Genomic DNA, 60,948 nt, shown 5'->3' with positions numbered 1-60,948 from the left:
TATCAAAACCGGACCGGCCGATTCAACCGGTTGAACCGTGAACCAGTGGCCTATCCGGTCCTGTTACCTCACAAAACCGACCTGACAATGAACCGACTGAAAACCGGTAAAATCGGGGTAAACTCAACTCAAAAACTCACGAGCTAAAAATTATCAAGTTCAATTCGAACTCGAAATATAATATTAAAACTTGAACTCAAAAAGGCTCAAACTCAAAAAAATTAGAAGTTCGATTGAAGCCTAAAATTTGAGCTCAATTGAAGCGAAAGAATAGTTCGCTTCGTGCTCACCAAAAGGCTCCATGATTTTGAATGTCAAATTACTTCTATTATTTATAGAAGAAAGTTGAGATGCTCTTCTATGTTTCTTAGCCACGTGAGATTGTTTTGTTCTCATATTTTTACTCTTTAAACTTTAGGGATGCTCTTCTATGTTTCTTAGCCATATGGGATTATTTTTTTTAAATTAAACCAAATGACATCATTTATTATGATTTTTTAAGCACCAGTTTTATTTTTTTTATTATAGTTATATAGTTATTTATTATTTATATGTTTACCTTAAATATTATGTTGTAGTTGATTTGAATATTTTGTTTCACTTGATTTTATGGTTTTTAATTTATATATGTTATGACTTGTGATATTTTTATACCTTTTAATATTGTAAACTAAAAAAAGTGTTATATATATTAATATAACTTTGAATATTATGTAAAATTAAAAAAAAATTTTTTATATAAAATTCGGTTCAACCGCGGTTGAATCCGGTTGAATCAGTGAACCAGTGAACAAGTACCTTCACCGGTTCAATATCCGGTCCAGTTTTAAAAACATTGCTAATTTCTTATTTCCCTCATCCGGCTGTTTTTATCCTCCATTTTCTCTCTTTTCGACTCGGTCAAGAGATTAGAAATCTCTCCTGCTACCGCTTGATCGTCGTTGGTGAAGACCAAATGGCCTCCTTTTACTACCCAATCCTCTCTCTTTTCGAGCCTTTCTAACCAAAGTTAAAACTCTTGCCTCTTAAAAACATTTATATTCACTTAATATTCACCATTAATAACATAATAAATATTCACAATTAACAACATAATAAATATTCACAATTAACAACACAAATTAATATAATTAATAACACAATTAATAACCCAATTAATAACACAATTAATCAACATAATTAATATTCATTAATAACTATTGATCATTAAAACTTAAGTCCTATAATTTAATTTAGGACATATGTTATTTATATATAAGCTCATACAAAATACAGTGTCTACAACATTTACTAAATTGATCATTTTGAATCTTTTTCTTTTTTAGTATTTTGTCTTCTAACGTTTAATTTTAGGACTAATAGACCCTTAATATTTGACTGAATAGTCACTTTGAATCTTATATTTTTAAAGAATTTTGACCCATAACATTTTATTTTAGGACAAAAAGACCTCTATTTTTTAGTGTTAATCGTGTATTAACTAACAGTTTCTTCCACGAAGGGGTCTTTTTTCTCAAAATGAAACATTAGAAACTAAAATGCTCCAAAAATTATAATGGCCAAAATGACCATTTAGATTCATGATAGTGAATAATTTTGATATTATTCCTTGTTTTTATTAAGTATTGATCATCGGGGCATTGAATGTTATTAGTTTAATGATGTTACATGCTAGTGAAAAGATTTAATTTTTACGTTAATTTCTTAATTTTAAATAAATATTAGTTATGGGTATTTTATAAACTCAATGTAATTTAGGGATAAATCTTTAACTTACCCCTTTTCAAATGTCTCTTTCACATACTCTAGCTTCCCCATTGTGTCACATATCCATTAGTGTTCATCTTCTTCACCATTGAGCACCTAATAGAGAGTAAGGTGTATGACATTAATATAATTCCGATGGATATTAATAATCTGTCCAACTTACAAGACAAAACAACACATTCTTTTACTTTAACAACAAAGTCTTCTCGTATTTTGTAAGCCAGATAGGTTGCAGGTATCTATAAAATTCATATTAAAAAAATTATCATATACACTGTTTCATGTCTGTCAAGTGATCGGTGACAGAGAAGATGAACATCAATGAAGTGTGCATACAAATGGAGAATCTAGGATTTGAGAAGAAAACATAACAAAAAAGGGATAAATTGATTTTTTGTCTCTAAATTTTTTTAAATTCAGTGAGTAAAGAATACAAATATAAATGACCAATAAAATAGTTTACCTAATAAATTAACGACTTAATTTAATGCAAGTTTTAGCATTACGATTGTTCTTGTTATTTTTTGTCTACAAGTTGGTAGGTTCTACTTAGCTCTAAAACTCTATCTGCGTCGTTTGCCCTTCTTTTCTTCTTTGCTCGAAAGGCGGTGATATTATAATTAGTGTTCATCGTCAGTATTTTTTATTTTTATATATTTATATATCATTTTTTGTTTTTTTATGTATTTGTAGACACCAATTTTCATCCTTATACTATAAGCGTATTATATGATTATGTGTAGTATATACATAGCATGTTGTGTACTATAATTATATAATGTATATATTATATATATATATATTATACTTACATTACATTTTATTTTTACACATATACATATTATTATTTTTTTTATTTTTCAGGCCCAAAGCCCCAGTACAAATAAACCTAGCAGTCCAACCCGACAGTAAACCAGGACCTGAGACCCGGGTCCACTGAAGCCCAAACCGAAATAGTTAAGGTTTGCAAACCCTAACTCTTGCCCCCTTCTCTAAGCTCCGCAAGGAGTTTCATCCCAGTCGCAACTCCACTCAGTCAACAAAGCCACCTCCGAGTTCCCGGTGTCGTGGATTCATGGGACTCAACAACAACAAACAAGGATTTTAGTTCGAGTAAAACTCTAGGAAAAAATGAACTAAAATAGCTTTCCTAAGATAAATATGCATGTAAATCACAAGAAATATAAAGGAAAATCACAGTAAAAAAATACATAAGAAATCCGAGCATTGTAAAACTTCGAAAAACAATAAAAGGGTAAAAAGTTCTCACATTTTCTCGATTTTGTTATTGCATGAAGGTATTTTGTTTTTTTCCATTTTATTTTGATTCGGAAAAAATGAAAAAGGGGTTTGAGTCGATGAACGGGAGAGGGTTTCGAGAACTTCTTTATCAGATTTAGCCCTCCCCGAGGCGATTTTCAAGAAACCACTTTGATTTTTGAAAAGTAGGGAAGAAGAACTTTTGAAAAACAAAAAAATAATTTTCGCCGCGATGAACAGCGGCCGGAATCTGGGTTCCTTTGAACCCACAACGGTGTTCTTCGCCGCCGATGAACGGCGGCCGGAATCTGGGTTCCTTTGAACCCAGGCGGCGGTGGCCAGAATATGGGTTCCTTTGAACCCACGACGGTGTTCTTCATCAGATGAAGAGCACCCAATAACATTTCAGAGAATTTTTTGGGGCTCATTTTAATCTATTTTGGCGCGAGGGGAGAAAATGAAAAGTGTTTATGAGTTTTAGTATTTATACCAAATCTGAAAGACGGCTGCGACATTATTTAATTTTTAATAACTCTGACTTATTATATATTTTTAATATTTTTATGGCATGGTTTCATGTCTTTTGACATGCTTTTATTTTCTTTCTCAGTCGTTGGTCATTTTTTCTTTCACTATTTTTGTAGGGTTATATTTGATGTTATCACGACTAATCAAATGATGTTTATATATCATTGAGTTGATCTTCCATGCTTTAGACCTTATATTGTATTTGGATACACCATTTGCGTTCGTAGATAGTTTTCTCACTATGTTTAATTCTGATTTGTAATTTCGGTGGTCTTTCAGTAGTTTAATCTCTTATTGTAGTTTATTTATCGATGCAGTCATATCTGTTTGTATATTTTTGTTCGAGTTTTAACATTTTTTTGGGTTAGAAGAATGGAGCTGCTGGAACCTCTGAGAGACCTGCTGCCTGTTCTGCAAAAAAATATATTACCAAAAAAAATTCTAAAAAAAGTTAATGAATACTATGAGGGGCAAAATATTTGTTGTCTTGTAGGATTTTTAATTTTAATTATAATACAATTGAATTTAATTAAAACTTTTAATGATGTTAATATTTCAAATTAATCATCATTCAAAATCATAAATATTAAAGTTTAGTAAAAATATATAACTTTAACAAAAATAAAATGAATATATTGATAATTCAATTTAAACTTATAAAGATAGGATAAAGTGTATAGGATATTATTTTAGTAAGTTCTAAACTATTAAAAAATACAATAATCCTCTAATTATAGAATGTTACTTTGTTAAGTCTCTCGACTATTTTTTTCTTGAAAAACCTCGACTATTAAAAATACCAAATGATCACATGATTATTCATTATGTTCCAAATCATTCTTTTTTACGTTAAAAATTTATGCCATCAAATTTTAACAAAAATGACGAGTTTAGAACATACATTTTGTAACTTTTAATAGTTGAGTGACTCGACAAAGTAACAATCTATAATTAGTGGATCATTTTTTTTAATTTTTGATTATCGACGGAGTTCATTTGTATACTTTACCCTAAAAATATTATATTTGAATGATTTTGATTTTATTAAACGAAAAATATTGTATCATTATTTATAATAACGCATATTTATAAAATAATTTTGTGAGAAAAAATTACTTTTGGATATTTATGAAAAATATTATGTTTATATGTGCTTTTATAATCTCCATTTAATTTTTTAATTTTTTAAAATTGATAATTCAAGCAGAAAAAAGAATAAATTTATATGTTGCCTTTAATAAGGGTGAAATAAGAAGAGGATTTGAAAAATTCACAAATAGTGACATTTCATTAAAAATTTAATATTTTATTTCTATAGAGCTATTGTTTGGATAAAAGAATATAAAAGATTTAAAAAGTAACAAAACTTTGATAGAATGATATGATAAAAGCCTACTTAAATTTTATGTGTTGTATGAATAAAGATATAAAATATATTTGACAAAAATAATGATTGGAAGAGAAATTAAAAGAAACTTGAAAATAGTGGTTTGATTAATTTTTAAATGAATATTTTATAAATAACCTTGATTTTAAAATAAATATAAAAGTTGTTTAGAATTAAAATTCAAAATATCTTAGAATAACTGAGAGGTTCCCACGTGTAACCTCGTTAAAGGGTGCTTTTGTAAGAGCATTATCTGTAATTTTGGAGGTAACATTACGCCAACTCAGCAATCCGCGTCGCAAGGCAATGAATCACAAATATGAAATATCCAAGCCATCTCTACGGTCAATTCATCCCCTCATATCCAACGGTCTAGATCTACCACGTCACTGATCCTCGTGAAACCCAAACAAACCAATTATTCCCCACTCGTCTCTCTATAATTGCCACCAATAGTTTCCTTCACAGGTATCCTCACCTCAAATTTTCATCGAACTCGAATCTCTCATCTCTTTTTCCCCAAACCCGATCGAGGTCTAACCCTTAGCAAGGAAAATGGCACCGAAAGCTGAGAAGAAGCCAGCGGAGAAGAAGCCAGCTGAGGAGAAGAAAACCGTCGCCGAGAAAGCTCCCGGAGAAGAAGCCAAAGGCAGGAAGAAGCTTCCGAAGGAGAGCGGAGCAGTCGCAGGAGACAAGAAGAAGAAGAGGGTGAAGAAGAGCGTTGAGACCTACAAGATCTATATCTTCAAGGTCCTAAAGCAAGTCCACCCGGATATAGGGATCTCAAGCAAAGCGATGGGAATCATGAACAGCTTCATCAACGATATCTTCGAGAAGCTTGCACAAGAGGCTTCGAGACTGGCGAGGTACAACAAGAAGCCCACAATCACTTCCAGGAAATCCAGACCGCTGTTAGGCTTGTGCTTCCGGTGAGCTTGCCAAGCACGCAGTTTCTGAAGGTACCAAGGCCGTCACCAAGTTTACTTCATCTTGAAAGGGGATCTTACTGGTTCTGTAATTAGGGTAAGGTTATGGTATTTTTAAAGTAGGTTGTGTGAGGTTCTATGTTAAATTTTCTGTATATCTATTTTGGATACATGGTCTATTTGAACTTAGATGTTCTATTTTTAAAGTAGGCAGAAATGAATTGTTGGCCTTTGTTATAAATTTCCACCTGAACTGAACAATCCCTTGCGGTAATCATTCAAAGAAGCATAAAATAAGTATTTCAATTATCAAAACTCCTCCCAAAAAGAAAATACTAAAAAAATCCAAATTCACAGAAAATGAATGTTAAGAGGATTAAATTTCACTATATGGCTACAATATACAAATATAGATTTTAATTTTCAATGTAACAACACGCTTCAATAAAATTTACTATCCATATATTGAATATATGATTTTTAATATTTATTTTAAATAAAAAATGTTGGAGGGGGGGGGGTCGAAGAAAACTGGAATTTGTTTCTTCGAAACAGCAAACCTGGCAAGAGGGGTCGTTAATCGTTAGAGAGATGGCGATTAAGGGTATTTATTGAATAAGACGATAATGAGTTAGGTAGTACTTAACTCATGTTTGTTAAAAAAAATTATTGTTTGACTCAATTTGTTACTTGTTAAAGTTATTAAAATTTTTATTTTATTTTTTAACAATAAGTAAATTTAATAATATTATATAGAATTTAATGTATACATATTAAAAACAAAGTAACAATTTAGAAATTTATTAAAGTAACAATCTACAAATACATCAAACTAATATATTATAAGCAAAGTAATAATTTAAAAATTTATCAAAGTAACAATCTACAAATACATCAAACTAACATATTAAAAACATTTTTTTTTTAAAAAAGTTAAACAATACTTAATCAATCCTAAAAATATGGAAATCAACATGTCTTCACTCCATTCATTGTTGGTTGCAATCACCAAATTACAAAATTAAGAGAATAATTTTCTTTGTTTGATTAACATAGTCATCCTATCAATAAAAACAAGGGTAAAGTATAATAATGGTCACTTAATATTTTTTAAGCTTGCATTTAGGTCTCTCAACTTTTAAAACTTGCAATACAATCCCCAACATTTATTCCGTTTGCAATATGGTCCCGCTGTTAAACTACCGTTAGAAAATTAGGGTAAATTATATAAATGGTCATTGAGCTTTTCAGGCACTTGAATTTAGGTCCCTCAATTTTTAAAACTTGCAATGTAGAGTCACGTCCTTTTGCAGCTATTTGTTTTTGCAATTGTGCTACTGCATACAAAGGACTGGGCCAAGTCACTGATGCTATTGCTGATTGCAACCTCGCCATAGCACTTGATGGCAATTATTTGAAGGTTTTTTTTCCTGCAAACTGATTTATCTTTGTGCTCTTACCTGTTCATATGATTTTCTATCGGAGGAAGTGGTTTGAGGAATTGAGTAGGGAGATTGAATCAGTCGGTCCATTATGTATTCCAAATAAAATTGGTTAATCTAACTGAAAAATACCTCCAAAGGGAGAAAGTGAATGAAGTCATCTAATAGCTACTAAGCATATGCGCAAGCTCATTTGTAGGACTGCCTGGATAATTTTATCATTGTATTGACAAGCAGACGATTCTTGCTTATCAGTCTATTGTTTATTCTGTTCTAAGCAGCAGTGGTTGGCACATAAAATGTTACTGAAAGGTGCAATAAACTATAAATGTTGAATATGAACAAAAGAAAAAAAGGAAATTATAAATGCTGAATGCTAAGGACATAGAAAATGCATAAACCAAATCCCTTTACTAGAAATTATTTTTAATTTGCTGGTTAAAATGGGGAATTCCTTGTTCTCTTTCTCATTAACAACAATTATTTTTTCCAGTAGTTCTCATGTATGCCTGATAAGTTTGGCTTAGTATTGTGTTGTATGGATCTCAAAAGTAGGCAGCAACAGAAAATGATTGTATGAATTCTGGACTCTGGACTTTGGGACTACATTTTATTATTCTTTTTAGATATATATTGCAAGTATTCACTGCTGGAAAATATTGCTTTCTGATGATTGGAGCCTCAGGCGCATCCTTTGTTGTGTGTTTATCCACTTTCAATACATTTTTTGGCTTCCTATCACCTTCTAGGGGAATTTCTTGGTTTTATACTGTGTAGGATGCGTGCTTGAACCAAAGTCAACATAAATGGTTAGATTTATTGTGAAATTATAGATCATTTTAAAATTTTCTTTGCAGGCACTTTCTAGACGTGCCACATTATATGTGAAGATTAGAGATTATGGGAAAGCAAATAGTGATCTTGAAAGACTTCTTTCTCTTCTCATGAAGAAAATGGAGATGACCAATCAAACTGGATTATCTGAAAGATCTGTTAACTTGGCAAACGATACTAGACATGCTCGTTCGTGGCTTTCTGAAATTGAGGAACAAAGCAAAAAGGAAGTGCCTTTGGATTTCTATCTCATCTTGTGAGTTTCTTATATACTTGGATCTTGATGCTAATTTCTTCTTTGGCTTAATATTAAATACTTCGTTAGCTTTTTACCTTAAACCTTTCTAATATAATTGTGTGGGTAGTAAATTTCAGATTTCGTGAAAGGGGTTTAAGACTTTCCATTCATCTATAACCATGTATGTTATTTTTACTGTAATGGCAGGGGGATTGAACCATCTGCTTCACCAGCAGAAATAAAGAAGGCATATAGGAAAGCTGCTCTTAGGCATCATCCTGACAAGGTTTCTTATATCTGCTGCTATACGTTTTAGAATTTTGGTGGTGATCTGACAGGTTTTTTACACATGTAGGCTGTTCAATCCCTGGTAAGAACTGAAAATGGAGACGATAAAATCTGGAAGGACATAAGAGAAGAAGCCTACAAGGATGTTGACAAACTATTTAAGATAATTGGAGAAGCATATGCAGTACTTTCAGACTCTACCAAGGTATATGTTATCCTCTTCGAATTTTTGAGGAGCATTATAATAACTTTATTTATTATGGTATATGTTATTCTTGGAAAATATGGTATTTATCTTGCAACATTGTCTTTCTGCAGCGCTCAAGGTATGACTCTGAAGAAGAGACAAGGAACTTGTAGAAGAAACATTTTGCACATACATCCAGAGCAGCTGCAGATGGTTAGAGTTATTCGTTCGATAAAAGCAGTGGTATGCAATCACGGAGGGATGCCAGGAGATCATTTGGCTACTCGAGCTCCAAAGGGTCTAAAGCCACTCGTTCTAACATATTCTTTTGACAGTTGTGGTAAGTACTGTGAGAAACGTGATCCCACCTTGGCAGTTGTGGCTTACCGAAGAGGACAATGTAATGACGAACTTATGAATGTCACAAATAAGAACTCGTTGTTCAAATTACAGGTCAGGTTTTAAAAGTTGGGGGACCTAAATTCAAGTGCCTAAAAGTTCAATGACCGTTTATATAATTTACCCTAATTTTCTAACGGTGGTTTAAGTCGGGGGACCATATTGTAAACGGAATAAATGTTGGAGGACTGTATTGCAAGTTTTAAAAGTTAAGGGACCTAAATGCAAGCTTTAGAAATGTTCAGTGACCATTATTATACTTTACCCTAAAAACAATTAGAATATCTTATAATAAGAAACTAAAATAAATATTTTTACTTTTTCATGAATAATATAAAACTAAATCAATTAATATGCTTAATTTTAAATAGTTTTACTTTGTTCTTTTTCTTCACTTCATGGAGAGATCAACACCAATCTCCACTACAAATCAACATTTGCACGATATCTGGAGATACTGAAGCTCTATAATCCCTGCACTAAATGTAGCCTCATAAGCTACAATTGTTATCAGAATTCTAAAACATCAATAGCTAACTTTAATAAAATACGAAACTTCAAAGATTGATCGTTCCACCATCTTATAGGTTCAAATTGGTCACCTTTATCCATTACACATACATCCTCAAGAAACAAATCAACTTCATTCTTTTCAACATTAGTCAACACTTCATTGTTAGCCACTTTATTTATTAGATGTGCTTTTTCCTCTACTAAGATGTGAAGTACTTTCAACTCCATTTTCTCCACTTTTTTTCCATTGTGGAAGGATAATAAAAACTAACATACTCATCATAAAGTTGATACAAAGTTTCTCAAACTTTACGAATGTTATCTCGAACAACTTCTAAAGGAAACTTATTCGGGAAAGTCATGATAACTCCCTAAAATGGCTAATTTTAAGGTATTTTCACTTAATTTATTGTTTGTTTAAAAGCTCATTTCGATTATTTTAGGATCATGTAGCTGCATATAGTTGCAATAGTGGTGGTGGTGCTATTTTATCTTGTAAAGGTGTATGAGGGAAAGGTGTGGTTGTTTATGTTGTGCAGGAAATAGCAAGCAAAAGGTTGATATGGGAAGGAATGTCATGACATCACACGTTGCAGAAGCATATTGAAATGCCTTGGCATTTAGAAAAGGACAAACAAATATTTTTATAAAAGGATAACTGACAAGGCACGTGTCTGATGGTTATAACTGCCTACTGGGGACCACTGCCACTTGGGAGGGTAAGACTCATGCCCAACGAGTGACTCTAGGGGTATGATGGGTAATTAGAGTGTTAAAGCCCATTAATACCCTTTGATATTTTTTATTATTTAATACACCTCATATAAAAGAGAAATAAGGGGGATGCATTGACCATCTTTATCTAGATTTTCTTCACCTTTTCCACCGTATACTTGCTTCCATTCTCTTAGGGTGTTCCTCTATTAACGAGCTCCAAGGAGTGACGAGCTAGGCGTCCGAGATGAGCTAGCAAGCTAAGGTGAGTCGTTATGGTTGAGGAAAGCTCCAGCTGCGCGCGTCGAAGGCTTCTTCTCTCTTCCCCTTTGCTGTTATTTTTCACTTGATATTAGGTTGTAAGAACGAATGCTTTTCATTTTTTTATTTCATGGATGATTCAAACCCCGCCATGAACTAACCTTATTTGATGGGGTTGATTTTATGGATGTTTGATATTATTTTAATGGTATAAATTTATCTTTTGCATTTGCTTGTTTTCTTATGAATACTTCATTTTCTAAGTTTGTCAGAGGCATGAGGGTGTTCATTACTTAGATGAAGGCTAGGTGTTCGAGAGAAACTTGGTCATTAATACTTGTAGTATTTGAGAGAAACACAAGTAAGATCCACATAAGCAATGGGGTGTAGTTTTCTTAAGCTTAGAACCGAGATAGCAATACTATATCCTAATCCCGTAGTGCTTGAGAGAAACTAAGATAGGATTTCAACGACTAAGATGGGTAGTTTTTATCAATAGCATAGGCTACCATGGGGTAGACTGAGAGGAGATGTTGTGGCATTATATTCTATTAGGTTCCTTTGACTAAAGATAGCGGGAGCACTTTCAGCAAACCCTGTCGAGCAAGTGACGCTTATATAAATCAAATTTGCTTGAGAGATAAGTTTTAGCATCATTAAATCAATCCCTACCATTAATTCCCGTGGAAGCTTGTTGTGTAAGGATTATCAAGCTATCATTTATTTACTGTTTTTATCCTTTTTCATTGTGTTGACATTTCTATCAGTTTCAACATTAAAATATGTTCTTGCCACTACATTTTCACCTACTACCACATCATACTATCAATACATATCCACCAACATATTTTTCATTGTCGTGACATTCTCCATTGATATATATCATCACTAACTATACTTAGATAGAGTAGTACTTTACTTTGGTTAAACTTTATAATTTCCACCAATCCCTGTGGAGACGATACTCACTCATCACTTTATTACTTGAGCGATTGTGTATACTTGCACATTATTTGCGTATAATTTTATAGTACTCACAACACGCAACAAGTCACTTCAAATCCTTTCATTTTAAAACGAAGATCTAACACACAACCTATAGCCATAATTAAATTACATTCACCCCAATACTCATCAAATCTTTCTTTCATTATTCTTAATCATATCACTAACAAATTCATCAGGAGATTTGAATTTATCATCTAACAACATTTTAATCTTATAAACTTCACCAAGAAATAAATTAGAGGTTGGATATTCCGGTCCCGAGATAATATTGGTAGCATTGGAAAACACAACTAAAATATCAAGCAACTTCTCAATTTCCCCCGATCACTAGCACTAGGACAATAAACATAATCTTTATCCTCCAATGCAAGTCTAGAAAATCCCTTTTTAAATTTGATTGCACATGCTAGCATGTAATAAGTTGAGTTCCACCTTGTCTTAAATTCAAAAACCAACCTTTTATGCTTTATGTTGAATTGTCCAACAAGTTCGGCAAACTTGTTCAACCGATGCTCACTACCATTGATGTAATTAACGGTATCATGAAAATTATTGATGATTGTTTTCACTTTTTTCAACCCATTTTGAATGATAATGTTCAAAATGTGAGCACAACAATGAACATGGCACAACTTTCCACCATTATTCAATCTCTTAGTCACTGAGAATGTATACTTTAAAATTTCTATACAAACATCATTTGTAGTTGCATTATCCACCGAAATTGTAAAAACCTAGCAAATAAATAAATAAATATAATAAGTGAATAGAATTTTATATAATATTAAAAAAGTATGCAAACATTACTTAAAAGAAGAATAACTTACTTTATTCTTAATATCCCACCCCTTTAAACATTTGAATATGCAATTGGCAATGTATTTGCCTTTTCGAGGAGGTGGTACGTGAACAAACCTCAATATTTGCTTTTAAAGTTTCTAATCATGATCAACAAAGTGAGAGGTAAGAACCATATACTCAATCTTTTGAGGACTTGAATGCCATATATCAGTGGTCAATGAAATTCTATCTATGTTCTTTAACAACTCTTTTAACTTTCTCTTCTCAATCTCATAAGTTTTGAAAGCATCACTTCTTATAGTATGACGAGACACATTTTTCCATTGTGGGATTCCTCGTTTCAACATCAAGTTAAAACCTTCTTCTTCAACAACTGGGAAGGTATTTTCATGCATAACAATCCAATGAGAAATGCCTTCTCTAAACTTTAAAACATCAAACTTGCCATCATGCAAAGCACTAACAAATGAAAAATCAGGTGATCCAACACTTGAATCCGATGGAAGGAAGTTAATTAAGTTTGTTTTCGCAACTTTATTCATTTTTGTGGATATTTATCCAAGTGACGCTTATAATGAGTAGTACTTCCATAAATAAGTACTTTTAGTTGTTCCTTGCAAAGTAAACATCTTATCTTTCACTGATTGTCTATCATTTCAGGTTTCCCAAGTCTTTCCAAACTTCATATTATCTTGCTCTCTTAAAAGGGCCACTTGGAGGAACATCAGAATTATATTTTGGGGTGGTTCCTTGAGTGTTATTTGGAGGTATTTCTTGATCCAATTTTTCTACCTTATCATATATCTGATCATCATCAATCTCCACCTCATCATCAACATTTACATTAAATTCCTCAATCACGGGATTTCGAAAAGAATAATAAAGAGCACTAGAAGCATCTTTTCATATTTAATCAAAATATCAGCGTAACAAGAAATAATCGTGGAACACAAAAAGAAATCTCTTTATTACATATGTTTCTTGCATGCTCTTTACATCATATATATGACAAACATTCAAAATAAATAGACTACCCATTATTTTAAATGTATTAAAGTTCATTTATAAAAACAATGGAATGAATCAAAATAAAAATACACCCAAAGAGAAACTTGAGGATAATAATCACCAAAAAACTCGTACATAAAATAAAAATATTAAATCCAAAGATATGAAGGAAAAAGAATCATTTCCACTGAGAGTTTGATACTACGTGACCATCGACAAACCAATTAAAAATAAAATGTCGTGAGGATTTTGTGTGAGCACCAACACAACAACAAATGTATGCAAAAAACCAACCAAAAGTCCTAAGGAACGTGTCACAAGAGTATAAAAACGTGTCGCAAGAGCTGGGAAAAACATGTTATAAGGACATGGATTCTTATTTAAATTTGAAAATAACACAAGAAAAAAAGAGAAACAAATGATATAGTATGAAAAAGAACAAAAAAAAATAATCATGACGGACAACAATATTAAAATTAATACCGTCAAAGACTAAATAAAAATTAAAAGAAAAAAAGAGACATTATAAAAATACTAAGAGAAAAATTAGATTAGAGAAAAAGAGAGGGAAAATTAGTTTTCATATTTGATTTGATTAATCATAGATTATTATTATTTTTCGGACTTAATATAAAAGTAAGTGTCTGAACTGTACTTCAAAATATGATTTAGTGTCTAAAGATTTTTTCGTTAAAAATAGGTGTCTAAAATTTCCAACATTATACTTTTAGATGCTTACACCATAATGGCTATTAAATTTGACTGTTATCTGACAGAAATTGCTCTCATATTTTTTGAAGTTTTTTTATAAAATAAAAATTATTAATTTAAAAAAATCTATTTTTTCAAAATCACAAAAAAATCCTTGAAACTCTAAAATATTTCATTCAAATCCCTAAAATACTAAAATCCTTATTTTATATCTCAACCAGTCGTGGCTGGCCATCCACCCTTCGTTAGACTTCAATTGTCGATCATCCCTTTTATTATTGTTTAAATCTCTCTAAATCTATAAATCTCTAAACTTAAAATCCCTAAGCCTAAATTTAATGGGTGAGAGATTTAGTTTGAATTTAGTTCCGATGGTTCAACCTGGGGAAGGGAGACCGACGATAGCAGTGACGTCAGACGACCTTCTTCATTATTCGTTCCTTTTTTTTCACCATTTGAGCATATTGGTAAACTGCTGCGGGGAAGGGGAGAGAAGGGGACAGTGGGTGGTGAGGGTGAGGTGCGACCTTTTTTTCTAAAAATTGATTTTTTAATATTTTAATTTTAAAAATAATAAATAAAATTTTAATTTTAAAAATATAAATAAAATGTTAATTTAAAAAAAATATTTTATTATTAAAAATAAAAATATAGATAGATACTTAAAAATATAATAGAGAAAATGTTAAACATATTTTTAACAAAAATTCTTTTAACACGAAGAAGTTTTTCTAGATATAATTTAAGTATTTAATTTTATATTAAACCTATTTTTAGAAATATTTTACGCCAGCCAACTGACATGTATAATGGCACTCAATACATAAACATTCTCTTGAAGAAAATTAATATTCATTTTTAAATCTATTTGATTAATCATTAATAAGGCCTCAAATAAGATAATTAATTGTTTACGTATACAATTTTTTTTTACATTAATCAAAATCTTGAATCAATTAAGATAATTGATTTTTTATTTGACATGAATAAGTCAAAATTTTTTATTAAATGGATAAGTCAAATTTTTATCTATATTTTTTTAAAGATTATTTATATTGAACTTTTAGAGAGTCGTGTAACAACAAATGTTATTTGTTTTGAAAATATTGGATTCGTACAATTCCTCGGTCAATAAATACTCTTCTATCACACCTCGAAATTTCAATGCTTCAATTATTCGTTCTCCACTTGAATATTTTCGTTTTGCGTCAACGGATTTTGAGTTAATTTCATTAGTGAATAGAGAAGATGGAAGTGGAACTACATCTTTCTCCAAAGTTGGCAAAGAAAGTGTACGGTGAGGATGGTGGAAGCTACTATGCTTGGTGCCCCCAATGAACTCCGCATGCTTCGTGAAGGCAACATCGGTGCAGCCAAGTTGGCCCTTCAAAAGAATGGCTTCGCCCTTCCACGTTACTCTGACGCTTCGAAGGTTGCTTCTGTCCTTCAAGGTATTATCTTTACATATGTCTCTTTTTTACCGATCCTTTTGGGAATTGTTCATACACAGTGGGGGCACTTTATATTCCCTTCCTTGTAATCTTTTATTATTTTTTTTTGATTTTATGATACAAGATCAGAGTTTGTTTATGTGTTCAAAAATTACTTGTGAAAGTGGTCCATGGGATCGTGCAATTAACGGGAACATTGAAGATTTTTGGTCGTGAATGGATTTAAGGCTTTGCTTAATTGGGTTCAATTGGGTGGGTTTGAAACCATATATTCATTTTGAAATTAAAATTAAAGTTCGTATTTACTAAATATCCAAATCTAAACACATTCAAAATAAATGTCCATTTACACTAAAGTCCATCAAATAACCCAAACCCATTTACATTTGACATTACGTGACCCATTGCACCAAAACTTACCCATTTAACTCTCTAGACTCATTTTTACATTCAAACCCTTGACCCATTTACATTTGTCCTAAGCCTAAATGGAAGCCCACTACCCAAACTAAGCAGAAACCCTAGGGTTTCTATGATTGCAGCTCCCGCCGCCTTTCCAGAAGCTTCCATGCGAAGCTGTTCACAGCTGGCATGCGTGGGCTCACGCGCTCACCATCTGGTCCGCTCTCCCTCTACCAAGGACCACAACGAGGGTGAATATCCTCTGCAAAATCAGAGCAGGAGAAAGAGACCTCCAATGCCCCACTAATGATGTTGATCATGCTCCCCCAGTGTCAATCGATCCCTCATCTGTAGTCACATAGCTCTAAAAGTCTCGGCCTTGTCTCACGGCGATGGGAGCTGTTAATTTTATATTAATTTGGAATTATTAATTTTATCATATTCTTATTTTATCAACTTTTTAATTTGTTTTTCTTTTCAAGTCGTTCGAATCAAAATTTCCGATATTATATTTATTTATTTTAATTGATTTTTTCTTTTCTTTTCATAGTTATTCTTTCCTTTTAAAATTATTTATTTTTATTTACATTGTTTTAAATTTAATTATTTTTATTCCTTTTCACGTATGTTCATTAAGGTAAATTATTATGTTACTTTTAAATTTAATTTAATTTATTCTAATCTTAGCATGTTAATACCTATATTCTAATGTAATCCTTTAACTTAGTTTCTTCACACTTTAGTCTTTTTTAGATTAGGAAATTTTTTAATTTGGTCATTGCCTTCATGCCCAAGGATTCAAATTGATTTTTCGATTAAAATAATTAATTCAATTAATAATTAGATCCTTAAACTTTAGATTTGGTCCCTTAACTTTAGACTTTCTATATTTTAGTCCCTTAACTTTAGATTTCTCACATTTTAGTCATTAATGTAACACTCTAATCTAGTTCGACCTGAAGATCCATGGATTATAATGATACACGAGACTATCGAAAAAGTGACCCAAAATTTTTTCTTTTAAAACTGGTTGTAAATTTTCTGAAATTTAATCATCCTTGATATAACATAAAAAACATAATAAAATTTGGGTTTACAATTTATAGGGAGTTCCCAAAATGCATCTATAAAAATACTAATATTGAGTTTAATAAGAGTTATGACTGAATACATAACAAGGTCTATAACAGTACATGCCCTCTAAAGATGACTCAAGACGTACTCTAAAAGGTCTCTGGAAATCAGCTCTGCCGCATTGGAATATTTGATGACGATAGCACCCCATAATCTACCCCTAAGAACCTGCACACGGAAACACATTCGAATGTTGAGCTTACAAGGTCAGTGCCTCACTGAAAACTGTACTATACTATATGTATTCACTAGATGAAGTGACAAGTAGCATAGGTCTGAACATGCTAAATATTGTACTAATAATATGTGGTTGACATCATGGTGTGGCTGAGGGATTTTGCATCTCGGAGCTCACGCACCCCTCTAGCACTGCTAAAGTACCATCGGGTACTCCTGGGTGAGATCCAAAATTCTACATCGGAAGCATACACCAACTGACTTACTCCGTCAAGTCTTAGGGCATATGGCGCCCACTCGGCTGTTGAACTGCCATGACACTGACTTGGTTACACCGTCTATTGTATTTATGCTAAAAGGAACTCGGGTGTCTTGATTGTTTCCCAAGCAACAAACAAGGCTAGTTTTATGTAAACCTAGCTATATCTTGTTTCTAATGTTATGATATTAATTATTCTCGCTTGAAGTCTTATTTAATACTGAAGTGTTGGGGTACCTTAAGTCTAACTCCTTTAAAAACTGACATTTTTGTCCAAAACATACTGCAAGTATCGATACTAGCCCAAGAGTATTGATACTCCTGCAAAAGTTTCAATACTTTCTACAAGTATTTATACTTTTAAACATTATGAACCGTCTAGTTTTGATACTTTATGGGAGTTTTGAAACTATGTATCGAAGTATCAATACTCTTAAAAGAGTATTGATACTATTTCCCAGAAGCTCATGAGTTTACCCGAGAAAAAGAGCAAGTTTTGATACTATCACTCTAGTATCGAAACTCAACTTGCAGAGAGCATAAAATACGTGCAAAACTCTTATTCTTCTATCCAAAAGACCTTAGTGAGGTCCCTAAACATTATTAATGTTTTATGTAGATACAAACAAGCATAAATAGGGCTTTAAACATATTTATAACTCTAAAACATGAAATCTACCATGAGAGTGCTTCAAGCTCATGTAACCTACTACATTTCATATAAATAACTTAAAAATGATATAGTTTAGTCAAAAGTGAGTTACATATGATTCTAACTACTAAAAATACCCAATGATCAACCAAGGGTGAGTTTCTCATTCCCTTTAGCTTTGGAGTTTTCTCCAATCTCTCACACTAGACAAACATCAAGGGATAGATTAATAGATGAAAGAAATAATTAAGAAGGTAATAAGAACACTTCCCAAACCTATAGATTATTGAAAACGGACTGAAATCTTGAAAACTCTTAAACCTCACAAACTCGTTCTTGGCTTTCATGGTTAAATGATGAAGTTGAGGGTTCAAAAGAAAACTCTATAGATCTTGAATTCACTTTCTACCTTGGTATTGTTGAACTAGGGTTGTCAAATTCCAAAGTTATCACCTTTAAGTTGCTTAACTTAGAGGAGAAGAAGAAAGAAGATGAAGATTTGGAGAAGAAGAAAAGACAAGGAAGAGTTGAGAAAAAGAGAGAGTATTAGACGTAATCTCACCAAGCAATTAAAGATTTCAACCTTTTGAATTTTAAAAGGTATAATTGCTACCTTTGTCTCTCTAATTCTAATTATAGATTAAAAATGCCCTTTTTAACTCCTTGTTAGGCTTACCTCAAGCCTAATCTAATTTAATTAGGGTCAAAACCTCTTACAAGTTAGAAATTAACCAGAGATCCATCTCGGGTTAGTCAAAAACTTCTAATCTGGGATTCGGGATGTTACAACTCTCCCCTCCTAAATAAAATCTCGCCCTCAAAATTTACCTGCGTAGAAGAGATGAGGATATTGAAGCTTCATGTCCTCTTTTGTTTCCTATAATGTTTCCTCAACACCATGGTTCCTCCATAGCACTTTCACCAAATGAATCCTCTTGTTCCTTAACTCCTTCACTTTGCTCGCTAAGATTCTGATTGGTTCCTCTGAATAAGTCATGTTTGAGCTAGCCTCAATCTATTCTAAAGGTATAACGTGTGAATGATTAGAGAAGTATCTTCTAAGAATAGATACATAGAACACATTGTGAATGTGCTCTAACTTTGGTGGTAAGGCTAGCCTATTAGCTAGTGGTCTGACTCTATCGAGTACCTCATAAGGTCCTATAAAACGAGAGGTCAACTTGCCCTTACGCCCAAAACGGAACACTTTTTTCCATGGAGAAACCTTGAGGAACACCTTGTCCCCTACTGCGAACTCAATGTCCTTACTTTTCAAGTCCTCATAAGATATTTGCTTGTCTGAAACCTCCTTAAGCCGATTCTAAATCAATCAAACCTTCTCTTTTATCTCTTGAATCAAGTTTGGGCCTACTATTTTACCCTCACTAAGCTCTGTAAACAAAGCGGAGTCATACTTTCTTCATACAGTGCCTCATATGGAGCCATTTTAAAGCTCGACAGTAAACTGTTGTTGTAGGTAAACTCCACTAACAGTGAGTGGTCCTCCTAACTACCCTCCAGATCGATAATAGTACACCTAAACATGTCTTCAAGAATCTGGATAACTCGTTCTGGCCGACCATCTGTCTGAGGATGGAAAGTTGTCCTAAAGTGTAGTCAGGTACTTAGGGACTCATGAAGAGGTTACCAAAGCAAGAAGTAAACTGAGGCTCTCTGTCAGAAATGATAGAATTTTGTATATCATGCAACCTCATTATCTCACGGATATATAACTAAGCTAACCTCTCTAAGGTGCAATCCATCATAACCACGAGGAAGTGAGTTGATTTAATGAGGCAGTCTACTATGACCCAAAATGCATCGTGTCTTTGTCTAGTAATTGGTAACCCGGTCACAAAGTCCATGGTCACCCTGTCCCATTTTCACTGAGATCTGAATGGGCTAAAGCAAACATGAGGGAACTTGGTGTTCCGTCTTAACTTGCTGACACACTAGACATCTAGCGAAAAACTCTGATATTTCCCTTTTCATACCCGACCAATAAAACAATCTGCGAAGCTCCTGGTACATCTTACTATTGCTTTGGTGTACGGAGAGTGGATTGTAATGTACTTAATGGAGAATCTTATTATGTAACTGAGCATCTTCGGGTACGTACAACTGACTCTTAAAGTATAGCACACCTCCATCTCAAAGTTTAAAACCTGAGGCCTCACTCTGGTGAACCTACTCGATTCGACTTCTCAACTGGTCATCTTAACTCTGTAGCCTCTTGACTTCACCTACAACCTTTGACTTTACTCGAAACTCAGCTAACAAACCACCATCACTAGATAAACTCAAACGCGTTAGGAGATATCGCAACTCAGTCATTGACTTCCTAGTTAAGGCGTCTGCTACAACATTTATCTTTCCTGGATGATAATATATTACATAGTCATAGTCCTTAAGTAACTCAACCCATCTTCGTTGTCTAAGGCTCAACTCTTTCTGAGTGAGAAGATACTTGAGGCTCTTATTATTGTTGAAGATATGACACTTCTCACTAAAAAGATAGTGTCTCCAGATCTTCATGTTGAATACCACTACTACTAACTCAAGGTAATGGGTAGGGTAATTAGGTTCGTGAGGCTTAAGCTGAAAGAACATGTAAGCTAGAACTTTACCTTCTTGCATCAAGACGCTTCCAACTCCATTCAAAGAAGCATCGTTGAAAACTGTCCATACCTGATTCTAGTTGGGTCAACATTGGGGCTTGGATCAAGATGACCTTTAACTGCTCGAAGCTCTTCTACTAACTCTCATCCCAAACAAAGAGAGCTCATTTCTAAAGTAATTTGGTTAATGGAGATGCTATCATCGAGAAACCCTGAACAAACCAAAAATATTACCTGACTAACCCATGAAAACTAAGCACCTCAGACATATTCTTAGGGTACTTCCATTCAACTATAGCCCAAATATTCTGAGGGTTACTTTCATGTCGTCAGTTAAAACGACATGCCCAAGAATGCTACATTTGATAGCCAAAATTCATACTTTCTGAACTTTGTATACAATCATCTGTCTATGAGGGTTTGAAGTACGATACAGAGGTGTTGGTTATGGTCGTCTTCTGATCTTGAGTACACCAGGATGTTGGCTATAAACACAACTACAAATTGGTCCAAGTATGGGTAGAAATCACAGTTCATTAGGTCCATGAATGTCATTGGGACATTCGTGAGTCCAAATGGCATAACTAGGAACTCGTAATGACCGTATCAACTGATAGTATCCTGATCGCATATCAATATTTAAAAAGACGTACACTCCTCTAAGTTGGTCGAAGAGGTCATTTATTCTGGGGAGTGGATAACGATTCTTTGTGGTTAGCTTTTTTAATTGTCTGTAGTTAATGCATAGCCTCATCGACTCATCTTTCTTCTTAATAAACAAGACTGGTGCTCCCCAAGGTGATATGCTCGATCGGATGAAACCTTTTTGCTAGCAACTCCTGAATATGGGTATTCAGCTCCTTTAGCTCAATTGGTGCCATGTGATAGAGAGCAATTGACACTGGGATTGAACCTGGCATTACCTCAATGCCAAACTCCAATTTACGCTCAGGTGATAAACTCATCAACTCCTCTAGGAACACATTGGGAAAGTCTCGCACTACTCGGATATCCTCGAGTGTGAGTACTGAGATTCAAGTTTTGAATATGTGAGCCAAGAAGGCCTCACATCCACTGTCAATCATATTTTGGCCTTACACAACTGATACAATCCTCGTTTGATGATATCTCTCACTGGTCATCACTAACTTGGTTACATCGATAGCTCTGAGCTTAAGTTGTTTGGCTTTTCACCTCAAACTGACGTCATATTCGGTTAACCAATCCATCCCTAAGATCAAGTCAAACTCCCTGAAGGGTAATTCCATCAAGTCCAATGGAAATATCTGATCCCGAATCCTCACTGGGCATCATCTGAAAATTTTATCCATCAGGACGTCTAAACCTAGTGGGATAGAGACTCGAACACCTATCTCTAGTTTCTTTATCAAGATTTTTATTTCTTGAACTAAGTCGGAGCATATGTAAGAATGGATAGAACTAGGGTCTATCAATGCAGTAACTGGTAAAGAAAATATCGTAAAGGTACCTAATATGACATTATCGCATCATACTCCTCCTTGGCTCGCACCGTATACTGTCTGGAGGTTATGCTAGGCTCTGCATCATCCACTAATCTAGCTATCCCACGAATTTGTTTTTTTGATACTGAACTACAACCCTTAGTCGATCCTCAGCCTATCTACACTAGCGGTGTCGATCGTTGAGTAACCACTGATGTTGCACCCTAAACTCATGGGCAATCTCTGGCAAAATGACCCATGGAGTCATAACTATAGCAATCTCCATACCCCAACTGGCATATCTTCGGGTATTTCTTCAGTACTTTGAATGTGGAGAAAATGTGAACCCTTCAATCGACTCACTAGCAACACTCTTAGAAGTTAAGTTCAATGGCCTCCTCCTCGAGTCGGACCTGTCTCCACGACTCGAACTCTGCCCGGTATTTTGGGACTGCGTTGTTAGGGCCTCAAAGAACCTTGACTTTCTCTGGCTCTCTTGGCCCGAGTCAGAGAAGGCTTCATCCACTCAGCGACTCTCATGACATGTCTTATAGCCTCACTAGACTACCTAGTCTGCCTATCTAAGGCTCTCTCAACTGCCTTCACCTAGTGGGACAACTGAGCAAAGAATCTGGGAGGATTTGCTGCAAGATGAGTTAAAATGTCGCCATGAAGGCCCTCTATAAACGATAGCAGTGATGCTCATCAGTTAGAACCAGCTCTACCGAATACTTACTGAACCTGAAAAACTCTCGCTCATACTTCACCACTGAGCGGTCACCCTGAGTCAGGTGTAGGAACTGCTCCATCAAATTATTGGTGTGGATCTATCCAAAGTACTTCTCTTTAAATTGGGTGAGGAACTGCTCCCAAGTAGGCCTCTCTGGCTCCACCGTCAACTCTACAATCTCCCATCACTCTATCGTGTCACCTTTAAGTAGGGAGGTGACACACTCCAAGTTAACTGCTGGGTAAGATGTAGTTGTTGAAGGGTACAAAACGTCTCTTTGAGCCACTAGTTTGCTACGATAGGATCATCATCCTCTGAAAAAAATAACTCGGTTGTTTTATATATGCGAAGCCACTCTACAGGAGACTCCTTGAAAAAGGCTAATGACTGAGTTGGGGGTGTTGGTGGGAGAAGTGGTACAACTAAAGAACTAGAGAGAGACCTATCTATATGCCTAAGTACGAAGGTTAGGTCCCTGAAGAAGGTAGCCTTCTATAGCCCCGCATATGTTGGATCCTGACGGTCGTAGGTATTCGAGACAAAACCTTCATTGATATTGGGCGGTGGTGAAGTATGACTCTTGTCTCTGTAATCCAGGCTATAATCTAGGTCATTTTCTATAGGGTCTATCTGAAATTAGAAAAGAACGGGATTCATTATCGTCATTTCAGTTATTTAAGTACTTTGGACTTTCTAGAGGCAATGTACATATAAAAATACTAACTGAATCTAACCCATGGATCTTAAAAATGACTAAATCTGACGCTCTAATACCAATAAATATAATACTCTAATTCAGTTTGACCTGAAGATCCATGGATTACAATGATACAAGGGACTTCTGAAATAGTGACCCAAAAAATTTTCTTTTAAAATTGCTTGTAAATTTCTAAAATTTAATCATCTATGATATAATATAAAAACATAATAAAATATGGGATTATAATTTATGGGGAGCTCCCAAAATGCATCCGCAAAATAATACTAATATTGAGTTTGAACAAGAGTTACAACTGAATACATAACAAGGTCTATAACAGTACGTGCCCTCTAAAGATGACTTAAGACGTAGTCTGAAAGGCCTCTGGAAATATACTTTTTTGTACTGGAATATCTGATGATGATAGCTCCCCGCAATTTGCCCTTAAGAACTTGCGCACGGAAACATTCTGAACGTTGAGCTTACGAGTTCAGTGCCTCACTGAAAATTGTACTATATTATCTCCTCAATATATGAAGTGGCAAGTGACACAGGTCTGAACATGCTAAATATTTTACTACTAATATGTGGTTGGCATCATGGTACGACTGAGGGATTTTGCATCTCGGACCTCACACACCCCTCTAGCATTACCAAAGCACCATTGGGTACTCCTAGGTGAGATTCAAAATTATGTGTCAAAAACATACACCCACCAACTTAATCCGTCGAGTCTTGGGCATCTGGTGCCCAGTCAGCCACTGAAGTATCGTGGCACTGACTTGGATCCACTGACTGTCGTATTTCTATTAAAAGGAACTCGGGTGTCCTGATTATTTCCTGACCATCAAACAATGCTAGTTTTATGTAAACCTAGGTATATTATGGTTCTACTGTTCTGATATTAATTATTGTTCTCACTTGAAGTCTTATTTTAGGATATACTAAAGTGTTGGGGTACTTCGAGTCTAATTCCCTTAAAAATTGGCCTTTTTGTCCAAAACAGACTGAAAGTATCGATACTAGCCCAAGAGTATTGATACTCTTGCAAAAAAATTATATATTTTACAAGTATTGATATTTTTAAACATTCTAGATTGCCTAGTTTCGCTACTTTCTGGAAGTTTCAAAATTATGACCCAAAGTATCGATACTCTTGAAAGAAAATCGATACTTTTGCCTAGAAACTCACGAATTTGCCAAAGAAGAAGAACAAGATTCGATACTATCCTTCTAATATCGAAACTCAACATGTAGATAGCATAAAATAGGTACAAAAACTTCTATTCTTCTATCCTAAAGACTTAGTGAGGTCCCCAAACATTATTAATGTTTTATGTAGATACAAAGGAGCATAAATAGGGCTTTAAACATATTTATAACTCTAAAACATGAAATCTACCATGAGAGTGCTTCAAGCTCATGTAACCTACTACATTTCATCTAAATGACTTACACATGGTATAGTTAAGTCAAAAGTAAGTTGTCTTTGATGCTAAACTACTAAAAACACCCAATGCTCAACCAAAGGTGAGTTTATCCTTCCCCTTTGGAGTTTTCTCCAATATTTCTCACTAGACAAACTTCAAGGGATAGATTACTATCTGAAAGAAATGGTTAAGAAGGTAATAAGAACACTTCATAAACCTATGGATTATTAAAAATAGGCTGAAATCTTGAAAACTCTTAAACCCCATAAAATATGTTCTTGGCTCCCATGGTGAAGTAGTAAAGTTGAGGGTTGAAAAGAAAATTCTAAAGATATTGAATTCACTTCTTACCTTGGTATTGTTGAACTAGGGTTGTCATGTTCCAAAGTTATCACCTTTAACTTGCTTAAATTGGAGGAGAATAAGAAAGAAGATGAAGATTTGAAGAGGAAGAAGAGACAAAAAAAGTTGAGAAAAAGATAGTATCAGACGTGATCTTACCAAACAATTAAAGATTTCAGTGTTTTGAAATTTTAAAAGGTATAATTACTACCTTGGTTCCTCTAATTCTGACTGTAGATTAAAAATGCCCTTTTTAACTCCTTGTTGGGCTTATCTCAAGCCCAATCCACTTTAATTTGGGTCAAAACCTCTTATAAGTTAGAAATTAACTCAATGCCCATCTCGGGTTAGTCTAAAACTTTTAACCCCGGATTCAGGGCGTTACACCTAAACTACTAATTAGATTTTCCAATTGACATAATTGATTAGATAAACAAATAGAGCCTACACCTTAGGTTCAATTTCATCTTAGTTCTTTAATTAGGGATGATTAGATTTAGGATTTCACATTAAGATGTCTGATTGCTCAAATCAATTATTCGATTAAATAATTGGTTAAAAATTTAGAATTAATATTAGAGACTTCATTTTCATGTTTAATCCTCTTGTCTATTTAACTTACATAATTTGACACTTTAAGTTAGGAAGAAGCCTTTAATTAACCCACCTAGTGTAATTAGGTCCTTAATCAATTGATTGCATCTAATTTTAAATATAAGGCAATGTTCACTTATTAGGGAGTCAATAGTATATCTCCCGCACTCATACTCAATGGGTGACTACTGGTGATTCTCGAAGTAGGTCGATATCCTTCTTAAAGCCGCATTATAATTTTTCAATTCCTGAGGCAATGTTTGTTTATGGGGTCAACAATCGATCTTATGCATTCATGTTAGGAGGTAAATATTATTGGCTTTAATAAATGATTATCCTTTTTAAATTATGCATCCATAATGATTTCCAAATTAAATGAATCTCAAAATCAAAATTTTCAAATTTTAAATATAGGGTAAACGACTAGGTACCAATTTCTGGGCGCTGTGAGTTGCTAACCCTTCCCCACGCGTAACCGACTCTCGAACGTGTTTTTTGGATTTTCGCAGACCCCAAACTTTGTATTTCGATAAAAATAAAATATTTTATTAAATTGTCTGATTTTTATGCTGTTTCAATCGTACCTTAAAATGATTGGTGGTGACTCCCAATAGTTCAGTAAATCATTTCAAGACTCCATCGTTGTAACTAGTCAGTTTTTTCCCTGAATGGCCAGTTGCGACATCCCTGAATTTGTGGAGAAGTTTATTGCAATAGGAAGGGCGATGCAATTGCTCTCCCTTTTGGTGTTATCATCTGGTGGTATAATGAGGATGATACTGAGTTGGTGATTCTCTTTATGGGAGATACCTCTAAAAGCCACAAAGCTGGCCAGTTTACTGATTTCTTTTTAACCGGTGCCAACGATATTTTTACCGGTTTCACAACTGACTTTGTGAAGAGGGCGTGGGATGTTGATGATGATACTGCTAAGGTCCTCATAGGCAATCAACAAGGCAAAGGAATTGTCAAGCTAGATGCCTGAACCAAAGCCATTTCACCGGAAAGGAATGGCCTTGAACTGCGAGGAAGCTCCATTAGATACTGATATTAAGAATGCTGGCAACGTGGTGCTGTTGAACACTAGAAACTTACCATTTGTTGGTCAGGTTGGGATGGGCTGGTCTTGTTAGGCTAGAAGGTAATGCAATGTGTTCCCCTGGTTTTTCCTGTGATTCAGCCTTGCAGGCTACGTATATTGTAAAGGGAAGTGGTCGTCTCCAAGCTGTGGGTGTAGATGGCAAAAGGGTCCTGGAAACCATTTTGAAGGCAGGTAACCTGTTGATAGTGCCAAGGTTCTTTGTTGTTTCAAAGATTGCTGATTCGGATGGTTTGTCATGGTTTTCGATCATCACCACTCCCAAGTAAGCCACTTGTTCTCAAACCCGGAGTTGAAATCCGTTACTTTTTAAGTAGTTTTAATTGTGACTTATGATTTGATTTGGTATTGTAGCCCTGTATTCACTCACTTGGCTGGGAGGATTGGGGCATGGAAGGCTATCTCCCCTGAAGTTCTTCAGGCTGCTTTCAAGGTTCCGGCTGAGACAGAAGCTTTTCAGGTCTAAGAGAACCAATGATGCCATCTTCTTCCATCCACCAAAATGAAGAAACCAATCTCTTAGGCTCTCTCCTAGTTTTTGTTTTTTAATGTTTTAGGAGTAGTAATACCACATTTTCATACTAAGTGAAGCCCAAATAGTCTTTTTTTCTTTTCTTTATTGCTTTCTTTACAACAGGAATTACAATTCTCCTTCAATTTGTTCCAATTCTTTATTGTTTTCTTTGAATAATATGTTTTGGGTGATTTTCAACAATTTGTTGCTCTTAGACACGATAAGACAATACCATGATATTCAATTAATAACCATATAATTAGTTCTAAGTCCAAATGCTAAAAAACATACATCCATAGTATTAAGTTCTATAAGGAAGAAAGACAACATAAACCAGTGGAAACTGACCAATTATTATATAATAAACAAATGTAAAACTATTTATGTCTGTATGTGTGTGTATGTATCAACTCTCATACATATCCATATTTACGGCAGGTCCAGGTTTCTCAGTGAAAAGCTTTGAAACAGATAGTATGACTGATGCTCAACTCATGAACTGCTTTTGCTCGCAAGTGTTTGATGTATGATGAACTCCCTTTATGTAAGGCTTAACAATCGGATTGGTCATCTCTTAATTTTTTGAGGTGATTGCACAAATCAACTAGATTAAAACCATAGCAAAACCAAATTTTAGGTACCAATAGAATGAGAGAGGCACACAACAGATATCTGGTGTATATTTATACAACAAAGGCAATACATCTATATTACATCCCATAATGTAAATGTTTAACTCATATTCAGTGCTTTTAAAAGTAATTAACATTAAAAACACTAGTGGGAAATTGCAAGCAGAGCTTGTGATTGCTTCTCATAGCGGAAACCATTTTTCTTTGGGTCATCCGCAGACCAAATGAATATACCAATGAGTTTGTTCCGACTCTTGAGCCTACTGCAGGCAGTAAAGAAACCGTTTTCCGGTGTCAAGCCACGGCTCCCATCGCTTATAAAGCTGGCTAAAACGTTGCCACCATTGTAGTTAGAGCTTTGGGTGTGGAAGTAATTGATAAACTGAGAGACTGTTGTTCCTTGATCGTAGGCATAGAACTGGAAATTAACAGTCTATGAGGCCACGATAGCTTTTCCACAAGGCCTGGTAATGGTTTTGAACATCATCGTCGTCAAATGGAGCTATGGAAGCAAAAGAGATTAGACCGTTATTCTTGAGGGTTTTAATAAGTTGGCCAATTCACTCGGCAAAAGTGTCAGGGTCAGCATTGAAGTGCTCATAGTCAACATCAACCCCATCCAAGTTGTATTGTTGAATGATATCAGTGAGTGAAGAAACTGCATTGGAAACCCAAGAATCTACAGAGGAAGGGTTGAAATAAGCAGAGCCATCTCCCACACTGTCCCCTCCTAGGCTTAAAGCTACTTTAACATTTGAATGGTTGCTCTTGATGGAAGAAACCTGGGAAGGGCCGAGGTTATCGGAGTCCCAAAAGACATTGAACTTCCCATTTGTAGGGGAAGGAGAGCCTGAGGTGTCGTAGTCTATGGCAAACGAGATAATGAAGTGGAACTCAACGCTTGAATGAATGGGAACATCACTGAATTTAACATTATTGAATTCAGCTCCTATGTATTCTCGGAAGAGGTTCGAATTTGCAGGAGCTGCTTGGGTTGACATGTTGCAAGGGAACTTAACTTGAAAAATGAAAAGGGCAATGAAAAGCTTAGAAAACTCCATTGGTTTAGAAATAAATGATTAGCAAGGCTTCTAGATGATAAAGACATTTTATCTCTATTATTATAATATCATAAGCATTTACCTTGTCTTGCGGCAAGGATGTGCTAGTTAATTAAGCCAAAAACTAAGTAATCTTCTAGACGAACAGTGATTTGCCTGACAAGGCATGTTAGGAATTTGCAATTGAAGGGGCAATCGAAGGTTCGAACGTCACATTGACACTTGAGATCAATCAAACACAGATTATAAAGTGCAGTAGCAAAAGAAGCGCAATCAAGTAAATAGTTAAAGGAACACAAAGATCTTACGGATTGCGGCAATAAATCTGAACCGTGTCTCCTGACTGTCAATTAGATTTAATGAAAACATGGTGAGCAAGTTTTGTTAAAGATGTTAACAGAAGTAACAATCTTGCACCTCATTTTTAAACCTGAACACACCCAAGAACTGAAACGAGAAAGAGTAATTACAGTTATGACATCAATGATATTATGCCCACAGAGTACGTAGCTATGGCAACAACGGCACAAGTAGAAACGAGTTTGCGCATTCCTGGGAAACGTAATGGCGTTATTCTGAATCTCCATTGAAATCTTGGGGTTGATGAAAGATTGCAGTCGAGAGGGATATGGAAAGAGATTCTTGATTGTAACTTCTTTTCAGTTATGAACTGGGTTTAACTAAGAGAAGTGATTGGGAGAGAAATTGCAGTGCTTGAATGCGTTTAATATATGAGATCATATAAGGTAACTTTTTCAGTTATAAGAACCGCCCGGGAAAACTCAACAACAGAAAAGCTGCTTGAAGCTTTGAACAATGAAATATGACAACATTGTACAGTAAGATACACGGGGAATGTCTCAGGAAAGGCGGGTTAATATACGGTTAATATATGGCGTTACCGGATATATTAAAAGATATTTAACAAATTTGGTTTAGCGTTATCGGAAATGTTGACTAATAATAATGTAGTAGGTCTAAGTCATGAAGAAATATTAAAAAATTGTGAAACCGGCAAACTTAACTTGTCGGTTCGTGTCGATCCAAATTAAAAATGTATCGATTCACAACGATATAACAAGTAAAACTATGACAAAACTGGTATTGAAATGATAAAACCGGTAAAGCGGTACCGAATATATTTAAAGTGTCAGTACTTTAATATAAGGATCGACACTTCGTTAATTTAAAAGAGAAGCAGTTTTAGCGCCTATAAAGTGTCGATACTTTAAAAAAATATATCGATCCACAACGATATAACATGTAAAAATATGATAAAACCGGTATCAAAATGATGAAACCGGTAAAACGCTACTGGATATATTGCAAGTGTCGATACTTTATATAAGGATCGACACTTTGTGAATTTAAAAGATAAACAGTTTTAGCGCCTATAAAGTGTCGATACTTTAAAAAAATGTATCGATCCACAACGATATAACAAGTAAAAATATGATAAAACTGGTATGAAAATGATAAAACCGGTAAAACGCTACCGGCTATATTGAAAGTGTCGATACTTTCGTAAGTACGTGTAATAAATTATCGATACTTTCAAAGAAATACGTAATTATCCTTTCGAAAGTATCGACACCTGACATAAAAGTATCGACACTTTTGTATTTGTATCGATTAAATATAAATAACATATCCGATGAAAATATAAAGGCCATATCTAAATATCCTCTGAAAATAGATAGAACAGACGAATTTTTGAAATCGAAGCGTAATTGTTGCTGCATTTCAGAAGGCGTTTCTAAAGCGAAGTTTGTTTGTTTGTTGCTGCAGTCGAATCGAAAAGTATGTTGTCGAAACCCTAGTTTTTTATTATTACAGTAATCGCGAATAGGGTTTTTATGTGTTGTTTAGGGTTTTGGAGTAAAGAAACATTTGGGACCGATTGTAGGTAGAAAGTGATATTCAAGGTAAAATATAAATGTCGATACTTTTATTAAATATTATAGGTAGAAAATGATATTATAGGTTGTATAAATGTGCCGACACATTTTGTAGTGGTCATTCAAATTCTTTTGAAGAAAACCGTTTTACCACAAGAGTAGTTATCTATATTTGTATATTGAATAAAGTGTATGTAACAAAATAATTTGATTTGCGTAAACTGATATATGAAGGAAAATGGAGTCAATGGGTTGGAAAATTGTTGGTGCCGCAGATGACTTTGAAATTGAGGCCGAGACTCGAAAGCAACCAAAGGGTGGATATATGTACTTCTAGTAAGTATCAATGTCTTTTTGTTATTATTGTTGAAATGGTAATTGGATTAAAGTATCGATAAACTTTAAATTGATTACAAATTTTAAATGTTGACAGTATGGTCGAATGCAAAAGGATGAAGGAAGATGGCACACAGAGCGGTTCGGTATGTAAAATAAAATTGACATTGAGAATTATTTAGTGTTAATGTATTGATTAAGAAATGTTTATGTTTAATATTAGGTGACAAAAGATGTGAGGTCCAAATGGAATTCGATGAGTGATGCTGAAAAGGAACCTTACATCACACAGTCAAGGAATAATAGTAAAGAATACAAAGAACGGAGGAAAGCACATGAAAATAAGGTATTCATTAAACTTGTAAATACGTTGATACAAAATATATAAGAACTATAACATTATATATTGTTAAAAAATGTAGGAAGTGTCGACAAGATGCAGCATTAAAAAGGTGAATTCATTAATTAAACACCTTAAGGAGAAGGGTCAGTTGAATGTGCTGGGAGAAATAGGTTTTGGATCGTTAGTAGGAGTAAGGGATCGACCTATTCGGAGGGAATTGTGTCGATCCTTGATGGCGCAATTTGATGTCAGACAATGTATTGCTAAGTATGGTGATTTTTCATTTCCTCTCGGGATCCCATGTGATGCAGCCGTATTGGGGGTAGAAAATGAAGGCAAAAGTGTTGTAGAAGTCTGTAAGAGTAAGGACTGGAAAGCACTTGCCTCCAAATATGGTTTGAAGCAGAAGGTGACATATGTGAAATTGAAGAGGAAATAAAAAGTGGATCTTACGGGGGGATGAGCTGAAGACCAGAATTCTATTATACCTTGTCGGTATCTTTCTTTGTCCAACGGGTGATACGTCAACGAACAAGGAATATATGAAGCTCATTTACGATGAAGGCTTGAAGGGTGAATTCAATTGGGCTGAATATATCCATTCGAGATTGATTGAATCAATAATCACCTTTAAAAAGGGCAGCCAGAGATACCTCAAATGGTGCATAGCAATCTTAGAGGTAAATGAGTTGAACAACTTTTTTGTGTTTTTATATAAAATGATAGTATAGTTATTATATAAAAATATAAATTTTATTATAAATGCAGGTTGCACTGTTTGATTTTTGGTCGGGCTGTGAGGCAGTGCCGGCTTATGAAAGAACCGGAGTGGCACGCATCCGTGCATAGGGGAAGGAAGAGGTGGTTAGAGTGATGGTGAAATTGAAGTTGGATAGAGCGAAGAAGCAAGAAAGGGTAATAAATGTAATTAAATAATATTAAGAATATAATCAATGTCTTAATATTATAATTTAATTTTGAAGGTTATTGGCAAGGATGTAGAGGAGGTAGTGGAGGCAGAGGAGAAGAAATGAGAGATGGTTGTATTGGGGGATGACAGTGAGGGGGACGACGATGAGGGAAAACAGAGTAACTTCGACATTTTGATGTCTGAATTGACTGATATCAAAAAAATCCAATTTTATATCATGAAAAGACAATCAAGAGTCGAAGAGAAACTTGATAGAGTTGAAGAGAAACTTGAGAGAGTCGAAGATACACTTGAGAGGCATAAGGGGGTAGTGGAAGGAAAAATAGATGGAGTAGTGAAAGAAGTAGAGGTGTTGAGGGGTGAAGTGGTGAAAGAATTGAGGTGTTAAGGGGTGATCTTAAGATGATGACGGGTGAAAATTTTGAGGGAGTGGTGAAGGAGGTTGTGGAATTGAGGAGTGAACTTACGGGGGTGAAGAGGGTGGTTGACAAATACTTGGATGAAGGAGATCAATTGAATGGTGAAATAAAAGAGATAAAGAGCTATGTAGAGAAAAAATACGATGATCTTAAAAAATATGAAGAAGAAAAGAGGGAGGAGGAAGAAGAAGAGATGGAAGAAAAGAGGGAGGAGGAAGAAGATGAGATGGAAGAAATGAGGAGGAAGGAAGTCGATGTCATTTATACATCAGAGAGTGTTATAGCAGCAGATTTGGATTCGGAATGTCCTGCACCCCAGAAGAAGAAGTAGAAGGTAAGTTGAATAAAAGAAAACTTAATTTGATCTTTATTATGTTGTTGTGACAAAAATTTGTATGCAAAATTGTAGGTTGAAAAAACGGATATTCCAAGTGGAATTGATGACATCGAAGCTGCAATTTGTGATTATTTATGGAATAGTGAGTTAGAATCGGGGTAATTGAAATATATTTCTTTGTGAGTGATATTTAAATATTTCATGACAACATATTAATCCGAATGATTCATACAGATATTTTGTAATCTCAATGGGAAATCAATTCGCTACTGTATACGACGTTGCAACGTTAAAGCCTACGGAATGGGTTGGCGGTATGGTAAGTAGAAAGTAGAAAATGTTAAAACTTATTGAATATGTTCTGATTGTGTAATTAATTTTGTTAGGTTATTGATTTGCTCGCCTGGACAATATGCTACGATTCTCAAAAGTCACTCCGGAGGATTGGCTACCTTTCATACCTCTTAGCGGTGAGTTAAATTAATAAATGTTGAAAAGTAGTGTTATAGACGGTAAATTAATAATGTTTGTTGCGTAATTGCAGCAACAGGCGTTGGATTCCAACAACAAAGAAAGTGTTGAGAGTATTGCTACCTTCTGGGGTCCCATATTGTATAACTATGTGAAATTCACCGACTGTGAGAAGGTAAGACACCATACCAATTCCAAATGATGTTTTCGGATATAGAATGTTGAATTTTGTCAAATTGGGTGTGAAATTTGTTGCAGAACATTATCATAATAAACTACCATAATTCACATTGGTATCTGTTGGTGTTGGATATGGTAGATCGCGTTGCAACAATATATGATAGTATGTTTACATATGAAGCAGCTAAACAGAAAGTGAAGGATGCTAAGAGATTGGTATGTATGTATGTATGTATGAAAGGACATTATGTAAATTATAATGCATAATTTTTTTGGATCATAACTTCTTCTTTTTAATGCAGATTAAAATATTAGATTTTTATAATAAGAAACGCATTTGGGTTGAATACTGTGGATCTCTAGGAAAGTTTCCCTTGAAAAATTTCAAATTTGTAGAGCATAAGAAGAATAAGCAATTGAATGGGTATGAGATGTTATCATAAATAGAAAGCTTAATTTATGCAGGATTCATCATAATTGACATGCGTGGTTTTCAAATTTTGTAACAGACATGATTGTGGCATGTATGTGATGATGCGGATGGAATCGATCGGTTCTACAGGGGCAACTGGTGATTTTGTAAGTGGAAAGAAAAATTCGTTTGTGGTAAAATTGTTAAAAGTCGTAGATTGAATGCTGTAGTTTACAATACTTAACGTTCTGACAATTTGAATATAGGTTGTTGGAGAGTGGGATCGATCGCGAATATTAAACGATCTCGTAAGCCACAATCAAAATCAACGAAGATAGAAGATAACAAAAGCTGCCATGAGATATAAGAATAACAAAAGGATGCAATGATGTAAATGTAGGGTTAATTTTGTATAAGATTTATAATTTTGTATGTGAATTTAATTATGAATGAGATGAGAAAAGTTAGCAGTAGGTTGTTGTACATGTTTCTTATACACATTAAGAGTCATATTGATACTTATGATATACGGAGATTGTTGTCTGTATTATACCAAATGTCATCATAATTGTCATCATGTGCGAGACTGAATGACCATTTCATATTGAGGGTATGTACAATAACTACAAAATTAACTTTAAAGTAAAAGGTAAATTTACAATATGGCAAACAGGGTGCAACCATAAAGTTTCGATCCATATATAAAAAGTGTCGATCCCAGAAACATCGAAACCCATAAGTATAATGTAATAGGTAATTTTTCAATCTAACCGGTATAAGTATACCGGTTTTATGAGAGATTAGGTATATAATATGTATCGACACTTTTTAATTTTGTGTCGATACTATTGGTCCAGAATGAATGGCAAACAGGGTGTAACCATAAAGTGTCGATCCATATATAAAAGGTGTCGATCCCAGAAACATCGAAACCCATAAGTATAATGTCATAGGTAATTTTTCAATCTAATCGGTATAAGTATACCGGTTTTATGAGAGATTATGTGTAATATATGTATCGACACTTTTTAATTTTGTGTCGATACTATTGGTCCAGAATGAATGGCAAACAGGGTGCAACCATAAAGTGTCGATCCATATATAAAAAGTGTCGATCCCAGAAACATCGAAACCCATAAGTATAATGTAATAGGTAATTTTTCAATCTAACCGGTATAAGTATACCGGTTTTATGAGAGATTAGGTGTAATATATATATCGACACTTTTTAATTTTGTGTCAATACTATTGGTCCAGAATGAATGGCAAACAGGGTGCAACCATAAAGTGTCGATCCATATATAAAAAGTGTCGATCCCAAAAACATCGAAACCCATAAGTATAATGTAATAGGTAATTTTTCAATCTAACCGGTATAAGTATACCGATTTTATGAGATAATAGGTGTAATATATATATCGACACTTTTTAATTTTGTGTCGATACTAATTTAAATATCGAGTGTTTTCCCCCCGTTCATTATATATAGTATACAAACTCTAAATCGATAAACCCTAAACCTAAAGGCAAGCAGGCATAAAAGAACTCTTCCTCTCCGAAGAATACTAGTGTTATCATAACAGTGACGATCAAATATTCAGGTAAATGTATCGATATTTTATGGGTTTGATTGATTTCTATATTGGAGTTTTTTTCCTGAATATGTTTGTGTTCCATTGTAATAGCATCCAACCAAAATGGCTCCAAAACGTCAGCGTCAGAAGTGCAGTCTTTCTCAAAGCTCTTCTCAACCCAGTTCTTCTCAACCACAACCTCCTTCTGAAACAAACGATTCTTCTGAGGAAATCAGGTCCTTCGAAACTCTGAACTTTAGATCCGATATGGAGAAACAAAGATGGCAGACGAGTTTTAAAGTAAGGAAGATTTATCCCGAACGTGTCATTGACTTGGGTTTCTTGTTTGATGATAAATATGCATTTAGTTTTAAATCCACATTTACATCTTGGGGTTGGCTTGAATTCCTTGGTGTAGAACCAAAATATTACCCCAACCTAGTTAGAGTCTTCTACAACAATGCTTCCTTACAGCACGAGCCTAATAAGACTAATATAATAGGAATTAATACACATGTCATGGGGAAGGATATATATATATCTTCGGAAACTATTGCAGAGGGTTTAGGTGTAGCAAATAAAGGGGATTCAGATGAAAATGATGTAGATTGGTCTACAATTAAACGGGTTGCTAGAAATAGCCCAATTCACCTAGATGTAGAGTCGAGAGTGTTTCACAAAATGCTCACATGGTATATCCGGCCTAGTGGGGGAAAACATTCAATTCTTCGAGACAGCGATTATTGGTGGATAGCAAAGTATAAATCCAAATCCAAAATGGCTCCAAACATTGCTAAACTCATATTTAATACAATTGTATATATGGTCACAAAGGGAGCAACAATTTCAAGTTCACTACCATATGTATGTGTCATCACCCATCTGTTGAAGAAGAAAGAAGTTGATTTTTCGCATGACGCCCCTGTTCGATTAACCCGCAAGATTGACATGTTATTTATTAAAAAAAACAGGATATGATTTTGTTGAAAAACTCAGTTGGAAGCGTGTCAAGGAGGTCGGATTAGATCAAGAGAGGGAGGAAATAGACCCATTGGCCATGAAGAAGAGCAACCAATTGGAGACGCAATGATGGAAGAAGCTCCAGTTGTAGAGGATGTCACAATTAAAACTGTGATGGAATACATGGTCAATATTCGGGAGCATATTGATTCCCTTGTGAGTGGAATGCGAGCCGATATTTCATCATTGCGCGATGAAGTCTTCATGTTACGTGACGAATTACGTCAACGACATCAAACGAGTTAGGTAATTCATTATTTATGTTTCTAGACATTTACACGTTCTGAACTGTATTTTATTTTCTTTTAACAGATGTGGACAACCAAGCGGTCAATGAAGATGAAGCTGACGATGATGATGATGATGATCCAAACAAGTATATCGTGTTTGTAACGCCGCCTTCAAGAAAACTTTTAATTTTTAATCTCAATGGTGTCCTTGCCTACATCCCAAGACTTCCTGCAGGTTTTAATTCTATTCTTTTGTATCCATTATTTTAACATATAAGCGTATAACTTTAATCTCATTTTCTTCATGTTGTAGATGTTGTCCTCAGAACAGGATTATTTGAATTTATGCAATTTTGTTGTTGCCCTTTGGTCTTCAAAGATGAAATTAGAACATGTTTGGAGCAATTGAATTATTGTAGTCAAAATCGTTAATATACATTTGAATGTTAACATTCAAACTTGATTACAATCTCAGGCATAACGTCGACCGTGTACTTGAGAAACTACCTTTATTTTCTGAGCATTTTCTATTCGTTTGGGTAAGATTAATGTTATTACAGTTTGCTGACTTTTCGTTGTCTATGATTCCTACATATTTATGTTCGACTGTTTGTGAACAGGATCAAGCAAAATGCAAAACATACGATAATGTTACCTACTGTAAAGATCTCAATAATGTTTGGAAAGTGTGTCCTGATTTTAACGAGCTAAATACACTTTTGGTCGATGATTCAGCAGAAAAAATGATTTATAATCCGGTAAGTTGCATTTATGCAATATGTTTTTCCAGTTGAACAGGTGTTCAGACATTGATTATTTTAACAACTTATGTGTTTATATAGAAATACAATTACATATGTCCACATACCTTTGATGTTGCTTCCCATTCGAACGACAATGCTCTAGGTATGACACAAATTTATTCATGCTTATGCGAATTTAGTTAATTGTTAGTAAAATTGCACCTCATTAGTTTGATAATTGAAATTATTTATGTATGTCCTCAGAAAAAGGCGGAAACATACGAGAGTATTTGGAAAATTTGTTGAAGGCCCCTAATGTTTCGGACTTCGTTAGAAATAACCCTTTTTCATCGGATTAATTTCGTTTGTCGGTACATTATTTGAACATTGTTGTGTATGTATCTTTTGGTTTGATTATATTGTATGTATATTTTCATTAATTATTCCATATTTGCTTCTCTGTATACATATACATTTGAGGATTGTTGAAATATCAATACTAGTTATTAATGTATTTTACATCTGCTTGCAAATGTATCGAAACACATTATTAAAGAATTATTTTCCATGATATCCACGACAAAGTTTTTATATTTAGAAATATCAGTATATTTATAATCGTTTTATATAATGTATCCAAACTTAAAGTCTCCCATAAAGTATCGATCAATATATAAAAATCAACGACCCCAAAAACATCGAAACCAATAATTATATTGTAATGGGTAAATTTTCAATATACCCCAAAAAATATCAGCATAAAGTGTCGATACCTTTTCAAAAAGTGTCGATTGAAAAAAACATCGGAACCCATAATTATAATGTAATAGGTAATTTTGTAATATAACCGGTATAGATATACCGATTTTATGAGAGAATAGATCTACAACCTATATCGACACATTTTAATATTGTGTCGCTACTTTATGTCCAGAATGGATGAAAAAAGTGTCATTGAAAAAACATCGGAACCCATAATTATAATTTAATAGGTAATTTTGTAATATAATCGGTATAAATATACCGGTTTTATGAGAGAATAGGTCTACAACCTATATCGACACTTTTTAATATTGTGTCCATACTTTTAAGTAACGCGGTTTTTCTTCCTTCATTCAATATTTATATGTACATGTTTCTTATACACAATAGGAGTCATGTTGATACTTACGATAAATAGAGATCGTTGTCATTCCATTCTGTCTTCGAAAAAATCAGTTGATATAGGTTGTGTGCTTGTACTCAAACTGAGCTTGACTTGAGGACATGTTAGTTTGTTATGTCCCTCACCGTTGCAGTACCCACATCGCCTAATTTTCTTCTCGACCTTGTTCTTCGGCACTTCTTTTCGCTTGCGTTGTTTTCGTTGAGGGTCACGAACGTTGTTTACTAAAATGCTCTGGTTGACTGAATCATTCAAGCCAAACGAGTTTTCTAATTCTTCTATTAGTTTTTTCATCTCATCTCTTGCGGTTTTAAAAGACTCGTCTGTCTTTGATGCAATGTAGCATAACCTACTTGACGTTGAACGTAGAGCAGCGAACCTTGCCATTTACATCACTTCTGGAGACACATTCATGTCAATATAACTGGGTGCAGAAGCCTTCGCATCATTAGTCCACCTACTTTGAATCAAAGTCACGGGCAAATATGTGTAATCCAAGTGCTTCAAAATGTGAAGTTGATGGCGATACGGAAGTCCAACGGTCTCGAATTTTTTGCAGGAGCAAATTAGAGTTTTCGTACGAGAATCAAAACTACTTTCAAATTTCCTATTTTTTTCAGCGTACTTTGACAAAATATAATGTTGGCATTTATCTGATAAGGACTTAATCTGTGCCTCAATCCGGTATAATGTCTCCCGTATAAGTTCATCTTGGAACGCACGAAAAGATTCGCGGGTAAAAATCGCAGCGGCATGGCTTTCAAGGTCGACCAGTTTTGTGATCTGGAAGGGCTTTGTATGGGAACTTAAGTAATCCGCTTTCAACTCGTTCATACGCATTCTACTAATTCCATCTTCAATTGCACGAACAACATCTAAATATGTCTTCTTGTGTTTCAGTGCAATCGCTAGTGAAGCATTCATAGACTCGCACCTTTGTGTTGAGCGAATATTGGCAAAGAAATGACCCAATAGATATGCTTGTGCCCATAAGTGTCGTGTATTTCCCTTATCAATCACTCATGGATGCTTTTGGACGTTGAATTCTGAAACAACCGAACGCCATTGAATATCAAATTCCTTGGTTGTCCACCAGGAAGCCATGAATTTTGAGAATGATGTTGTAAACTTTGGGTCACCAATGTTAGCTTGTGCATTGCGAGAAAGATGCCAAGAACATAATCTGTGCTTAGCATAAGGGATAACAGATTTGATAGCCCTCTGCATTGCCCTATCCCCATCGGTGAGAACTAAAATAGGTAATTTATTCATCATGGCTTCTAAAAATTTCTGTAGCACCCACTCGAAAGATTGAGACGTCTCGTCAACGATTATGACAGTGGCAAACACAATTGTGTTATGGTGATGATTGACACCGACAATATGCATAATTGGTCGACCATACAAATTATCTTTGTACGTTGTGTCGAACGCAATTACATCGCCGAAGCATGTGTAATCCGATCTTGATGTAGAATCCGACCAAATAAGATTATACAATGCCCCTGATTCGTCTACCGAGTATGTCATAAAAAACCCGGGATCATCATGTTTCTTATAATCAAAGTAGGCAATAAGCGAATTCACATCCCCATCGACGATTTCCTTTGTTTTACCTCTTTGAAGTGCATTGTAGAGGTCTTTATGTGTAAATCCAACATTATGATAGCCCCCTGCCTGCTGCGTTAAATAGTTCATTACTTGTGACGTGCCAACACCGACCTCTTTCAATGTTGTTGCCTCATCGATATCAGTCTTACTTACAGCTCTATTAGAACGCATAAATGGTGTCATAACAGGTGTGTACAATACATGATTATGTTTCTGATCAGACTTACTTATAACCCACTGATCGTTTGTAATTGTTGCTGTAACTAAGACTCTAGCCTTACATCATGTTCTTGTGACTGGCGTATGAGCACGATAACGATCAACATTATTGACTTTTGATACTCGAAACCCTTCTTTGGAACAAAAAAATTCTTGTGTCTTCACGTTCCCTTCCACGTCAAGCCGTGTTGTTCCCTTAAGTGCACTAAACCCATGTTCCCGTGCGAATCCCTTGTAAAGGTACCAAGCTTGATCACGTGAACAGAAGAGCTGACCAACCAATCTGTCAGATTCATCAATATTATGTACTTCATGGCATTCCTCGGTTGGCTTAACATTGTCTACATCAGTATGATCCATGGCAAAAATTTTGTTGTGCAAGTTCAGTGGTCCCGGAGTTGATGGAGATGTAAGCAAAGGTTCATTTTGAACATGTTTCAGTCGTGCTGCTTTCAATAGGATGTGGTATTGGTAGTGGTAGTTAAAGGGTGGGTACAACATTAAATTCGCAGTACATATTTAGGTATGTACAATAACTACCTAAATATGTGTCAATACATTTTCTACAAGTATCGACCCAAAAAACATCAAAACCAATAATTATAATGTAATAGGTAAATTAACATATCAGGTAAATTTTACATTTTTTTATAATGTTACCTGATATGTTGAAAGTATTGATCATTTTTATAAAAATGGTCGATACTTTACAATATAATAAGTAAAAATATGATGTAATAGGTAGCGCTTACATTGTAAAGTATCTATCCTTTTTATAAAAGTGTTCATACTTATTTCACTGTGGAAAACATTAATTTAAGGTTATCTTTTGAGTGAGTTTTAAGATATATCAATTTAGTAATTATACGCGTCTAATGATTTATTTTTTATGTTACGGTATATATTATTATTAAATTAAAAACAATAAACATATATATTACATATTTATTATTATCTTTGGTTAATATTGTTAAATTTAAATTCTAAATAATATTTTATAAATTATCAAAACAATCAAATAATTTTTTTGTGTAAATAAAATTATTAAATTAATATTATAGGTGGAAAACATGAAATACTATTAAAAAATTTTGAAACATAAATTACATAACTTTCAAAAAAGTATCGATTCTTTTTACAAAAAGTATCTATACTTTCAACATATCAGGTAAATTTTATCGGTTTTGTCATAATAAAACTGGTTTTGTCATTTTTTTACTTGTTATATTGTAAAGTATATATCATTTTTATAAAAGGATCGATACTTTCAATATATCATGTAAAGCGCTACCGGTTTTGTTATTTTTTTACCGGTTTTGTTTTTTTTTTACCCGTTTTGTTATTTTTTTACCGGTTTTACTGAAAATGTTAAAAAACATTGATATTTTAGGTAGAAATAATAATTTTTAGGTATTTTTTACGGATTTTGTTATACCCAACAATAACAAAACCGGTAAAAATAGACTTTTTAATAATAAAATTAGTAAACACAAATTATACAAATTAATTTTAATTTTTTAGTTTGTAAGTTGCCACAATATAACTAATGAAAAAAGGACACGATATTTCTATTTCGATATTAACTTTCTAATAATAAAATAAAAAAATTATATATAATTACAATATAATTTTAAAAAATAATCATAATGAAATGATGGAAAATATTCATAAATACAATATAACTATAAGCATCAAACACAATAAAATAATATTATTTATTAACAAAATAATATTATTATTTTTAAAATATTAGAATAATTTATTTAATATTATCTATGTCAATATTATTATTAAAATGCTATATATATAATTTTATAAATAAAAAATTATGATTATTATATTTTATTAAAATAAATTTGCAATGATACCGGTATAAATATACCGGTGTTATGATAGAATAAGTCAATATAAACATTACCTATTACATTGTATAAGTACTACCTAATATATTATTTTACTTGATAATGTTTTCAGTAATTAACCTATTTTATTATATAAACGCTACCTATTACATTATATAAACACTACTCAATATGTTATTATATTTGATAATATTTCCAATAATTAACCTATTTTATTATATAAACACTATCTATTACATTATATAAGTAATACTTAATTTGTTATTTTACTTGATAATATTTCTAATTAAATGATATAATATAACCAGTCTAAATTTTAACCGATCATTTATTTAACCGATAACACCATTTTTTAACGCGTTCTACTTGACAACATATTATCTAATGCTTAAAGCACGAAATATAGATTTAGGGTCAAAACGGCGTCGTTATAGTCGGCTCTAATATTTATTGGTAAACTAATTTTTATCCCATCAAATTGACAGATTATGATTAAAAATGTAAATAACGGAAACAAGTAGTTTCATTTCAATTGAGACGGAACAAATGTGAATTTAAACATACCAAATATTCCATGACAGTCTTTTCCCCCACCCATTAACCATTCCACACAAAATCCACTCCAAGACTATCTAAATCTAACGAAGAATAAAAAAAAACCAAATTATTACAAGTTCCTTAGAAAAATCAAGCTTTCTTCGTAGATTTAGTGGCCTTTGATGGAGATTTAGGTTCCTTAGAGGCGGCCTTTTCAGTCTTCTTTGGGAGAAGAACGGGGTTAATGTTCGGTAAAACGCCACCGTGAGCGATGGTAACGCCAGAAAGAAGCTTTCCCAGTTCTTCGTCATTCCTCACAGCGAGTAGCACGTGCCTTGGGATGATCCTATTCTTCTTGTTGTCACGTGCTGCATTTCCAGCCAACTCGAGAACCTGGATTCAAAATTACAAACCTGAGTTATGAACTACAAACGATAACAAGACTCATTTGATGACTTAATTTAGCCTTCAGTTACCTCGGCGGCTAAGTACTCGAGAACGGCGGCGAGGTATACCGGAGCTCCGGTTCCGACACGCTGTGAATACCTTCCCTTCTTCAAGTAACGTCCGATCCTTCCGACAGGGAATTGAAGCCCAGCTTTAACGGACCTTGAAACTGGCTTCTTCTTTGGGCCGCCGCCTTTCCTTCCACCGGCACCTTTCTTTACTTTTGCTCCGGCGTCCATTACCCTGAGAAAGATGTAGATAAATAACGCTTACGTTTTAAGAAATGTAAACTCTCAGATTTAAAACAAAACGAGATAGAGCAAATAACGCGACGTGGGCATTTTATAGCTGTGGTTTAGGTGGAATAGAACGAGAGGGGAACGAGAACCGTTAGATTGAAAACTCATCAACTGTCATAGATCATTTGGTGTTGATCCGTGTGCTTTAGAATCATCCAATGAGGAGCGAGATTGTGTATTCTGAAATAAACTGGCCGCCATTTACAAACCCCAGTTTCCCGCTTTTTCTTTTTATCCTTTTTTTTAAACTTGGAATTAGAAGACAAGACAGTGTTTGTAAACTATATTGTTAATGCCGCAAAAATTAGGGTTTTTTTCCCAAATATAATTCAAAAAATATTGATTTTTAATTTAGCCATGAAATTATATTAATGTCTGAATCTCTTTTAAATATGTCATACTTTATTTAATAAATTTAATCATACTTTTTTATCGGTTAATGCTCCTCTTATATCAATCCTCATACATTGACTCAAAAATTCAAATTATTACAATTCAAATATAATTTTTCAAATATTCATAATTTAATCATATATTAAACTGATAACACAATCGATCGTTTAAATATCAGAGTTGTTTTTTAAAAGATATTTAAAGTCTTATCAAGTTAATAAAAAAAAGTTTTATCAAGTGAATAATCAATTGTCTCAGGATGATCGTTAGATTGAAAACTCATCAACGGTTACAGATCATTTGGATTTGATCCGTGTACTTTTGAATGGTCCAATGAGTAGCGAGATTGGGTGTTTTGTAATAAACTGGCCGCCATTTACAAACTTCTTTAGTTTCCGCTTTTTCTTTTTAACCTTTTTTTTAAACTTGGAATTAGAAGACAGTGTTTGTAAAATATATTGTTAATACCGCAAAAATTAGGGCTTTTTCCCAAATATAACTAAATAATATTAATTATGAAATAATATTAATTCCGAAATAGATTTATTTTTTTTGGGAAATTCAATTATGAACCGAGTTGAATTCTTCATTAATTATATCCATCTAAACTTTTGGATAAAAATACTTTTTAAAATTCATGATTGTATAATAATTAATTTGACTCTTATCATAATTGATATCAAGTTAAATATCCGTGACAATATACTTTGACTATCATGATAATTAATTTCAAAGAAAAAAATCAAAACTAATTTTTAAGAAGAAAAAAAGTTTAATAGTAAACACTAAAAATTAATTTCAAATAACGCATACATATCTATACTTACATGTTGAATTTGAGATTTTAAGTTTTTAACTCATCGCCTAATACATGACATATTGTAATAATTAAATATAATTTTCCAATCTATATATATATATATATTGTACAGTTATTTACTTTCAAATTTTTTATTTTTAATATTAAAATTAATAATTATAATGTAAAAATTGAGAGTTAAACTAAACGATTTTGACATATAATTGTCTAATTAAAAGAAGAGAAAATAACCTCAGTGACCAAAAATCTCATATAATATACGATTTTAACCAACTTTTTCCGGATTTACCAAAATGACCAACAAAATCGCAATGCGATCGCTAATTCGCAACGCGATCTCCATTATCGCAAATCAGTTTCCAGATTCGCAACGCGATTATGACTATCGCAATACGATTTTCCAATTTCGCGTTGCGATTTTCCCAATTCGCATTGTGAATAAGTAAATCGCAATGCGAATTTGGAAAATCGCAATGCGATACTGACTATCGCAATGCAATTTTCCTAATTCGCATTGCGATTTACGTATTCGCGTTGCGATTTTCATAATTCGCAATGCGAATACGTAAATCGCAACGCGATTAAGTAAATCGTAATGCGAATTAGAAAAATCGCAATGCGAATACGTAAATCGCAATGCGATTTACATAGCGCCATTCGTATTAACGCGTATTTTTTTTTTCAAATTCCAAACACGAATTTTTTCTTAATAAATCGGAAACTGAATCGTCCATAGTAATCGCAACTCATAACCTCAAACCTAAAATCACAACACTCAGTCACATCTCCATCTCTCACTCTCTACGGCGAAATCCGTCCCCATCTCCGAAGATTTTTGTCCCCATCACCGGAGAAATCCCTCACAACCATTCACAGTCAAAAATCCCTCACAATCATTCAGAAATGGAAAATCAACCTCCGAGGGTTAGTTTTTTTTTTTTTTTGAAATTTTTGCATTATTTTAGATTTTTCATATTGAGATTGATGATAAGTTTACTGGTAATTTCAATAATAGATTAACCATTTCACTTAGATTTCTTATTAAATTCATTCGATTGCTGCCAATACTGCTAAACTGTTTAGCCTGTGAAGTTAGTATTTGTCTTTGTTCTGTCTTTTGGTTGAAGTAATGCAGAAGAAGAATAGTTTCGAAAATGAAAATCGCAACGCGGAAATAACTATCGCAACGAGATAATCGCAACGCGAAACCAAAATCGCATTGCGATTTTCATTTCGCGTTGCGATTCTCTCGTTGCGATAGTCATTTCGCGTTGCGATTCTCTCGTTGCGATAGTCATTTCCGCGTTGCGATTCTCATTATCTCGTTGCGATTTTCATTTCAACCAAAAGACAAAACAGTGTTGCAAATTTTAGTTTCAAGAATAAACTACTATTTATGTTTATTGTTTTTGGTATATCTTGACAGTGTAGTTTTTGGTATATCTAACTTGGTATGTTTATTGTTTTTGTAGAAATTTTTTTCGGCTTCATTGACATTAAGGAATAAAGTTAGCCTAGCCACTACAATTGCTTCGAAGCTTTCACCTGCACAAAGAAAATTGTTTGAGGAAACCTGCTTCGGGCCATGGCTGAGAGTACAGCATCCGGGTGGAGATGCTAATTTGACCCATTTGTGGCTTCAGACCATGACTAGCGATCTACCCGACAGTATACAACGTGGTGAGGAAGAGATATGGTTTCATTTTCCACCGGCGTATACTTGTTTTGGGCGGAAGGAGTTCTGCTTAATCACTGGTCTACGATTCGGACACGATGATGTAGGCCGGTACACTCGTCATATCACCCGCCCATCATGGTTATCCAGGGTTTTTCCTGATGAGTCAATAGAGAAGCCGAACTTACACGTCGACGACATGAAGAAATTGTTTAATAAGAAAGATGGTTTTACTCGGATGAATGACGTCGATGTTGTCCGAGTATGTCTTCTACTACTTTTGTATGCCGGCTTTTTAGGCAGAGAGGCCAGACAACCTATTCCTCAGGAGCTAATATTATTGGTAGAGGACCTAAATGCATGGAATCTGTTTCCGTGGGGCTCGTATATATGGAAAGCTACCTGGACTAAGTTGTCGTCTGCCTTTGATGACCGCAAAAGTTTGCGGGGCGATGGGTCGAAATCCACTTTGTCAGGCTTTGTTTGGGCCTTTAAGGTAAGAATTTCTATATAATGTTTTCAAAATTATAATTAATTATTTAACAATTACTAATGTTTGTTATTATATTGTTTGTAGATTTGGATATTCGAGGCCTTTCCCGCCATGAAGACATATGCAATAAAAACTTCAAATGATATTCCCATGGCTATTTCCTGGAAGAGGAAACGTCTGTTGGATTGGGAAGACTTAATACCATATGCGACAATAAATAATGTAAGTTAACACAAATACTATCATATATAAACAAGTTATTAATAGTAGACGTTTAACTTTGTTTGAGTTTTTATATTTTTAGGAGGCCAACATTCCATTAATGAGACTGACACCCACGGAGGCTGAGCTTGCCACTGATTGGTGGCAAGCTAGTCAGCGTTTTCTTGATGGCACGAATGATGAGCAGCCTCCACTTCCTCCACTTCGAGAGCCATCACCTCACCCAGAGCCATCACCTGATCGACCCGACTAAACACCTCTACAACGAGAGCCATCACCTATCCCGTCACATCATCGAGCCTCTTCTCCACCATCACCTCATGATAGGCGACCGGCAAAGATGCCACGACTTCTATCTCCCTGTTCTCCACCTCCACAGGATGAGTCAAGGGAGTTACGTGATGAGGTCAATGCCTTGCGTGAGGAGATTGGTACTCTATGCGATAACGATGGTGCATGGCGTGTGGAGGTGTCTACTTTACGTGGTGAGGTTGCCGCTCTACGTGAGATGGTAGTATCGTTGCAGAATGAGGTTCATACTCTACGCAACGAGGTAAGTTTAAGATTTTCCATATTTAACTTGATGATAAATTTACTCGTAATTTCACTTAAATTAACCATTTCACTTAGATTGCTTAGTAAATTTATTCGGTTGCTGCCAATAATGCTAAACTGTTTATTAACACTGTGAAGTTAGTATTTGTCTTTTTGTTTTGTCTTTTGGTTGAAGTAAATTTATTCGGTTGCTGCCAATTCTGCTAAACTGTGTATTCTTTAACATTGTGAAGTTAGTATTTGTCTTTTGGTTGAAAGTTTGAAATATATTTGTCTTTGTTTTCACTGTTTAAATATCATGTCTATTTATTTACTGATATTTGTATTTAATTATTTAGCGGACCGATAAGATGGATGCTTTACGTCGGGTTTTTCTTGCACGACAGAGTTCACGCATCAGACGGCGTACACGTGCTATTAAGTCTCCGTATACCCCAATAGTGCGAAGACACCTCAAGAAGAAGCCCGACTCGCCTGTCATCCCTCAATAGTCCACTCCTATCGTTGAAGAGGCCCCTATCATTCCTCGAGAGTCCCCTCCCACCGTTCAAGAGGCCACTGTCATCGTTGAAGAGGTCTCTCCCACCATTCAAGAGCCCGATTCACATGGCGTCATATGTAGGATTCTTGAGAAACCCTCTGACGTGCCGGACATGATGGATACAAGGTCGCTCTCGTATGAGTTACCGGCCAGTACCATACCGGTATCTGAAGTGGAGAGGAAACAACTACCGGACACAATTCTGGATAACACCCTTTGGGCTAAGACCGCAGTTGATTTTTATCTACATGAGCGGAGCCAGGGGTGTTTCACTGACATATGCAAGCTCAACGATGATATCTATTTGTTGCTTGATCGGTCTTGGTGGGGCGTATTATTAGGGGTCGAAGACAATGGCTATTTCGATGGAGGGGTAAGTCTTATATTTTTCTTATATTTTAATTTGATTATTTTTTTTAAATTTATGTAAGTTACTAATATATGTTTTTTTTTGTAAAACAGCATATCGATGCGTGGGTGTCACGTCTTCTAATAATTAGGAAACTTAAGGAAAATAAAAGAAATACACGATATACAATTATGCCGACGTCTTTTAACGCCGTTCACTTGAAGAATCAACGAGATGAATCATTTGCGTTGGGCAATGGACAAGCTAAACTTTATCCTGCATGGTGGGAGGTCGATAAGGTTAGTGTTTATTTTAGATTGAGTTTAAAGGTATTCATAAATAAGTGCGCAAATGAATGAATTATTACTTATGATTGCAGGTGTTTATCCCTGTTTTGGAACGTAAACATTGGCTTCTCGTCGAGCTTCAGATCCCATCCCTTAAGGCAATAGTATATGACAGCATGATAAATTACATATCATTGGCTGATTTAAGAGATATTATTAAGGGATGGAGCTCTTATTTGGCTAAATTCTTGGATGCGATAAATTATTGGACTCATTCTGGAAACAAGAAGCCAAAGATGCTCAATAATACAGTTAGCAGAGACGAGACCGCACCACAACAAACGAAAGGACCCAGAGGGGATTGTGGTCCTCTCGTATGCTTGGCGTTGGACCGTTTGATCACAGGAAGTATAAAGTATCTACCTCCCACCGATAGAGATAGAGCTGCAGTAGGCTTGTGGTTTCGGCATTATATGGCTAGATCGATATATACGAGACGCTGCCTACCTGCATCCGCGTTATAAAAATGTCCATAAACAATTGGTATGTTTATAGGCTTGTGGTTTGAAAATGTTTGATTAAGTACCTAGAATTCAATAATTTGTTATTTGTAGGTTTTAGATGTGTAGAAAGTGTTGTTTGAGCAAATGTTTGGTTTATGCAGGTTAATCTCAGAAGTGAGCTGCGTGAAAATGATGTATGGCTGCAAAAGTTGATTCAATAGTAGATGAGGAAATAAGAATTATTGCTTATTTTTTTATTGTTTAATTGATTTTTAAAATGTGATTTGTAAAAGTTGATTTGTTTAATTGATGTTAACATAATTCTTATTTGTGCTTGTTTAATTGATTGAAATGTAATGGTTGATTTCGTTGATTTCAATCTGCATTATGTTGAAGGCAAAAAGTACTATCGCAATGCGAAATGAAAATCGCAACGAGAGAATCGCAACGCAAAATTAAATTCGCGTTGCGATTTTCATTTCGCATTGCGATTCCCTCGTTGCGATTTTCATTTCGCATTGCGAAATTCGCGTTGCGATTTTCATTTCGCATTGCGATTCTCTCGTTGCGATTTTTATTTCGCATTGCGATAGTAATTTCTGCGTTGCGATAGACATTAAGATGATTGCCTATTAAGTGATAACAACTGAACAGATCATAGCAATTTTCAAACTCAAGTTACTAATACATGCCTAACTGAAAATGTTAAAAGTTCACACATAAAATCTACATAATACAACGTTTGCATTTAAAAATCACCTAAGTTAACAGTCCCAAAAGGTGAAGCAAGTTGTGATTGGGATTTTAAAGATGATTGCGATTTTGATTGCCTTTTTCTTGACACCATATGAGCTTTGGATTTTGATGATGATCCATATTTTGGTAGAGGAAAAGATGATTGTGATGGCACTGGTGATCCACATGTCAACCTTGTATGACCACTTTCCTTGCACCGACTACATGTCGATCTCTTCTTCTCTTCACCCTTAGACGGTATACGATTGTGACTTTTTGGTCGGCCAGGTAGCATTCTGTCCATGGCTGGTGGCAAAACTGTTTGTAAGTCATCTGGTATGTCCCACTCAGAAGGATGTGGAATAGGGTAGACAATCTCGGCATAAGTCTGTCGATATACTTCTGTAGTGTAGCAATCCATAGCGTATGTGCTTGAATCATCTTGGTTTAGATGAAGAGCAACTTTTATAACATGGCTACACGGATAACCAGATGTTTGCCATTTCATACAACTACACGTCCTTGCATTTAGATCGACAAGCCCATTTAAGTTATTATCCAGTACTTCAAACAAAGTGTTTGAACATGGTTCAACTCTCCATGACGTTGACTTCACAACACGTTTCGTTATCTTTTTTTCAGTCCATGGTGTAACACGATGTTCCAATGTTCCTGTAAATTTAAATAAATAATACTTAGTAAAATATATGATAAGTTACGAATTCAAAGAAATAATACATGCATGGTTTCTTTTCTTGTAGTACCACTGTTGAATAGAGGCTCAAAAAAACTCCATTAACATAGTAATGGGTAATTTCCGGGAATGACGACTTAGAGCGTTGATTGATTCTGCACTATTAGACGTCATGAAACCATATCTTGCTCCAAGTTGATGTACTCTTGACCATCTTTCAAACCCGACATCTTCTAGTGTTTGAGCACACTAAGGCAAAACAAGTCTTAAACAGTTTATATGCTTATTGAAATCCACTTCCCGATAAGCTTTTACAGCCTTCCAGTATGTCCATTTGTGCTTTTTTATACCAGCAGACCTTGATTTTAGATTTCTATACAAATGAACACCACAAAGTCCATGAAAAGCATCTGGGAAACACCTTCTAACAGCGTTGTCAATTGAGTTTGCCCTATCGGATATGATTGTTAGATTGCTAATAGGACCTATGCAATCCCTAAGATGCCCCATAAACCATGTCCATGAATCAGAGGTTTCAGATTTGCCAACCCCGTAAGCTATTGACAATATCCCATTGTTAGCATCTATGGCTACTGCTAATAAGTTTACTCCAAGGTATCGACCTTTCAAATGTGCTCCGTCAACTATAATAACCGGGCGCATGCAAGTAATAAACTAACGAATCTACAAAATAATATACACAAAAAATATAATCATTTAAATGTGAAATGCATGTAACTAACAAAAATGAGTCAACAGAATTATATTGATTTACTAACCGCAGCACCAATGGCGATAAACAGCAACTCAAAGCGTCCATCTCTATCTGTTTTGATATGAGTTACCGACCCAGGATTTTTCAGCTTTAAATTGTGACAATAAGCCGGCAGTTGGGCAAACGATGCTTCTGGCGACCCCCTCAACAATTCCAAGGCATAACATTTGGCTCTCCAAGCTTGAGAATATGATATACTAATCTTGAACCGAGCATTCATGTCAGTCATAATTTCATGTCCCCGATATACCCTGCCATTCAAAAACATTAACTCAGCCAGAAAACCACTCAACACCTTTTTGTTTGCCTGTCTATGGTGAGGAAAAACTTGGGTTCTTGAACATGTATGTTTATCAATAAAAGTCCTAACTTGAAACATTTCGCAATCTTTTATCCTCTTTGCAATCATATGCCACGTACAGTTTTTGTCAATCATACACCTTGTTTCGAAACGATCTTTGCTTGATTTGTTAACTTTTAGTTGATAGCCATCTTCCACACATTGCGTATACAAAGCTATCTTCAAGTCTTCCTTTGTATCAAAACAATCATCTTTCTTGATACGAATAACTTTTGTGTAACAATCAACTGCTTTCTTTACCAACTCTTCTTCCGGTATCTGAAGTAATTCTGGCATATTCCAGTATACTCCCGTGGCATTTTCTTTTCTTCGGGGACTTTTTCTTCTTCTTTTTCTTCTTCTTTTTCTTCTTCAGGATTATATGAATTACAGAATGGATGTTCAACATGTTCATTCACAGTCGTAACTTCCTCCTCATTATCATCAACAACATCTTCCTCGGCAACGGTTGTTTCATCATCAAAATTCGGGTATTGACCAATATCAAAATCATTACACGCAGGGTCTGTTTCTTCTTCTGAAACATCATCAAAATCCGAGTATTGACCAATATCAAAGTCCGGGTATTGACCAAGATCAAATTTCGAATACTGACTAGTACTCACAATTTTTTCTGTTGGCTCATCATCGTCTAATTGGTCAATACGAAAACCGGAATTTGGTGCTGAAAGTTGATTGAGATTTGGATTAGAGAAAGGTTGTGGGTTTTGAGAAAAACTTAGTTGATTACTACCCGCTACTGACCCAACAATACTACTTCTAGGTTCAACAACATACAATGTAACATCATCACTTGAAACACTAATGTAAGCAATGAATCGTTCAACATCTTCATTGTCGGTTAACAAATAAACTTTATCATTTCTCTGATAAGATAGCCTAAATCCACTTAGGGGCTCTAAATTCAATTTCTTTGAAACACGTAACATTAGAATTTCATAAGTTAACTTTTTTAATGACAGTTTTAGTTGAAGATTCATGGGTAAAGGCATATATTGTAAAACACCATGAACATTCTCCCATGACCCTCCAAAACACAAATCTATCCAAACATGATCAACATTAGATGATTTCATGGTTGTAAATTAATTTACTAAACAAACGAGCTGCGAAACTAAGACCTGTTGCCGGATGGGGAAGGATGTAGGAACGGATGTCGCCGGAGAGAGTGATAGATGGAGATGGAATGAGTTGCGATTTAGGGATTTAGGTTATGAGTTGTTGCTTCTGCGTAGATATATACACAAAAAATTTGTGTTGCGAAACTAAAACCTATTGCGAACGTTGAAAATCGCATTGCGATTCTGTATTATCTTGTTGCGAAAGTAAGTATCACAATGCGATTTTCCTAATTCGCAATGCGAATAAGTAAATCGCAATGTGAATTTGGAAAATCGCAATGCGATACTGACTATCGTAATGAGATAATACAAAATCGTAACGATATTCTGACTTTCGCAACGAGATTCTAAAAATCGCAATCATCTTCAAAATCCCAATCACAACCGGCTTTACCTTTTGGGACTTTTAACATTTTCAGTTAGGCATGTATTAGTAACTTGAGTTTGAACATTGCTATGATATGTTCAGTTGTTATCACTTATTAGAGATTCATTTGACTATCGCAACGGGGAAATCGCAACGCGAAAATGGCTATCGCAACGCGAAAATGGCTATCGCAATTCGAAATGAAAAATCGCAACGCGAAAATGGCTATCGCAACTAGAAAATCGCAATGCGAAATGAAAATCGCATTGCGATTTTCTCGTTGCGATTTTCATTTCGCATTGTGATTTTCTCGTTGCGATAGTCAGTTTCGTGTTGCGATAGTCTGTTTTGCCTTCAACATAATGCAGATTGAAAATCAACAAATCAACTATTACATTTCAATCAATTAAACAAGAACAAATAAGAATTATGTACACACCAATTAAACAAATCAACATTTACAAATCATTTTTTACAAATCAATTAAACAATCAAAAAATAATAATAATTCTTATTTCCTCATCAATTATTGAATCAATGAATCAACTTTTGCACCCGTACATCCATTTCACGCAGCTCACTTAAGGATTAACCTGCAAAAACCAAACATTTGCTCAAACAAGACTTCCTACACATCTAAAACCTACAAACAACAAATTATTGAATTATAGGTACTTAACCAAACATTTTCAAACCAAAAGGAGTATATATGTTAACAAAACTTGCATTTGACTTACCAATTAACAATGGATACTTTCATAATGCGGATGCAGGTAGGAAGCGTCTAGAATATATCGCTCTAGCCATATAATACCGAAACCACAAGCCTACTGCAGCTCTATCTCTATCGGTGGGAGGTAGAAACTCTGTGCTTCCCGTCGTCAAACGCGCCAAGCACATGCATACGAGAGGACCACAATCCCCTCTGGCTCCCGGCGATTATTGTGGCACGGTCTCGTCTCTGACAACTGTGACATTGAACTTCTTTGGCTTCTTGTGCCCAGAATGAGTCCAATAATTAATCCCATCCAAGAATTTAGCCAAATGAGAGCTCCATCCCTTGATAATATCTCTCAAATCAGACAGTGATATGTAATTTATCATGCTATCATATACTATTATCTTCAGGGATGGGAGCTGAAGTTGGACGAGAAGCCAATGACGACGTTCCAAAACAGGGATAAACACCTGCAATCATAAGTAATAATTCATTTATTTGCGCACTTATTTATGAACACCTTTAAAAAATTTAAAAAATAAACATTAACCTTATCGACCTCCCACCATGCAGGAAAAGTTTAGCTTGTCCGTTGCCCAACGAAAATGATTCATCTCGTTGATTCTTCAAGTGAACTGCGTGAAAAGCCGCCGGCATTATTGTATATCGCAAATTTTTTTTATTTTTCCTAAGCTTCCTTATTATTAGAAGACGTGACACCCACGCATCGATATGCTGTTTTACAAAAAAAAAAGACATATATTAGTGAATTACATTAATTTTTTAAAAAATTATTCAAAATCATATATAAGTCAAATATAAGACTTACCTCCCCATCGAAATAGCCACTGTCTTCAACCCCTAATAACACACCCTACCAAGACCGATTAAGCAACAAATACATCTCATCGTTGAGTTTGCTTATGTCAGTGTAACACCCTTGGCTCCGCTCATATAGATAAAAAATCAACTGCGGTCTTAGCCCAAAGGGTATTATCCAGAATTGTTTCCGGTAGTTGTCTCCTCTCCACTTCAGATACCGGAAGGGTACTAGCCGATAACTCATACGAGAGCCAACTCTCATCCATCATGTCCGGCAACGGTGGGGGTTTCTCAATAATTCGATATATTACCCCATGTGAATCGGGCTCTGGAATGGTGGGAGGGACCTCTTCAACGATGACAGTGGCCTCTTGAACGGTGAGGGGGGACTCTTGAGGGATGATAGGGGCCTCTTGAAATAATGGAGGGGACTCTTGAGGAATGACAGGTGAGTCGGGCTTCTTCTTGCAGAGTCTTCGCACCATTGGGGTGAACGGAGACGTAATAGCACGTGCACGCGATCTGATGCGTGAACTCCGTCGTGCAAGGAAAACCCGACGTAAAGCATCCATCTTATCGGGCCGCTAAAAAAAATTAATACATAAATCAGTAAATAAACAGGCATGATATTAAACAAAGACAAATATGTTTCAAACTTGCATTGTATTCACCCAAGTCATTATTCTATCATAGTTCACAAAATGCATCAGATAACATTCCAGAAGTAAGCACTTATATAAATATTTAAAAGGACAACATATATAAACATTCAAGAAGAAGAATAGTTTACTTTCACAACACGAAACTTACTTTCGCAACGCGAAAATGACTATCGCAACGCGGAAATGACTATCGCAACGCGGAAATGGCTATCGCAATGCGAAATGAAAATCGCAACGACAAAATCGCAATGCGAAATGAAAATCGCAACGACAAAATCGCAACGCGAAATGAAAATCGCAATGCGATTTGTGTTTCGCGTTGCAATTTTGTCGTTGCGATTTTCATTTCGCATTGCGATAGCCATTTCCGCGTTGCGATAGTCATTTTCGTGTTGCGAAAGTAAACTATTCTTCTTCTGCAAATTGAAACTTGAATGGATTGCATTACTTCAACCAAAAGACAAAAACAAAATCAAAAACAAATACTAACAAAAACAGTTTAGCAGTATTGGCAGCAACCGAATGAATTTATTAAGCAATCTAAGTGAAATGGTTAATCTAAGTGAAATTACGAGTAAATTTATCATCAAGTTAAATATGAAAAATCTTAAACTTACCTCGTTGCGTAGAGTATGAACCTCATTCTGCAACGATGCTACCATCTCACGTAGAGCGGCTACCTCACCCGCGTAAAGTAGACACCTCAACACGCCATGCACCATCGTCTTTGCGTAAAGTACCGACCTCCTCACGCAAGGCATTGACCTCATCACGTAACTCTCCTAACTCATCCCGTGGAGGTGGAGGTGGAGAATAGGGAGATAAACATTGTGGCATCTTTGCCGGTCGCCTATCTTGCGGTGATGGTGGAGAAGAGACTCGATGATATGATAGAATAGGTGATGGCTGTCGTTGTGGAGATGTATAGTCGGGTCGATCAGGTGATGGCTCTGGGTGAGGTGATAGCTCTGGGTGAGGTGATGGCTCCCGAAGTGGAGGTTGCTCATCATCCGTGCCATCAAAAAAACGCTTACTAGCTTGCCACCAATCAGTGGCAAGCTCAGCTTCCGTGGGTGTCAGCCTCTGTAATGGAGTGTTGGCCTCCTAACAATATAAAAGCTCAAACAAAGTTAAACGTGTACTAGTAATAACTTGTTTATAAACATATGGTAGTATTTATGTTAACTTACATTATTTATTGTCTTATACCATAGTAAATCTTCCCATTGCAAGGTCCGTTTCCTCTTCCAGGAAATAGCCCTGGGAATATCATTTGAAGTTTTTATTGCATATGTCTTCATGACGGGAAATGCCTCAAATATCCAAATCTACAAACAATATAATAACAAACATTAGTAATTGTTAAATAATTACTTATAATTTTGGAAACATTATATAAAAATTCTTATCTTAAAGGCCCAAATAAAGCCTGTCAAAGTGTATTTGGAACCATCGCCATGCAAACTTTTTCGATCATCCAAGACAGACGATAACTTATTCCATATAGCTTTCCATAAATACGAGCCCCATGGAAATAGGTTCCACGCATTTAGATCTTCTACCAATTTGATTAGATCATTCGGAATAGGTTGTCTGGCCTCTCTGCCTAAAAAGCCGGCATGCAAAAGTATTAGAAGGCATACTCGGACAACATCGACGTCATCCATCCGAGTAAAACCATCTTTCTTATTCAATAATATCGTCAGGTCTTCCACGTGTAGATTCGGCCTCTCCAGCTCAGGAAAAACCCGGGATAACCATGATGGGCGGGTAATGTGTCTAGTGTACCGACTTACATCATCGTGTCCGAAGCGTAGACCGATGATTAAGCAAAACTCCTCCCGCCCAAAACACGTATTCGCCGGTGGAAAATCAAACCATATCTCTTCATCACGACGTTGTATAGTATCTGGTAGATCCCTAGTCATGGTTTGAAGAAACAGGTGTGTCAACATCGCATCTCCACCGGGATGTTGTACTTTCAGCCATGGCCCGAAGCAAGTATCCTCAAACATTTTTCTTTGTGCAGGTGAAAGCTTCGACGCAATTGTTTTGGCCAGGCTGACTTTATTTCTTAAGGTCAATTGAGCCGAATAAAAGTTCTACAAAAACAATAAACATACTAAGTTAGATATACCAAAAACTACACTGTGAATATATACCAAAAAACAATAATAAACATAAAGAGTAGTAGTTTATTCTTCAAACTTAAATTTGCAACACTGTGAATTTCTTATTTGTCTTTGTTTTTTGGTTGAAGTATTGCAATTCATTCAAGTTTCAATTTGCAGAAGAAGAATAGTTTCTGAAAATGAAAATCGCAACATGAAAATGAAAAATCGCAACGCGAATTTGACTATCGCAACGAGAGAATAAAATCGCGTTGCGATTTTGTCGTTGCGATTTTCATTTCGCGTTGCGATTCTCGGTTGATTTAATAAGCAATCTAAGTGAAATGGTTAATCTATTATTGAAATTACCAGTAAACTTATCATCAATTTCAATATGAAAAACCTAATAATAATGCAAAATTTTCAAAAAGAAAATAATTAAAAAAACTAACCCTCGGTGGTTGATCTGGTTGATTTTCCATTTCTGATTGTGAGGGTGGCTCTGAGAGATGGAGATAGACGGATTTCGTCGGAGATGGGGACGGATTTCGTCGGATATGGGTGAGAGAGTGAGAGATGGAGATGGGACTGAGTTGTGATTTTAGGTTTTAGGTTATGAGTTGTGATTACGGGATATACTGTGGACGGTTCAGTGTTCCAATATATTAATATTCGTGTTTGGAATTTGAAAATAAAATACGCTTTGCGATACTAATGGCGCTTTGAAAATCGCATTGCGATTATGTATTATCTCGTTGCGAAAGTCAATATTGAGTTGCGAAATTAAGTATCGAGTTGCGAAAGTCAGTATCGCGTTGCGATAGTCAGTACCACGTTACGATTTTCCAAATTTGCATTGCGATTTCCAAATTCGCATTGCGATAGTCAGTATCGCATTGCAATTTTCCAAATTCGCATTGTGATTTACTTATTCGCATTGCGAATTGGGAAAATCGCATTGCGATAGTCATAATCGTGTTGCGAAACTGGAAACTGATTTGCGATAATGGAGATCGCGTTGCGAATTAGCGATCGCATTGCGATTTTGTTGGTCATTTTGGCAAATCCGGAAAAAGTTGGTTAAAATCGTATATTATATGGGATTTTTGGTCACTGAGGTTATTTTCTCTTAAAAGAATTATAGGAGTCGATTCAAAAATAATTTTTTTGAAAGGAAAATGCAAACCTCACAATACACCAAAAACATCTAAAGAACAATACAAACATTAACACCCGGATACAACCAAACCAAAGAAACAACTAAAAAAAACATTGGTAGTGGCACATCTACTAGAATTAAAAACAACAATACAAAATCAACATCAATCATTGTGTCAGTAAACACATGTTTCATCCATCCTAAGTTAAAACAAGATATTTCATAATCCATTTCACTACATTTCAGTGTTCTCTACCTAGATTAAAAAGAAATCGACTAATTGTACCAATAGCGTAAGCCAAGTTTGGTTGTGCATGTTATCGCATATATCAAACTACCCACGGCTGAAGAGTAAGGAACTTTCTACATCTCTTCCTTCTCATTTTCTATCAAATGACTATGATTAACACTCAATCTAAAGTGAGTTGCAAAGGGAGTATTCACCGTTTTTGCTTTGTCCATACTAAACCTCTGAAAAACTTTCTCAATATACCTCTCTTGTGATAACCAAAGTTTATTGACCATTCTATCATGTGTCAACCTTATGCCAAGAATTTGCTTTGTTGGCCCCAAATCCTTCGTCGCAAAGGATTTACTCAACTCTTGCTTCAATTTCTCAATCCTAAAAGCTTTACAACCAACAATAAGTATATCATCAACATAAAGCAAAAGGATAATAAAATCATCACCGTAAAATCTCTTAACAAAAATAAAATGATCATAAGTAGTCTTCTTACAGCCTTGCTCCCCCATAACAGACTTAAACTTCTTGCACTATTACCTTAGAGGTTGCTTCAAGTCATACAAGCTTTTCTTCAACATACACACGTAGTCCTCTTTCCCTTGTGCAACAAAACCCTATGATTGCTCCATTTAAAGCTCTTTCTCTAAACCACTATGAAGAAAAGTAGTTTTCACATCCATTTGTTCAACCTTTAAGTCATAACAAGCTGTCAAAACTCAGTATAGTTCTGATAAATGACATCTTCACAATCAGAGAAATATTTTTTCAAAATCAATC

General features: G+C 34.8%; 3 protein-coding genes and 3 pseudogenes across 3 annotated transcripts; 3 read left to right on the top strand and 3 right to left on the bottom strand.

Moving 5' to 3' along the window:
* The first annotated feature begins 5,404 nt into the window (after nucleotides 1-5,404).
* On the top strand, nucleotides 5,405-6,074 carry LOC120160038 (annotated as a pseudogene).
* A 1,079-nt stretch (nucleotides 6,075-7,153) lies between these two features.
* LOC120159965 (dnaJ homolog subfamily C member 7-like) lies at nucleotides 7,154-9,030 on the top strand (the record flags this gene model as incomplete). Its single annotated transcript, XM_039170447.1, has 5 exons — nucleotides 7,154-7,288; nucleotides 8,168-8,400; nucleotides 8,590-8,668; nucleotides 8,738-8,875; nucleotides 8,989-9,030. Coding segments are annotated over 5 exons (627 nt in total), but the record flags the coding sequence as incomplete, so codon positions are not given.
* Nucleotides 9,031-12,690: 3,660 nt separating this feature from the next.
* LOC120159964 lies at nucleotides 12,691-13,095 on the bottom strand. Its single transcript, XM_039170446.1, has one exon. The coding sequence runs from the start codon at nucleotides 13,093-13,095 to the stop codon at nucleotides 12,691-12,693; it is 405 nt and encodes a 134-aa protein (XP_039026377.1).
* A 13,306-nt stretch (nucleotides 13,096-26,401) lies between these two features.
* Nucleotides 26,402-27,859, top strand: LOC120159963 (annotated as a pseudogene).
* A 755-nt stretch (nucleotides 27,860-28,614) lies between these two features.
* Nucleotides 28,615-29,530, bottom strand: LOC120160039 (annotated as a pseudogene).
* Nucleotides 29,531-43,773: 14,243 nt separating this feature from the next.
* LOC120160024 (histone H2A-like) lies at nucleotides 43,774-44,571 on the bottom strand. The gene is made up of 2 exons (XM_039170495.1): nucleotides 44,295-44,571; nucleotides 43,774-44,211 (listed from the first exon to the last, which is right to left on the bottom strand). The coding sequence occupies exons 1-2, from the start codon at nucleotides 44,502-44,504 to the stop codon at nucleotides 43,969-43,971; spliced, it is 453 nt and encodes a 150-aa protein (XP_039026426.1). The 5' UTR covers nucleotides 44,505-44,571; the 3' UTR covers nucleotides 43,774-43,968.
* Between the last annotated feature and the right edge of the window lie 16,377 nt (nucleotides 44,572-60,948).

The sequence above is a fragment of the Hibiscus syriacus genome, unplaced genomic scaffold, assembly GCF_006381635.1.
Source record: "Hibiscus syriacus cultivar Baekdansim isolate YM2019G1 unplaced genomic scaffold, ASM638163v2 tig00111388_pilon, whole genome shotgun sequence".
NCBI classification, from domain to species: domain Eukaryota; kingdom Viridiplantae; phylum Streptophyta; class Magnoliopsida; order Malvales; family Malvaceae; genus Hibiscus; species Hibiscus syriacus.
The sequence above is the reverse complement of the archived record's forward strand: the minus strand, read 5'-3'. Positions and strand labels throughout refer to the sequence as shown.

Bases quoted from the DNA above. Each gene is read 5' to 3' on its own strand.
- LOC120160024 (XM_039170495.1), bottom strand. From the start codon at position 44,504: ATGGACGCCGGAGCAAAAGTAAAGAAAGGTGCCGGTGGAAGGAAAGGC. The intron at 44,212-44,294 runs GTAACTGAAGGC...TTTTGAATCCAG, and splicing joins TCGAGTACTTAGCCGCCGAG to GTTCTCGAGTTGGCTGGAAA.
- LOC120159964 (XM_039170446.1), bottom strand. From the start codon at position 13,095: ATGAATAAAGTTGCGAAAACAAACTTAATTAACTTCCTTCCATCGGAT.